Source organism: Charadrius vociferus, unplaced genomic scaffold (genome assembly GCF_000708025.1).
Source record: "Charadrius vociferus isolate BGI_N301 unplaced genomic scaffold, ASM70802v2 scaffold359, whole genome shotgun sequence".
Taxonomy (NCBI): Eukaryota; Metazoa; Chordata; class Aves; order Charadriiformes; family Charadriidae; genus Charadrius; species Charadrius vociferus.
Window position 1 is genome coordinate 68,460 of NW_009661369.1, and position 66,801 is coordinate 135,260.

General features: G+C 38.9%; 1 protein-coding gene across 1 annotated transcript; it reads left to right on the forward strand.

Annotated features, from left to right (window-relative positions):
* The first annotated feature begins 8,821 nt into the window (after window positions 1-8,821).
* FRK (fyn-related Src family tyrosine kinase) lies at window positions 8,822-60,738 on the forward strand. The gene is made up of 8 exons (XM_009893620.1): window positions 8,822-9,252; window positions 31,658-31,779; window positions 39,003-39,166; window positions 39,793-39,961; window positions 50,970-51,128; window positions 56,135-56,316; window positions 58,513-58,678; window positions 60,524-60,738. The coding sequence occupies exons 1-8, from the start codon at window positions 8,822-8,824 to the stop codon at window positions 60,736-60,738; spliced, it is 1,608 nt and encodes a 535-aa protein (XP_009891922.1).
* Window positions 60,739-66,801: the final 6,063 nt, after the last annotated feature.

Here is a 66,801-nt window from a genome sequence, read left to right on the forward strand (position 1 = left end):
GTAAGTTGTCTTTCTTAAGGAGTGATTGATCTTCTATTTGAGAAATATTTTCTTCTGTTTGTATTCATTGCTGAGTATACTGGACACTGACAGTGATGTACCTTGGAGCTGCAATAATAAAATGCTAACAATAATGCTTATAAATTTCAAATATAAGAGCTTATTTTGAAAATAAATTACATTTGATGTTTACTGTCTGCTTCTGCCTCTAGAGGGTGCCTAGTAATGATGTGATGAAAGGATAAAAAAAGTATGCTGGATTTTGATGAGAAGGAAGTGATCTAGAAGAATATATTCTAAAACTCTAAGTCTATACTAAGCCTCAAGAAGATTCCATCACACTGACGTAAATTTTTAAAGATCTGTTTCTATGTAAGTCTGTGAAGGTCAGAGCCACCTCTTCTATTTTTAGGAAAAACACATTTACCTATGTTGTTGTGTTGAGCCTCATGCTGTTCTCATGGGGAGGGGGAATTCCAATAAGGTTTAAAGCTGTGGAAACAAAGACAGAGGAATATAAATTTGGGAAAATTGTGTCAGAGGAGAGTAAATTATTTTGTCTGCAACAACAGAAATCTGCATCGCAGGTGCTCACTGGAAGTGAGTATCACTAAAGGTGCTTACTTCCTATCCCCTTTCCTTACATCTATAAAGACTTGCGTGTTGGGTAATGTTCTTTGTACAGCATCTCACTGCATATCTGTGAAAGATAGATACAGCAGAAAGGAAAGAGGACGTAGAAAACTATATAGAAAAGATACTAGGAGAGAGGGGGAGAAGAATACAGAAACAAAAGGAGAGGAAGAAAAGTAAGAGTATATGTATTTGCAGACAAGTTGCATCTGTTTCAATTGTGAAACTTTGTATTTTGAACAGACAGGAAACAGGTCAGATGGATGCTAAAACATAGTAAAGAAATAACTTCACATACTGCATCTTTACCTTTACTTAAGGACTATTCTAAACATAAGTCAAAAACTGATACAAAAATAATGATACATGAACTAAAGGTAAAAATGAAATCCCGCTCTCAGTTAAACCAATGAGTATATTGTCACTGACTTCAGAGTAAGAAAAACATGATTTTAAGACCTTTTATACTGGATCAAATGTAGAAATTAGTCACCTAAGTATTGGTATTTGAGATTATACTTATGCCTCTGAAGATGAGTAGGTAAAATAATGGTTTTTAAATCGGTTGTGCCTTTGGCCATGGCTACACTGTGGAGTTTAAGATTGTTGTCAGAGTTTAACATGTGCCCTGGCTGCTACTTCCCAACATCATTTTGAAGTAAATCCCAGGATTATAGCTTCCTTTTCTGCCTACCTTTTCATATGGAAAAGATATAAAAGGTCGCTGTGGGGCACTTCCGATCTGCTTTCCTCTGCTTTACAAAGACCGTGTCTTCCGTGTTGGGTAATGTTCTTTGTATAGTGTCTCACTGCATTCATCTTAAAAACGGATACAGCAGAAAGAAAAGAGGACATAAGAAATTATGTAGAAAATATACAAGGAGAGAGGGACACCTAGTCTAGAAGGTGGATGGACAATGCACAGGGTTCATATATCACACGAACAGCTGTGAGACCCAGCCCTTTTCCTACAGAGAGATTTTAGCTGTATAAAATCCTAGTGTGTGCAAAATTTACAGTAATGTGGTGCAATTTTGTATAAATATGTTTTATCTAGCTGGAAGAATAGAAGCAAAATGGAGTGGAGAGGGAAGTGCTGACCTCTTCGCCCTGGTATCCAGTGATAGGACATGTGGGAACGGTTCAAAGCTGTGCCAGGGAAGGTTTAGACTGGACATTAGGAAGCATTTCTTTACCAAGAGTGTGATCCAACACTGGAACAGGCTTCCTAGAAAGGTGGTCGATGCCCCAAGCCTGTCAGTGGTGAAGAAGCATTTGGACAATGCCCTTAATAACACGCTATAACTTTTGGTCAGATCCGAAGTGGTCAGGCAGTTGCACTAGATGATCACTGTAGGTGCCTTCCAACTGAAATATTTCTATTCTATTCTATTCTATTCTATTCTATTCTATTCTATTCTATTCTGTTCTATTCTGTTCCATTCTGTTCTGTTCCGTTCCATTTCATTCCTATTATCTTTTAAACTTGATAGCTATTGTTTTTCTATGGTACCACATGTAATATTTTAGTAATTTAAAGTAAATTAAAAAAGTGTGTGCCATTATATGGTTGTCCTGGTTTGAGGTAAAATGGAACGAATTTTGTTCAGTAACTTTGCTTCTTAGCTGGGCCTCTCTAACTACTGAAATTAACAGCATATTGTGCAGACACAATGCTGACACATTGTGCTCTCAGAGTGATAAGACCTATGTTTATAGTTGATGCCCAGGCATGGTATGCAGAGAGGTTCCTGCTTATACTTATTGCTATAACAGCCAAGGCCAACCTACTTTGTTAGCTCTTCCTTTAGTGGCCGATGTCTGAGGAGGACTCTGTTCGTCTGCCTGCGATCCCGATCCTGAATGCAGATCTGGAATCCAGTTCCCATCCATCACTGAGTCCAGCCTGGGACTGCCTCAGTGCCAGCCGGTGTTGTGATTGTCATCTCGGAGCTTGATACGGTTTTGTATATATTTCATGATTTCTTTTTTATTTTATTATTAATATTTCATTAAAGTAGTTTAGTTCCTTCTAAACTCGCAAGTCTCTTTTTCCTCCTCTGCCCCTCTCTTTGAAGAGGGATAGAGGGGAGCATCTTTCGGTCCTATCTGGGGTCCCCCAGGTCCCCAGTAGCTGATTTGGCCTAAACCACGACAATGGTATATCAATGTATTCTGAATGTAAGTTTTAGCTCCTTGTAAGATGCTGCCTTTCAGACATGCACAGGTCAGGAGACAGTGCTAATTTTCTTTGGGAAAAACACCCATTTTCATTCACAGGTAAAACAATGAGTACAGTACTTTGATACACTCTGCCTTTCCACCCACCCCTGTTAGGACTTCTGTGCTTCTCTTGATGCAATGCCAGCTTCTGAAGATAAAGAAAGTAAATCATGCTCGTAAGTCATCCATGGCATAGCATGCAGACTTTGATAGAGTTATGTGAGGAATTATCTTGACCCATCGTAAAATCTTCATAAATATATACACTTTCTAAATTTACAAACTATCCATAACAGGGTCAGTTTTGGAATACGTTTTCTTAAAAGAATGGCAAAGTCATGTTCGCTGATAATTCTTTGTCATCCACTTACCATATTTTTTCCCACCCAGAGACAGATTCGGTTAGAAGTATTTTTCATGCCTTAGAGAGCCGCAGCGTGGTTTTATACAGAAAGGCTGCTTCATAGAAAGCAAATTAACTTACAATTTCTAACAGTGTGAGCTGTATATCATTTAGAATAATGCATGATAAAATGAAAAATAATGGCTGAGGCCTGGTCCCATTGCAGATAATGGCAAACCTCGCACTAAATTTAAGCAGAGTGAGATCTGATTGTTTGAACAAATAGAGAAAGTCTCTATTCTGTCACTCCTTGACAGAGCCTTATTCCTCTGTGTTCATTTGTTGTCAGACGTGGCCTGTTTTAGGCCCCAATTCAACTAACAAATAAGCAACCCTCATCACCAAAGCACTTGAAAATGTACTTTTAATGCTTTCTAGAGTAGAGATGGATTACTAGATCAGCCTTATGAAAATAAATAGCCAGAGTTTTCTCATTACAAATGCAAAAGATTTAAGGCTGGAAAATGCCGAATCAAATCTACCTCTATGTCTTTGTGGATTTATGGTTTAAGATAATATACAAAACCAGGAACGTGATTAATCAATAAGAGTAAACAATTTTGTCAAGAGTAAAATTACACACATGATTTATTTTCATTGAAAAGAATGGCAATTTGCAAATTACAGAAACAAAATGGAAGTGCTGATTAAAAGGATTATAAAAAAGCTACAAAGTGGTGGTAATGTGTTCCATTCTAATGTGCAAATGGAAAGAAATATAGCTGAAAAGACAGCTGTAATAAAAAAATCACTGTGCTTCATTTCAATTTGTTACCTTAAAAAACCAACACAACTTTAAAATGTTTAATAATTTAAATTATTTCCCAAGCACAGATTCAGAGCAGTATGCATTTGCTTTTCTTCGAATTTCTTTAAAGATCATATTATTTGAATATTTTACTTTGCTGGAACATTCTACTTGCTTTATCATAATGCATTAAGATGTTTTTCTAAGTGAGGTATATTATGTCAAATATTTAAATTAGCATATATTAATGCAGCAGTATAACTACTGACTTGAAAAAGATTACGCAATACAGAAAGTAATGCTACAGGCAGCAGTTTCATACATTATTTAATTACAATTCTTGTATTTTATATCTTAATTTCTCGTTTTCCTACATGGAGGTTTTTTCTGCTTACAAAATTCAAAACAATTGCAGAGGAAAATGTTTGTTTCTGTTGTGATCTCATCTTATTATGCAGAAAAAACATTCTCTTTTTCAATTTCCAGCTTGAACTGACTCATATTTCTTAACAAAACTGTTGGTGGATATTGCCTTGGAATATTCTTTTCTCCCCAGCAGAGTACCTTTCTGACTGTGATTCTTCTCTGCATGGCATAGGGGAATTGTTTCAAACATCGTGTATCATCAGTACCAAAGCCTGATGCTCAGTGATGTTCACTCCCTGTCTCTGAAATACGGTGCTGCATATTTATGAGGTGGAGGAGTGTTCATTTTATCTAAAACTCCAAGTTTTTATGTAATTATACCAATAGTTCCATGCAGAACACATACAAGTCAATAAAAATAGGAAATATCTGTCATGAAATCTCATACAAAATCGTTTTTGAAAGCACAGAATACAAATAAAAATTCTATCAAAACAAGATTTTTGAAATATTATGGATACAAATCTTATCTGTACTTATTTACTATGACTCAGTCTGTTACCTTAATTCATGCAGAGCAGTACCTCATTCCAAGAGCACTTCAATTAATGCCAGCGTTGCAGATTAGGTTTGCACTAGGTTTACTAAAACATATCATATTAACAGATTATTTTTCTGTCCATTCAGGCGACTAAGAGAAATATGTTTCACCGCCGTGTTTAAACATGATTGTTTTGTAGAATAAGCAAGGCCTAAAGAATATTGACTTTCAGTTAATTAGAATTTGATTTAATGGATTTAGAGGACTGCAAATTAATCCTTTAAGCAGGGGTAAGGTTCCTTGCAAGCGTCTTACTTATATTGGACTTTGTAAACAACATATAGAATACAAAAAGTAACTTCAGATATCTGTCATCCTCAAACTTAAAGCATCAGTATGCATTATTTTCTTTATGGAACAATGAAGTCTACTTTAAAACCAATGGGGAATCGCATAGTTTCAAGGGGGAAAGTACTACTTGATTGAATAGATTCGTTTCCTCTTTTAAAACCTAAGATTATATGATCCTGTCAGACACAGATTGTAAATGATCCATCTTTGTTTTAAGACGCTGCGTATTTCAAGAAACTACTTGCAATATTAATGATTTTTTTTAAATGATATAGGGACCAGCACACTAAATTTCAGTATCTATACTGTAAATGTGCCATTCTGGTCATAATAAATTCATCTTTCTTGCTAGCTATTGTTGGTCGTAAGAATGAGGTGAGACTCTTGTGTCCTTTACAAAGTATTTTTGCTAGTAAAATTCATCAATATATGTGATTAAGTCCTTCACAGTCACTTTACATCCAGTAGCTTATTTATTTGCACAATTTCTGGTTTGACTCTCAGCCTCCAAAACAAGTTAAGTAAAGATCCAGAAGGCCAGTAAGCAATACAGATCTGTTTGGCCTCCTTTTGCAAAAAGAAAACATAGTTGGATGCACGGCAGAAGAACTAAATTAAGCCCAGGAATAGGTGCTGCAAAGATTATCCCGTTCAATTATATGCAATACCAGTGCAGAGAACTCAGACAAAAGTTTATATTGAAAGGCTTCTGAATATACATGATTATCCTCATTTATTCCAAACTGTGAGCATGAAAATTAGGATTAAGGGATTTATCTGATTTTTTTTTTCAGTAAAACCAGCAAGAACATTTTTATTGCACATTCATTTTTTTTTCTTGCCTGTGATAAAATGATATAGTCTCTAAAACATAAGGAGTACTGCTTTATTTTCAGAAATGCAGAGAATCCTCAATGAAGTCACCAGGATGGGAACAAAACCTTTGCTGTGGCCACCACAGCTCAGCCACAGTCCTGGCCCACACGGCCCCGGGAATCTGCTCAGCAGTTTTCAGCAGCCCCACTCCTCTCTCTTTTTGAGAAGAGTTTTGAATCAGACTAGAATCTCATGGCTGTTTGTGAAAGACAACTTGTTTTGTAACTAGAATTGATCCTGAAGAGTTGGTTGGGAGGAAAGTAATCTCATTTATAGTGATTGATCCCTCCCAGCAAAAGCCTATCTGGTCTTGTAAAGCCAAGAAGGGGCAAATATTGGGAGGGAAGATGAATTAATGCCTGGGTCTGTTTGATATAAGATATTCATATGCACAAATGTTTGCAGGCTTAAGCCCCATTCTTGCTACAGTTATAAATATCTGAGTGGTGTCAGTGAAAGCAGTGGGATTTCTAATGTGTATGTATATTGGTACCGGAGTGTAAAGATGGGTCTTGCTCCTGAAGAGAGCTGGGCATGGGATTGGTTCTGTACAATGTAAGTGACTCCATTGTCATGATGAAACTATTCTGTGCAGTAAATGTGTATGCAAATCTTTGCCAGATTTATGCCCAAGTTGCCAGAACCACGAAACATTACAGGAAAGGCCAATCAAGTATACAAACTGAAAAAAACCCAGATTATTTAATGCATCTTTTCTAATATTCTCTGGTTTCAGTAAATGTAGATAATTCTTTAAACAAGACTAATGAAGATATAGTTTCTTTTTCAACACAGGCCTTTCCCAACTTTGGATATTGTGCATCACACCTAAGAAAAGTAAATATCTCTTGGATATCTGTGTTCTTATTGATCTGGGTAGGGATTAACAATTGCTGTGGGGAAAAATCATCTCCAGTGGTGCCTCAGAAACCAAATAAGATTTTCATAATCTGAAAAATGGGCATGCCATTTTTTTATCAGACCCAAAAGGTTCGCTAGCGTGTGAAGGTTAGTGATTGCTTAATGTGTATGGTACTTTCTCCTTTATTCAGTTTCTTTTGCAGCATTGCAGAAGAGGAGTGAGTAAGCAGTTCCTCATGCCTCGTTGATGGAGATGGACCTGATAGTGTAAAACTTTCAGTGGAGACTTCTTTCAATCATCCCACAGTCCCTAGTCCATCAGTAGGCTTCTGCCTGTGCCACTGATCTCCTCAGTCAAAGGACTGACAGACATGATGAAAACAAGCAGCTTTTGTTTCTAAGTGGTTTAGTTGAGTTTTCTTTCCAGTAAAGTAAAGCAAAAGAAGACAGCAACTCTAAATGGAGCTGAGACGTGTGCAAATGGTTTAGGAAAACAGCAGATATTGCTGCCCCCCCCCCCCTCAAAAAAAAAAGAAAAAAAAAAAAGATGGGAGCCAGCTCGCTTTATCACCAGGGAGTTATAGGTCCATGTGTGGGTTTTGTTTGACCTCTTATCTTTAGGAGTTTGCCTCTTACTGAAATGCCACCGCATGGCACAAACAGGCTGTCCCCGGTGCTTCCTGCTCCCGCTCCAAGCATTACGTGTTCCTCAGGCTTTGGGGATTTCCAGCTGTTATAAAGCTCAGGCTGCACTGCTGGGATGTGGCACACACCTCTCCAGGCTGCTTGCTTCAGCAATATTGAGGCTCGGTCTGTATGCCAGGTTATAGGTGCTTTAGAAATAGGAATATACTGGTCAATATACTGGTTTCATTGGCTTACTTGGTGACTGGAAGACAGCCATTATTTTTGTATGTGATTAGTATAATTAGCTGACCACCTGTAGCAATTTTTTGGCTAGTTCCTTTGTTTCCTTAAAATGCAGAATAAGGAATGAATTAAAATCTATTAGTAGAAGACCCATATATTTATTTTATCTTGTGAGAAGTGCCAAACCCAGCTGAAAAAAAAAAAAAAAGGAAAAAAAAAAAAAGATTTTTTTTTAAATGAGGACTGGTTTGGAGGGCGGATGCTCAGCAGGGGAAAGCACCCAGGTGTAAGGGAGAGCAGAAGCCACAGGTGTGCTCCAGGTGAGGGCGTCTGCCAGCCTCTGGCGAGTAAAGGCTTCCCATCAGGAACTGAAACCAGCGCAAACCAGGAAACAAAAAGAAATACTCAAGCTGTCCACGTCAGAGACTGCTAGGAAACAGGCAGGTCAGCTCGGTTAATCATTACCCAGACAGACTTTACAGAGGTTCACTGCTGATCATATGACAGCACCCAATCTGCGATAAGAAAACGCCCATCCCAAGCAGTAAGAGTTGAGAAGCCTCCCCTGCTTAGATGTTCTGACTTTATTGGTTTGCTGTTGGGAGAAGAGGCTCCACGCTCGCCCGCTGTTCCCGAAGTGCAGCCCAGCTGCTGTGTTGCTTTCCTGTTCCGAAGACAAAGTGAGAAATTCCCTCCACATGTGCTCCGGCACTTGGATACTCAGGTTTCACTCCTGATCCAGGAGCTGCCTGTAATGAACTCTCAGTGGGGGACTGGAGAGGAGCTTCCAGCTCTGCCAAAAGTTGTTTCATTTTGTGCCAAAGAAGGAGGGGCAGAAGAAATCCCGCAGAAAAGCTAAAATGTTGATGGTACAAAAATTGGTCTAAGGGTATCGCAACCAGGAAAAGCAAAAGCAAAGCAGAAGCAGAGGAAGGCACAAGGAAACAGGATGGGAAACTTTTGTCAGAAGCGCTGTCCCTGTTTGGAGCCTTACCTCCCGTGCTTCTTCTTGGGGAGAGATGGTGAGCAGGATGAGAAAATCAGCCAAGTCTTCGTGAACCTTACTGTAGTAAACCATGACATCCAGGCAGGACAGAAAGACATAGAGAATAAGGTGAAAAGCAAACCTTTACCTCCACTGCCTGGCCAGAATCTGGTGAATATTTGCAAATTTGTGGCACTCTTTGACTACAAGGCTCGCACTGAGGAGGACTTGAGCTTCCAAGCTGGGGATAAGCTTGAAGTGCTGGATGCATCCAAAGAGGGCTGGTGGTACGCTAGGCTCCTCCTGCCAACACGGTCAGTTTATCCTGGCCTCAAGCTCGAGGGCTACATCCCCGCCAACTACATAGCTGCTGACCAGAGCATCGAAGCTGAGCCGTGAGTAACCCATGTGACGCACACCACAGTCTCTTTTCTGTGAGGTTAAATGGGTTTGGGACAGGAGGTTATGGCCTTTTCTCTTCCTGTAGTACCCTGCCACGCTCAGCCTCCAGTGGTCCTACCAGTGATAGTGCTAGTTGGCGTGTGCAAGGAAAAGACACTGTGGTCACCAGAAAATCAGTAACAAAAGGCAGAGTGTTGAAGGTTTTGTTTTGGTTTAAATAATTTCCCTCTGTGATATACCCTAATCACCTGAGTAAGAAGCATCTAGGGATATCAGGTTGATTACCACTGTGATGGTTTGTTATTTTTATTTGTATAACAGTAAGTGTGTGTCAAGATGCTTCCCAAAGAGTGAGAAGATATGACCCCTGCCCCAAGCAGTGTTCAGCCTAACCAGCTGCAAAGTTATAAATTAATCAAGAGTTTCAGGAAGCTACCTTTACATCTTCTTACAAATCATGGATGAGTCTCTAACAGATAGGTTTTTCATGGTTTCCTCTACATTATTTGTTTTTCTTTAGAGGCCAGTCTCTACTCTCAGGACAAACTTAACTGGAGTAAGTACTGCAAAGGGCAAAAGAGTGGATATAGCAACGGAATAGAAATTGAATTTGTTAATCTTCCACAGAGTTTATATATGCAGCCCATGCTTTTCTACCCATTCAAAACATGTCCAATCTTATTTAATATTCTGAACTAATGCAGAAATCACACAAAATCAGTTACTTGGCTCCCTAGTGAGGATGAGTAAGGTCTGAGTCAGGCTGGTATGTGGCGTTACTTATGTGTGTTGCAGTTAGAGGCAGCATCTGCTGAGATAGGTCTGACTGCAGTTCCAGAGGTATGTTTTGACAAAAATTATCAGTGTTGGAAGGGGCAGCAGAAATGGCATTCGTTATTAGTCTCAGAATTAATGATGACTTTAGAGGGATGATGTTGCAGCTTTTTAGTTAAATCTCATTTGGACCTGAAACATCATCTCCGATCTGATCTGCCCACTGTACTGCCAAGGGCTGGGAAAATTGGCTCAGATATGATTATGCCAGTCTTTTATCTGCTGTAGGATTTGTGCTAGAGGCATCTGAGGACAACTATAAGATTCCTCTCTAACCTGAAGACCTTCATTTCCGGAGTCTGACCAGCTGTTGCTGTTTCTGTATTCAGGCAGACAACCCTTTCAATGGTCATGTTCAAAAGAGTTCTTCCAATTGCAGAAATTAATCTGCAGGGAAGGCATTTTTTGAACCACTAGAGAAATGGTGGTAGTTTCTAATTCAACTCAGCTTGGCCTTTGCTCTCGTTCAAGAACTAGTTTTATTACAAGTCATTACAAGTCATCTAAGATTTCTCCTTGCTGGTAATACTTTGAAAGTAATTTTGCTCAGTTATAGAACAAAGTCTCGGCTCTTAAAGTCCCTTTTAACTTTCTATACCTTCAGCATCAAATGCGGAGTTAATTTTGCCAAAGTACATTGTTGTATAACCTCTGTTTTTTTCTTGTTACAGAATCGATTTTATTTTACTTTTTATATACTTTTCTTCCTTTATTAATAATGACTAAGTTTTTGCAAAAGATTTTTCTTTATAGATTGTTAACAGAGGAGGAAATGGAGAGCTTTTGCAGCCCAGGTGAAGTCATTCCTCCAAAATATTTGACAAGTTTTTAGTTTCATACCAAAACTTACCTGGCTAAACATGTTGTATTTCCTCAGATTTTCCTTCAAAGTCAGTTGGCTTTAGTGACCTTCAACAAAAAATAGGTATTCAAGGCTGCCTGCTGTCAGGCCACACAGATATGCTTTCATATAACCACAGACTAACTCAGGTTGAAAAGGACCTCTGAAGGATGTTTGAACCAGTTGTCCCAACCAAACGTGGCCAAAAGAAAGTTATACCTGTTTGCTCAGGGCCATTTTCCATTAAGCTTTTCACCCTCATGGTGAGGATTTTTTTCCCTTGTATCCAACTGGAATATTCCCTGCTACAGTTTCCTCCAAGACTTCCCTTTCACCCACCATCTACATTTCACGCCTCTGTTAACAAAGTCAAACAATAAGAGCAACAGTAATGATGGTGTTTTGAAGAACTTACCCTTGTTTTCCCTAAAGTAATAGAATGAGGGTGAAAAAAGTTATTTTAATGTCTCTTTAATTAAAATTCTTTAATCAAATTCTCTGCCTGAACTTTAAAATTAACGTCTTTCATCTTTCAATTTTGATTTTAATTAGCTCTCTCCTTTGGTGTTGTCCAATTGCTCGTGGCCATCATATAGACATTTGTGGAAATAGGAAAAGTTTTTGTTGCATCCTTCCATCCTTTACACCAGTCCTTTATGATCCCAGCACAGAACTGACAAAAAACAGAAGGCTTACAATCTCTACCACATATTCACCTGCCAAAATGCATACATACCATCCATTTGCAGTGTGTTGTTTGTGCTTTGCCAGACACAGTTGACCAGCAGCCTTTGAGCTCGTTAAAGGCACATTCCCTAGCATCAGCTAGCTTCTGTATGTCTACAGAGACAATGGGAATTTTAGCTTATTTCTGGACTGATCTCCATCATAATAGATCAAGACAAACTGTTCTGGGAAATGGACTTGATTTATGGCATGTCTCTTAGGAAGCTTGGGAAGAAAACCAAACTGGCCATATTCTTCAGCAGCTGATTTCAGCATGAATGTGTGTATATATATATATATTTTTTTTTAAATGACATTAATATGTATGCGTGTATAGTCCACAAATTAACTTAAATAAAGGGATAGAGGGACATGAAATATTCTGTGCATCATGGAATGACTTAGAGATGACAGGGCCGCTATGTAAGTTTAGCCAATATGTGCTTGAAAGCTGCATGCAAAGCGCTGAAATTTCTTTTGCTAATCATTTCTGTTTTGCCTGTAACCTTCAAGATTATTAGCAACAAAATATATCTGGGCCTTTTTTAATCAACATTTTGACATGGTCTGTATTGCAGAGCCAGTTAGAGATCAGTAAATCCATCTGGATCTGTGTTGTCTGTTCTGGCAGATGATAATGCCAGGTAATTGCTTTTTCTCTGCAAGTGCAGCAGCAGGCCATTTTGTCTCCTCGCTGAAGTGGCTGTGAATTTTTTCAGGGAAAAAGGCTTTTTTGAACTTTTCCTTGGTAAGAACAAGAATGAAGAAAGTAAGAAGGAAAGTGAGAAACTTTTCTTCCTTGTCCTCATTTAGATAACAGTTTTTCTTACTGGAAGTCTCTTCAACTCCATCTAGTATGACTGAGGTAGTGCTGATAAGGTGGATCGATAACTGGATGAAAGGGCAGAAAGGATGTGCAATACCTCCAGTCTGCGGAAAACAAAAATAAAATACTATTTATAACAAAGGGAATTTTCGTGTATCCTTGGCTATCAGAATGTTCGAGCAGAACTAAGAAAGAATGAAATTTCTTTACTGTGTTGCTTTCCTCAGACCAAAGTTTATTGGTAGAAATTATATGCTAAAATTAAAGAGATACTTTGTTTATATTATATTTCACTAATATATGTAGATTGTATTTTTATTATATCATATAACTAACTTATACCGAAAGTCAAATATTTCCTATTTGTGCATGATATCTCAAAAAAGATTTCTCTTCCTTCCTCATTTGGCTTGAGTGATCCCCTCCAGTGTGAATGACTTGGATGAAATCAGTAACATTCTGTGTGAAAAGGAGAAGGGGAAAAGAATGGTAAATCCATGGTTTGGGTTCTTCCTGCTGCAGCACTGCAGTCTAAATGCATACCACATGAGATTAAATATGTCCAAGAAAAGCACACCTGCTACCGTGAAGGCTGTTTTGGACAGACTAAAGAAACAAGCACCTTCATTTTTATATTTACCAGTAAAGCGTCTTCTCATTGCTGATATTTTCTAGCACCTGTAGTACTCCTTGTATAACAACAACCTGTCAGGGTGGAGGGATTTTGAAGGGATTGTGCTCAGTGTCTCTGGAGACAGGTGTGTTCACCTGGCCCTTCCAGGGATAGGTGGGACATGGCAGCCAGGGTTTGGAAGTATTCCATAGCAAACCGTAGTCACACAGCGAACTTTCACTTCATGAGGAAATAAATTTGTTACTGCAAAAATGTTATTTTACTTAATATCTGTCCAAAAGCAGACACAGAGTATGCTAATGATAAATTAGCAACTGTAAGAACACTTGGTGCTTTTCTTCTCTCAGTATCACAGGTAGCAGTCAACACCACGAGCCAGACAGATTTTTCATTTCTAAGGAAGTTTCAATGAGGTTGTGTCTGCCGCATCCCATGACTTTGGAATACTCTTCTTTCTGGGTTTAGACACATAACATTTAGAAAAAGGAAAGCAAAAAAATGCCATTTGAGGTATGGTCACATAATTTAACTTGCATGTTCAGCAAAGGGTGATCAGAAAGACCAATTCAACTAACACCAAAATCTGAATGAAAAGATATAAATTTCCTTGGCAAGGAGCGTGACCTTCCTGCCTCTGTGCTCTTTCTGTGCCTGTTATTCCGCACTATAAACAGGAACCATAGTAACGAATTCACCTGCCCTTATTTTATTACTGTCAGTTGTTTTAACTAAACAAGGAAATCACATAGTGCAAATTGTTATGGACAACACATACAGCCCAGCTGTACAGTTAATTTTAATGAAGCAAAAATAAAAAAAGCAACCCTCACTGTTGGAGTGACATGAATTCTTTTTTACTAGAGGAAATGTGGAGTGTAGTTAAAGGGGGCTCTTTCCTCCCATCCTGGTGGACTTGTTGGCTTTTTATTGAAAATCAGCTTCATTCCATATGTTCATGCCAACATTATTGACACAAGACTGCTGTGCTGAGTGAAGTAAATCCACACAAATTCCTAGTAGATTAGGTCAAAGAAGATCACAGAAATTACTTTTAACTTTTGCCAGTTTCAGAAACATTCCTTATTTCAGAGACATTTCTTATGTAGGTATTTCCCAGCTGGTGGAAACTGAGCCCCAGACCTAATCAATGAAACCTCACCAGTCAATTCCACAATGAGCTTTTTAAACAACCCTTTGAAAGCAGAAGTGACTTGTAGGTTATTTTTGTCAATCTCCATAATTCCTTCACCTTCTGTGACCTGACTCAGCTTTAACTATTTCATACATTGACTGAATCTGAGTTACTATATGTGAACAATACAGTGTTCCCTGGGCTGACCTGTTTCAGACTTTCTGCAAAGTCAGGCTTATGGGGTTTCTTTGGTTCATATGGGTCATTTTTCAAAGTAGTATTTAGAGCTAAAATGTCTAGAGGCTCTTTTTAAAGTGAAACCTCAGATTCTGCTGAACACCTCGGGAAACGGAATGTAATCCACTGCAGTTTCAGTGCGTGCTCTCTCTCTCTCTCATAATTCCTCTCTATTACGGTACAAACTCCTGAGGACATCACCAGAATCAGCCGTAACCCTTGTACCAAAACGAACTTGTAAAACTGTTCATTGCTCACTCAACTACACAAAGAAGTAGTAGGTTGTTCTCACATTCTTGGAACCTGTTACGTTAAGTATGAATGCTATTCTCATGTAGATTTTGGTAGAAAAGGTTTCTTTGTCACCAAAATATGTATTTATTATAAATCATTGAAATGGCTGTATGTGAACTCATTTGAAATTCCATCTTTTCTTTCAATGGATATACTTTATGTGTGCTTTTGTGTGTACATGCACATGTAAACACACACGCGACATAAAGTTTATGACTGATACTTTTCAGACCATGTAAAACAGCCCTGTGAGACAAGGTGTGTATTGCAAAGCCAGAAGATTATGCTCCTGATGTTTTTTGACCTTGTGTTCGTAGCATCTAAAGTACTCAAAGTTTGGAACTTCCATGCGTGTTTTGGAGTGCCTCTCTTGAATTTTAATGATTGAATACTATAAAAACACCAGGAGTTTAATCACTTAACTTCTTTAGTTGCAGTTGAGCATTCCAGTGCTGTCTTCAAGCAAATCTCAAACTTTGTCTTCATTTCTGCTCATTTCTTAAATATGCAAAGATACACTGAACACAAACTGAGATGGTTTACGGAACTGTGAAATGTCAGATTTGGTCAAGTGCCAGCAGTATTTACACATCCATGTGTATACCCATGTCCAGAAAATGTGTGTCTCTGCTCAGAAAGGTGGAAGGAATTACGGCATTGTAGATGAGCAGTTCTTACAAACTTGTCTAATTCGGGTCACCTGTTTTCTGGCTGTGTGGCTTTCTAAATATACAACAATATCTATTCAAATTCTAAGAAATGAAGAAATTTCTTCCTACCTTGTCTTTGTTTGAAATTAGTGTGTACGTTGTACATTATAATCATTATATACTAGTTTCCATTACCCTGTTGTGAAAGATTTGACAATGAATCATGTGAAGACCAGAAATGTTATGGTTAAAACCTGTAAACATATCCAGTTAGCTTTTCTTATGGCACTGTGGAACCCAGGTGGCCTTTACAGTACCTTTTAGAAAAACAAAGACTATATATTGGTCAGAATAACTCAATAGTCCTGTCTGATGTTTTTTCTTCAGACTCAGTAGGGATAAGTGTTGTGCTTGCTAGCTTAGATTAGTTGGTTTTGAGCAATGTTTTTGGCAAAAAAACATTTGCCAGGTATTGTACAATGGTTACTGTTTCCTCAATAGTTTTCTTTGATGGCTCTCTGCGTAGCACAATACAGCGCTGTGCAGAGCTGAGTGATCTCTGAGCAGGTTTAGAACTGAAAAATAGTAACCAACAGTTCAGCCAGGCTAAGAAGTCCTAAAGCTGGGCTGATTTTAAACAAACTAGGTCAGGTATCTCTGTGAACAATTATTTTGTAACATGTGAAAACCATTGTTGGTTATAGAAGACTTGGGGGCTCTCTTTGTGTAGGATCATATCTGGACTGAAGAGATTAAGTCATAAAAACATAAGAGACACCCTGCGAGGTCAAACCAATGGCCCCTCTAGCCCCGTTATTCTATTGCAGAAAGGATTTTATGAAAAGTGCACAGGCCCATCCACTTTCTTTGATCTGTTCGCTTTGTACTTCAGTAGAGGCTGGAACTGTTGTATAAGCAATGTCAGAGGGTACATCACTGCCATGTCTAATTACGGACCTATTGTCAAGTCTGTTTAGCAAAAGCATAAGTGTTGACACTGCACAATTCTTTATTTCTGTCTGTAGGCAAAGACCAAGCTATTAGGAAAAAAAAGAGTAAACCAAACCTCCCCCCAAAAAACCCTTTCATCTCTGCAAAAAGTTTTATATCCTTAAACAAGTGTTTGGCTTTTTTTTCCTGTTTGGTGATTGCTTAGTCATAAGTGACTCAAAAAAACCCACGCTCAAAATAAATAGGCACAAATGGAAACGTTAGCGCTGCACAGGTCCCTGTGAAATTCCGGGACGGCTTCTTTACCGACCACACCGATCTGCCCAATCTACCCTAATGCACCCGAGTTAGCCTGGACTGCAGACCTCAGTGACTTTACCCTCACAGATTTATCCATCAATTCATTTTGCTTCCTACCAAAGATGCAGAACTAAGCCCAGGATGTGTCCTGTTATTATCTTAAAGACATTATCTTCTAACATGATACTATAGCAGAGGTGCCTTGTGCAAACATTGTAATAAGGATGTAGCCTTCCAGTGGCCTAATTTAGATAACACAAAATTTACCTGCATTTTGATTTTAAAACAGATTAGTAGAGAAAATACGATTCATCAGAATTCAGATGTTTTTCTGTAATAAAATGTTTTGTTCAAGTTATGCATAGCAAAGAAAGAATGTAATTTATTAGGCAATATTTAAAAAATGAAAAAATATTATCACATATGTACTGCTACATGTAACAGGAAAAAACATTTTTCTGTGATTTTTCAGTAGTACTGTACGGGAAATATTTGAAGACCTTTTTTGTGCTAGAACTTTAAAAATGAGAGATTAAACTTCTTTAGTTAAGAGGCTTATTCTTCATCGGAGTTTTCTTAAATGTTGACGTTCAGGTTTGCACCTCATAACTGCATAAAAAACCCCATAAGATTTAAAAGAAATTAAAATGGAAATCTACATCTTTGCAGTTTTCAATTCTCCAGACATGCCTAGAATTCATCTGGAAATAGCTTTTCAGAAGTTCAAACAAAATATTGGTCATGAATGCATTTCTTTTCTTTATCACTTAAACCAAATAGAAATGCATACTTTTTTTGTTTGTTTGTTTTGTTTTGTTTTGTGCTGGTACACTGATCTTAATCAATGAAAACTGGAAAAACAAAGCAGTGAATTAAATAAGTTACGGTTTCCTAAAGGATTGCACTAATTGGCATTTTCATTACTTCTATGCAGACTACTCTATTATCTATAATATATTACATTATAAATTTATCTGCAGTAATGTTGGTATATATTTTCCCTTAGCTTTCTCTCACTAAAGCAGATATATTGCTAGTTTAATTAATAACTTTTTTTCTGTATTTAGAGCACAAATGATAAAAAAAAGCATCACACCTTTTCAAACCTCACTGCAAAAGGAGAGGAAAAAAGAAATCTGAGACTCACATGCAGAAATGAATATATACCATGAATTTCAGAAATGACAGGAACTCACAGACCTCATTCTTCCTTTTGAAACTACTGATCTTTTCAGTTATTGGGAGTCTCTGTAGTCACAGAATCGTAGAATGATTTAAGTTGGAAGGGACCTTAAAGACCATCTAGTTCCAACCCCGCTGCCATTGGCAGGGACACCTCCCACTGGACCAGGTTTCTCAAAGTCCCATCCAGCCTGGCCTTGAACACCTCCAGGGGTGGGGCCTCAACAGCTTCTCTGGGCAACCTGTTCCAGTGCCTCACCACCCTCAGAGTGAAAAATTTCTTCCTGATATTTAATATACACTTTTCCAGTTTAAAGCCATTACCCCTTGTTCTATCACTACATGCCCTTGTAAAAAGTCCCTCTCCAGCTTTCTTGTAGGCCCCTTTCAGATACCGGAAGGCTGCTATGAGGTCTCCCCAGAGCCTTCTGTTCTGTGGGCTGAGCAACCCCAACTCTCTCAGCCTATCTTCATAGGAGATGTGCTCCAGCTCTATTACCATCTTTGTGGTCCTCCTCTGAACCCACTCCAACAGGTCCATGTCCTTCTTGTGCTGAGGACTCCAAAGTTGGATGCAGTATTCCAGGTGGAGTCTCACAAGAGCAGAGTAGGGGGGCAGAATCCCCTCCCTTGACCTGTTGGCCACACTTCTGATGCAGCCCAGGATGCAGTTGGCCTTCTGGGCTGCAAGCACGTGTTGCTGGCTCATGTTGCGCTTCTCAACATGTATATGGAAGGAAATATGGAAGGAGTCTCTGCTCCTCTAAGGGTATGAGGTGAAAGGAGCCATATACCAGAACATGCAGAGTCAAACCTAAAGGACACGTGAGAAGGGAGGTGGTGATGAGGACAAGCCCGCTCAGTTGCACTCACTGATAAGGGGATGCAGGGTGTGGTAATGTTTCCTTTTCAGGAAGATTATCTGAGGACCTTACCAATAAGGAAAAGGAGGGAGAAAAACACACAGAGACACCGAACCTGACCGATTAATGTTAACAAAGATGATAATCAGAAATAAACCTGGTCAGCCACACTAATTGATGGGCTATCAATAAACAACAGGTAAACTCAGACTTTGCAACTGATAAGGATGCAAACCTGGGGTTCAGGGTGTTGGAGGAGGTTATCTGGGACTATACCAAGTGATGAAGCACTTGATGAAGTTTAGGGAAAAGGGATCAGGGAGGAACAAAGAGGAGGTAGACAGAACGGAGTGTAAATGGTGCTGTTCACATGTTAAACAGGGAGAGTCAGTATACTTGTCTGGCTGCACCTGGTCACCACACTCTGTCCTCTCTTCTCATTAAATCCTGTCTTGACTGTCTCTGTGTAACCTCACTCTCTGTCCCATGTGTAAGTGCTGTAAGGACTAAGTGCCAGCTACCGGGAGGACTGGTGTGACTGGGCACTGGATCAGCAACTGGAGTCAGAGCCAGTGTAGGTGCCCCCGACCTGTGGTGTCACTTGCTGGAGTGAGTGGGGTCTCAGTGCCAGATGCTGGAGTGGTTGGGGATCTTGGCCACCAGGCACTGGGATATGGCTCAAAACCAGCTGCTGAGGGTATGGGTGTGCATGAGCTGAGTGTGGGTAAAAGGGACTGGGATCAGGGCAGGGTTGTTGGATGGAGAGACGGGCTGTGCCGGTATTTGAGGAGGGGATCCCAAATGTGTGTGGCCTTGTGAATCTAGAGCGTGTGTGTGTGTGTGTGTGCACGCGCGCGCGCAGCATGCTTGTGTTTTATGTGAGTGCTGTGCATGGTTGCTGTTGAAGGCAGCACCTTCTCTGTGGCGGTCTGTGTGATTGGCCATGTCAGTGTCCTCTCTGTGTGTCTGTGTCTCTGAGACACGTGCTCAGCTTCGCTGCTGCTTGAACCTGCAAATGGGGAAGCAGGAGTGACATCCCTCCGCATGGGCAGAGATCCTGTGTCCCCGGGCTGGGCTCCAGCAGCTGAGCAGGAGGTCCCTGGGCCGCAGAGAGGCGGCTGCTCCTAAATCCCCCTTAGTGGTCTCCTTTACCTCTACTTCAAAAAAAAGAGTCTTGGTTTTCTGTTCCTTTTATTGTATGTTTTTCCCAAACTCCTACAGATTTATGGATGTTTAGAAGTGTGTATGTATTCTCAGCCACTGACATGGATGAATCGGTATCATTTTTATCCCTAGAAAGTCACCTGATGTTTTTTGCTGTTCCAGAATGACAACTTGATTAGCTTGAAAAGATAATTATTAGTTTTCTGAATACCTGCAAGGAAAGAAAAGACAAAATGAGATCTTGTTCTTATTACAGAGCTAAAATGTTTGAAAAATCACCCAGAAACTTCCTTTGATGCTGACACACCTTTCTGATGGGGTGTTGTGATCTCTTAGAAAAGAAACCATGTGTGTGGGTCTTGGGCTGATAACACACACACTGATACGGAGTTCGATGTGCTCCAGCTCTAATTCTGGAGGCCAAAGGTGTCTTTAGTGTGTCACCCTTCCCATCTGTCACCCTGAAAAGGTTACTCTGAAAACTGGGAAACCGTTCAGTTAAGAAATTTGTGCCCATGTGAAAGACCATTCTGTCCTTCGGCTCAGGGTCACCTGTGGGTGCCAGACTGTACAGTTCCTTTCCAAGTACCACTGGGGACAGAGTCACCTGGTTGTTCTCCACTGAAAGTTGGCCTGAGAGAGGGCATGAGTCTGCTCAGAGTGCTGGCAACAGGCTGAGGAGGTATGTGTCCAAGTGAATGTCCAAGAGACAGCTCTGCACAAAAAGGATGGAGAGATCTGCTCTGCCACCACTGTCCTGTGCAGGCAAGGGAGGCTTTTTGTTTCCAATTCTATTATATTACTTCTGTACTGAGGTGAGTTTCCCTGTGAGAAAAGAAAATAATTTCTCAGGAATGATTTTCTCAAGAAAATCAATTGAGTGCTTTTGGAAGCTGTAATGGTTTAAGTGAATGTATGATTGAACATTTTCTTGTCCTTTTGAGTTTCCCTTAATGTTAAATCAATTGATGTTATTAGTGTTCTCTGTACCATGTTAACATTAAGGCTACCTCAAGGTTTCAACTTTGTTCTTTGGTTGTTATGAGTAGCAGTTATTGCTACTTTTAGAGTATATTATGGCAGTATATCAGTACTTTTGTTCATGTATGTGTTAACAAATGCATACAGGTACTATCACTGATGCAAGATTTTGCAACACTATTTGGAAGACTATGCAGCAGAAATAGGGTCTGAGGAACACATTTTAAGTTTTGTTTTGTTTTGTTTTGTTTTTTAAAGAGGTGATTATATGGCTATATTTCACACCCAGCATCCCAAAGCAATGCCTATTAAAGCCAATGGTAGCCTTTCATTGACTCCAAAGACAAGTTGGTTTAGAACAAGTTTTAAAGGGAATGAAGTACTTATACAGGTACAAAACCACTACTGGGAACAAACTTTGATGATTGACTATTTTCCTGAATTGGGGAAATAGCAGGGACTTATGTAACTAAAACACCACAGGAAAAGTAATATGATATCATGTTTATCTACCTTTTTTTTTTTTCTCATCTAGAAGAACTTCAGAGCAGATTAAGTGAAGCAGCATGCAGATGAACAATATTGTGGAGAATGAATGGAAATGTTGAAATTAATTACGCAATAGTGAAGTGGGGGCTCATAGGATAATATTTGTTTATGGAGATTTTCTCAAATGAACTCAGACTGTGATTTGCTTACTGGCTTATTATCTTTTATTCCTGTTGTGTGGTGAAACTAGTATTGGGCGAGCTATGCTAATTTACAGGGCTTTTACACTTGCCCTTGTAATATGGTCCCTACAGGAGAAATAGTCACCTCCCAGTCATTACAGAGTGCAAGAGTAGCCAAAGGTGCAATGGTTTGTCATCCTGAAGCAGACTCACAGCAAATTCATTTCCATGTTTCCAGCACAGTCAACTGCTATTATCAACTATTGAAAAATTAATGTGGTGTTATGCATAATCCCTTACAACAGAATCACACAACAGTACAGTTATGGCCTACTGAAGTACTTATTAAAAAGGTTTATATACAACGTGTCATGGATTTTTTAAACTAATGCCCAAGTAATCTTTGTGTTTACATTTACAATACAGTAAATTTGTTCTAGACTGTAAGAGGAAATTCCTACACCTGTGGTGGGTTTTACTTACTCACTGTTGAACGTTATCTTATCCAAACAATCCCACGCAGGTACTGTAAAAGTCCCTAAAGCCCTGGCAAGCCCTTTCTTTAGGGCACAGGTTATTATTTCTGATGAAAACAATGGAGTAACACAAAACAAACATATTTCTTAGAGCAAAACAGACTTTAGAGGCTCAGAGTCCTTTTTGACACCTCTGCTGCCCTCTTCTCAGGAGTGTATAATCTTCTGCAGTTTCTTCAGCTGGGATCCCCCAGTGGTTTGTTAGTGCAACCTGGGGCTCCTTCTGGGTCTCAGGTATATGCAAGGTCCATCTGCCTGGGTAGGTGGTGTTTCACACATTTGCTACGGTTACATTGCAGTCATTGGGATTGTGTGGAGTAAGGTACTGTTCAGCATTAGAGTCAAGTTTTCAACGAGTAGTAAAATTAAAACAATTTTTTTTAAAAGACACTATGCAATATAAGTGTGGCAAATCTGGTCCTTGAGTCTACAGGTATAAAGTTTTGGTTTTTTGTTTTTTTTTTTTTCTGGTAATAGCCTGCAATTTCCCATCTTGCTAAAAAGAAATGGTAGCAAAGGTTCTACCTAATTTTAGTGGTAGCTCATGTGTGTTCAGTCCCAAAGGAATTTCCTCTGTTGTAACAGTGGTATGTATGTTCTCCAAATTACTGTATACAAACACCTATGCATGATGTATATTCCAGCAAAATAGTGATTATGGTATGTTAGAGACATAGGTTTAGTTTACCTCATTTTAACTAAAGTTCCCCCATTTTGTGGATGAATGTCAGCTGTGTCCTAGTGCTCACATTCATGATAAAATAAGTATGGGAAGAGAAAAAGGAAAAATGGCTCCCTTTTCCTGGAAGAAAGAAGCAGAAATGTTTCATGAGAGTCCTTCATTTTAGTTTTATATCAAATCAAAATATTTAACATGGCCTGAAACAAAATGAAGGGTATTGCTTGGTTGTATCTTGTTTTCAGATATCTTAATCTTTTCTGAACAAAATTAAAAGAAAAAAATGCTTATATTTTGATGGAAACTCCATTTGAAAACAGAAATTTAAAAAAAAAAACCCTTCACATTTGAAATTTTGTCACATTGAGTACCTTCACAAGTTAAGCTATAATATTTGTTTAGAAAATATACGGAGAAGTATAACTTAATGTTCTTTCCCTTTTTTTTTTTTTGCTTCTACGTCTCTTCTGTTATCAGCTCTTAAATTCTGCCATCTCACCAATAAAACTCTCTCAAGTCTAACTCAAATTTAGTATTTATGAAAAAACATAAACCAGTCAGCTATAATCTGTTGACAAGAACATTAGCAAAGTGTTATCCAAAAGCCAAGAGCAAAATCGGATCTGTTATTTTCCAAAACTGTATTTCACATTGTAATGGCTGTTTAAAGAAAAACCACACTGTTGATCTCAAAATGTGGAAAACACAGAGGAACTTTGAGTGTGTTGCTACAGTCAGACTGTCACTTTCAAACATACAGTCAGACTTCTACATATATACATAATGTAAACTGATGCTGCTCTGTTGTTTTGATAGATCTCTGCTGCTTACATAGTGTAGAAACGAGCCTTTAATTTTTCACAACTATTCACGTGTTCTGTGTTTTCCCCCATGGAAAGAAAACCACACTTATTCCACCCACTGTCATTGCAGAAAGAGTCAGAAGCTCCAGGTCCCACACACCAATGCATGTGGATAGTCTTCATTTTAGTTTGTGATAAATTATTCAACAACAAGGATCTGACCAATACTCATGACTCAGATCTTTACATATGAAGCAAGTTCATGGTGGTTGCGAAAGGTTGTGTGCTGACCTACATAACCACCCCTGAAAACCTGAATTTCTAGTTTCACTTGGAGGAAACTAGTTTCTGGTTATGGTAAATAAGTAATCAGAACTGAGCTGTGTCACTATACATGTACATTTTAATTTATTTTTATGTTTCAAATATTGTCCAAGTCAGGTACTTTCTGCTGTGTTTTAAGATTTTAACTGATCTTAACTGATTGTCTGACTCACTTGTAGCTGATAGTAGGTGATGAGTGAGGTTTAAACCAGTACATTTAGTGCTGACCTCTAGTCAATAAATACATGATGCAAATGAATGATAAATATTCTCTTGGCAAGTACAAACATAAGTGGTGTGATGAACTAAGAAAGGGAAAGGGAAAAGACCTGTAGAGGGCAATCCTCACAGTGAAAGTTAGTCTGTGAAACTGGTCGAAGAGATATTCTGTGAAATTGTTTCCCCAAGTAGGACTGAAATCACTGCCAAAGACACATGCCCTGCGGGAGCAGGATAAGCTGGAAAACAGCGTTTGCTGAGCAGGTGCAGCAGCAGGTTATAGCCCTTGGGCAATAAATGCAGTCCTCAGCTTTGTCTCATCTTTATTTTCTCTTCATCATTGCCTGTTAGCTCTTTCTCCCTTCTCCATCCGCTTCGTAATATTCTACGGTCCTCTCTGCTTTGAATTTTTACTGTCCTGTTTTCTCCCTCCCTCCTGCAGTGTCCTATGCATTCCTTTATCATTAGCTTTAAATTCCTCCCTCTTAAATTTTGTCCTTGTCCTGTGCATCATTCAGTATCTGATAATAAATGACAATGAGAGATATACAGCATTAAAAACAATCCCAGGCAAGCCTGTAGCAGGAAGTAAAGAGGAAGGGCTGTGTTTCCAAAGCACCTGAAACCCAATCTTAGGTTTTCCAGCCTCTGCACAGGGAAAGTCTGCAAGCCCTAGAGTAATCCTTGACATTTCACTATGTAGATTCTTGTGCCATATTTGGGAAGCCTTGTGTTTTTGAAAACGCTCATGAAATGAATATTTTGCAAGTTTTCATCTTCATGGTTTAGCCTGAGTACAGAATTTTCTGGTTTTGTTGTTTTTTTTTTAAAGCCATCACCGAGTTCACTGTAGACTATAAAGGGAAAATTGAAGCAGCCAGTGCTCATCTCCCACGCTCTCCTTCACGCACGCAGTTCATCATATGTAAAGCACATCTGTTTCTTAACTATGTTATATCTGGAAGCCTTTCATCTTTGCAGTGATATTTCCTCATTTCTTGAAATGTCAGCTCTTGGAGAAATGATATTACTTCATTAGTCTTATAGTTAAGGCAGCCTAATATTTTCTATCAGAAGAGCTTATTTATTTGCTTGTAATTTTTCCAGGCTTTGCCTGATTTGATGTGAATTTTCCAGAGTTGACACCAGGCACAGGCTGCCTCTTTCTCTCCCTAAAAGCAAAAAATATGGCTCAGAACAAGATGAGAAATCCTTTGTGCATGTACGTTGGAGGAAGGGCTTGATACTTGGTAGGGGAGATCGCTATATTAAAAGTGTGTGCTTTTTTGCTCTCAGAAAAATGTTCTTTAAACTGACCAAGGCTATGAAAATAAAATTGCACTTTATATGTGGTAACTGAACAGATTCATTTGAATATGACAGCTGCATTCTGTATTTCTGATATTTTGGGGAAACCCAGCAAGTGCTTGGAGCCTTTCTTTCAGCGCTGAGAGGACGCGCCGGTGGCGCCCTTGGTAAACTTCTGTCACCAGCTTCTGCGCTGATGTTTACCCACAGCGAACTGCAGACCTGGCATGGACTAAAAGCTGGCTCAGCATCCCTCTTTGTCCCGCATGGATGACGGCAGTGAAGAGTGGCGCACGCAAGCCTGGTCGGGTTTCCCTGTGCTGACTAAGGGCAGTGATCACAGGGTGGTCATATGATGAAAGCAATTGAATAAGACCCTGGAGGGTCCCTCTGTCTCTCTTCCTCTGTCTCTTTAGCTTTCCATGCATCTCTCCTTGTCTTCTGTGACACGGAAGTTAGCAGCTATTGCTCTCTGAATAAACTACTACATACTTTGTGATGCTAAATTCCCTGAAAAGCAGGCCCTGGGCATTTCATATTGGACATCCAAAATTACTGGAAAATACTTATAATAATGTATTACTGCCTTAGTCCCCTTCGGTGGTGTTTCTCCACTGTAAAAAATATTCTACAAGGAAAAGTGCCACAAAAATAAATTAATTAATGTTTGTAAAGCTTTCAGATATTATAGTCATGAACACTATAATAGAAGCTGCTAGCAAATTAGCCATTCATGTAATTTTATAACTTGTATTGAGAGCAGATGCTAAACAATGTACGGTAAATAAACTCTACGCAATCACAAAACAAAATAGAGGGTAGCTATTCAGTGAGCAGCATTCATATTAACACTGTAGGAAGCAGTGGATATGGCCATGTAATTAAAGATGGTATCATACTGGATTTTCCTGAAAATGGCTGAGGGGATGCCATGAGAGCAATATTAATATTGCCATCTCCTAGCTTTAGGGTTCTTGACTTTGCAGCTACAGATTTCTATGACTGTAGATTTTGAGGCATTAAAAATGTAGAATTTATATACTGTTGAAGGCTTTCTTTATTTGTTTTAGCAAGCTTTCAGCATTCCAGAAGAAACTGGGATATATTTGGTTTCAATTACCTATTTTTCTTTGTCCTCACCCCAAGACTTTTGCTCCAATTGCAGTAATTCTTTGCTCTTCTTAGTCTAAAAAATCTTCTATTCTCCTCATAGCTTAGCACTACAGACACAGTTAACATGATCCAGTTAATCTACTGGAGGGCCAGATAACCTGTTTGCCATCATAATTTCTTCTGTAACGGAGAGTTCTAGTTGAGAACCACAGGAATCACAACAAACCCTCCCAGCTGCTGAGTTTTAGTGGTCTCATGATATTTACCCTAACATGAGAGGGTAAATACCAGTTGCAAGCACTTAAAAAAAATGAAATGCCCTCATCTTTGGCAGAGGCCAGCCCATGCCTAGAGTTAGGATTAAGAGAGAGATGAATCCTAGAGGTCCAGTGTGACTATGGCTGCTGAGGGACTGCCCAAGGAAGATCAAAGCTGCAGAAAGCTGTGTCCTTTGAGAAGTTTTTCACGTGGCCTATGGCTGAGGGGTCTTTGGCTAAGGCTCAAACCAGGTCTACAGTTAGCATTAGGGCTTGGATTAGTTTTAGGATTAGGAGGGTGACAAACACTAGAGCTCCAGTTTGAATACAGCTGCAAGGGTCTGCCCAAGAGAAGTTGTCTACAGAAAGACATGTCTGCCAAGAAGTGTTTTGTCTAGCCCATGACTGGGGTGGCTTTGGCTAAAAGCACCTTGCTTTAGAACTAGGAGTTAGTGTGTTTGGGACTTAGGAGAGATGAAGCATAAAGCTCCAGTGTAACGTGGGAGCGGGGGGCTGTAAAAGGGCTCCCCAAAGAACGGTAGGCTGACAAAAAATGTTCTCCCTTTGAGTTTTTTGTCTGGGAATCCTTTTGTTTGGTTTTAACTCTGGGTGATGGATGGAGTTAATTTCAGGAGAGAAACGGATCCTGTAGTTTACAGATTACTTGAGATCCTTTGTTAAATCTTCAGTCTCTATCTCAAATGAGTGCGTTGCACGGATGACAGTGACATGATCAGAAGGGGATATTACATTAATGGGAGGAAACAGAATGGAAGGAAAGAAAACTCATGTTGCGTACGCCTTTTTGGATGGGGGTATTTGTGGTTTTTTGCTTTTCCACTGGGGTTTTATCTTCTTCTGGGCATGTTGCCAAGCATTGGATAGGTTTGCCTCCCTATGTTTCTTTGTTTTAGTGGTTCTGTCAGCAGCTATGTGGCATGCAGTACCCTTGGCCCATCTCTTCCACCTTCCAGGTTAAAGTTCCTGCCATATCTTTCTGCTATAATAAAAAAAAATGAAGTGGAACTGTTTTTATTTTAGTGGATTTTTATGTAGCAAAGCACAGGGAGACACAAAGCAGAGTCCGGTAAATGGGCCTTTGACATTTAGACAGAGATCAGCAGTGCATTACAACCTGGAGGACAGAGGACTTCTGAGCAAAGGCTCTGATGGAGCCAAGTGACACCATCCACTTCTGTCAAGCTTATGAGTCTGTCTTGATTCAAGCTGGAATGGGGAGGCAGGGGTGAGCATAGGTGACATGATCTCTGTTTCTTAAAAGATTTGCCCTTCAAGAATAACCACCAGCGTTCACGTTGGTAGATATAACCTTTCCTTTGCTGGAAGAAAGGGATCATGGGGTAGGAGTTGAGGTCTCAGCAATGATACTGTCGCAGACAGGGAACATCCCATGCCAGAGCCTGCTATGATGTTTGTGTCCGTCAGCTGTTGATCCTGTGGTCAAAAACCTGCCAGTGGAATTGATGACCAACAGAGATGGGATCACTACACTCTGAATGACCACAATAAACCTCGTTGGTACTCACCTGCAGGCTGTATGGACTGTGTTTGTTATGGATCTACATGAAGGTCATCTTTTCTCTCCCCAAAGTCCTCCTATATATAGTGTCCAGAAGTGACCTGGAAGTAGCATGAAATCTTTAATGACAGGGTTCCTGAGAGCTATGAATGATGGTGGAAACAAGGGGTTTTGAGGAAGCTGCTAGAAGCAATCCCCCAAAACCAGATCTGTCATCCTGTGCTGAAAAGGGAGAAAGAATGGGGTGCTGGACACAGTGCTGTCCAAAAAAGCATGTTCCTGGGTCTCATAAATGCACTCGTTTGTGCCATACCTGGTAATCTGCTAATCCAGCACTGATAATTGTGACCCCAAGTGATCTGGCTGTGAGATGAAACTCAGAGTGAAACTGTGTATGAATTGCGAATTCGACTTTGTCCTGAACTGTCTACTGCCAATATAGCACACTGAAGTCAGAGAAAGTGCTAGTTAAATAATTTAGGCAATAGATGGTGCTTGATGTTTTAGTCCTGTTTTTCCAAGTGTGCTGTTTCAAAACCTCCATCTAAGTTAGAGCTATAAAAACCAAATAGATTTACGAAGGATTGGGTGTTGTTTTTGTCTGACCTTGCTATCCCACAGAATAATATCTCATGGTGAGCAATTACTTTGATTCATTATTACTCTTTAGAGTACTTTTTTCTCTAAAATACACACTTTTGGATGAAGTAAAATATTAAGCCTTTTGAAGCGTAAGTTCAATCACTGGAAACGCAAATAAGCCCTTCACGCTTTATAAAATGAATTTAAACTTCCATTTGTGATGGAAATAGTCCTGTAAATTCAGATGTGCTTTTGTTAAAAAAAAGTGAATAACAAATTAAATTATTTGCTTTGAGGTTAAGGGGTTATTTTTTCATAACCAATATTGCTTTTGGTACTGTATAATTATTGTTGCAAACTCAATGAACTAAGAATCCGATATCAAATGCTATTAAAAGTAATTTTCATTATATTTTTCTGAAACATTTTAATCAGATGATATGAAGTCAGGCAAATAAGGTACGATACAATATGTGTCCACTTTTCACTCTCCGTAATAATTGCTTCAGTTACACTTACCTTCTCATATACTGTTCCTCTAATTATCTTATTTTGCAAGTCAGGATCTTTTTCACTGCTAAGTTAATTTGGAGTCAGAACCTACATATTACATATCCTCCATATAAACTTCAATGGTAAATTCATATGGATTTAAATGAAGTTTTTCCAACCAAAGAAAAATAAACATATTTTAAATATTTTGAAGTCAAAGGAACAGATACATATATCTAAGTACAATATGCACTTATGTCGTTTTTTTTTCCGAAATCATATCCTGTATTGTAGACATGATCTTATATACACAAGCGTAATACTCTTTCAAATTGTATTTCCCAAATCAACCATCAGTTTCCTCTTGTTGGAATACATACAAATACTGGGTCATGTAAAGACTATACTTTTGACTATGTGGAACATAAAATTCAACCTTGTTAATTGGAAGCTCTTTTGGCTTTGGTACAAAACAAAATCCTTTCAAGAGGATGCTATCTTCTTAACCCATGAAAAAAGGAGGCACAAAATTAAACACCTTTTCCTATACACTCTTATGAGAATCAGTCACTTTGGATGTTACTAAGTGATATCTTACAATTCAAAGAGAAAAATATCAGTTGTTTTTTTTTTGATCATATAGTTTATTAGTTTTCAGATGTTATTCTCAGAGCAGTTGTATTTAGAAATTTCAGAAAGGTTCTTATTCAGTTTTTAGGGTGGGCAAATTTTCTTTGGGACTTGAATAGAGTTGAACTCATACTTCCTTTGATGAGAACCTCAGTCAAGGGTTTGAACATTTATTGATTACTTAGTTTTCTACAGTCTAATTAATGAATTAATTTGATTAATTAGTTGAATTAATTAGCATGTTTAACTAATTAAAATTATTACTAACAAATTCCAGCTTTCTAATGAGATTCCTTTCCTTGCCAAATATGTATTAAGGCCTATTTTATCCAAATCATCTTCAAGTCAGAGGACAGGAATGCAGTCCAGAATATCTAGAATTCATTTTCTTTTGTTAGTGAAGCATATTCAGAGTAGGTTAGCGCCGTCTGTATTTGCCTCTTTTTATTTCCTCTTTATTCATACAAAACCATTTTTCATTCCTCGTGCTTGCTCAGCCAAGGTGTCACCCAATGTTCACATTTATTTCCTCCATTCCTCCTGGTGATTTCAAGCCTTATAGATACAAATGTAGTTTGTTGCTGACTCCTTCTGTACTTTTCACTCGTAATTGACGGATCAAGTTGTTAGCTGAATAGGCAACTTACTTGTGCTGCAATACGGCAATTGATTTGTCTTAAAAGTTTGTACAATAGGTTTAGCTGTGATTAATTTAAAAGGAGTTCTCCTGTGAGTATATGGCATATTTCTGATAACTATTTATCACCATTTGCTTCAAATGAAGGGTGGAGCTAATCTTGGAAAGAGCTTTGTATGTTTGTTGGATGGAAGCTGAATGCCGCCCCAGCTGAAAATGCTGACTCATCTCAGTTTTATTTCCATTTAATTTACACTCAGCACAAAGCAGCAAAAGAGCTAAATAGTACTCTGAAAGGAGGCAAACAAACTATTGCTTGAAAAAGTCCTTGTAAACTACAGGGTTTAGTGAGAGAGGAAAAATATGTTTTTAAAGGCGTAGATAGGAATAGATTGTTACAGAACAGTGATGTGGAGATGTTTGCGGTGACTTGAGGGACATACTGGTTTGGTTTGTCTGACAGCAGCAGAGCTGAAAAATTGTCAGTAACTCATTTGAGATACCGACGTGGCAGTGGAATGGGGAAGGCTGCGGGGTGGTTCCCCTCTTGGAACCTGAGAGCCCTTCTGCAGTTTCGGGGATCTTTCACTTTTAAGATGTCAGGGTGTTAGCACATACCTGCACCTCTACGTATTTCAAGTGGCATCAATGAGCTTGGCATCAATTTCTGCCACAGCAGCCTTGGCAAAATTTCTTGGTGAATTTTTCCTGGGACAAGGCCAGTCTGTCACTTCTGAACTCTCATTCCCTAGAAAACAGTAGGACTTGCCATCAGCAGTAAAATCCAGATTTCACTCAAATGTGTAAGCAATATTTTCTAGCAATAAATTTGTTGTGTAGTTCTTGTTGGCTTTTTCTCCCTATGCTATTGGAATTTAATTAGCATAGCACCGATTATCTTTTAGTAAATATGCAGCATGTTTATAAAAAGCAAAATTGTCTTCCTGGTATGTTTCACTGACTGGTAAAATTAATGTTTTTTATTTGTTCAGATGGTTTTTTGGCCCAGTCAAACGAGCAGATGCCGAGAGACAACTGTCATACCCTGGAAACCAGGCAGGAGCCTTCCTAATTCGAGAAAGCGAAAGCCTAAGAGGCGAATACTCACTTTCAGGTACTTTCTAGTTTTTCATCTCAAGCAATGTTTTAAAAATTTCTCAGGTGATCTGGACTTTTTTATTTTTGAGAATGATAAAATGTGAAAATGAAATTAAGTTCATGATAATATTTATTTCCCAGGAGATGTATAAAGAAAACTTGGCAAGAGTCACTTGGGTTTTTACTAGCATCTATTTTGTAGGCTTTGTTTATTAATACGCTCAAAACAGAAATTAACTTTCTTACGCTTAGTACTTCTAGTGCGCCAGCTGCCTTAAAATAGGAACTATTTTCATGATTAAAATGCAAAAAAATACATTACAGTTGTATACTACTGTTCTGATTGGTACACGAAATAAAAATTAAACCATGTTGGCAGATATCTGCAGTTTAAGAAAATGGGATCTCTGCTGGAGCACACCCTTAGGTTTATATTTGTTTTCAGGGGCAAAATGATAGGAAGATTGTCAAAGCTCTATTTAGAATCAGTCGTATTTCATTGGAAAGTTGGTTGTAAACATCAGTAAAAAGTTAGATTTATGATCATGGTAGGTTTTGAAATGTATTTAAAGTCTTTTATTTGATCTGAAATACTATCAAATAAGGACAATTATTTGATAATTTTACTTACTCACATATATGTACAGGTCATCTTTTTCATGTCAGAGATATTTGCTGTATTAGATGATAAATGTGATTGCTCATTGCTTTTTTTCCGTGAACATTTTCTATCAAACTTGTCATACAAGTGTGACTCGAGAGTACAATGTCCCTGAGACAATAGGGCTATACACCCAAACTTCCTAATGTGCTCTACCTATATAGTTCCATATGCCAGAGAAGTCTCTTGATGTTTGTGAATAAACCGTAAGTTGTCACGTGCAGAATTATGTAAGTAAAAGGACAGGCGTCTTGTGCTTAACCGGATTCTTTCATATTGACTCCTCTTCTGCCTGGATGTTTATGTGTCAGTCATCCTCTGGGCATTACACAGAAACACATTAAGCAGTTTAATGAACTTTTGACACATTCTTGGTTTCTTTTTCCATATCATAAGGAAAGGATATATACCTGCACTGTCTTGTGGTAATGGGAAGGTTACTTTTTATTGCCAAGAGAAAGCAATGGAGTTGCCTGTGGAGTGAAATACCGGGAAGTTTATGAGATAAATACTGTATTTATGGTTCTGGGAGAGTTTGTTCCATAGTCTTCAATTTGCCCTCAAGGATGTTTGTTCTTGCCAAGAAGCTCTGATAAGAAAATTAAGATCAGCAAGGAATCAGACTGCTCCCAAACTGTGACTGAACTGACCCCTGTGTGTGCACCCTTTTATCCAAAGGCCCTATTCTGACCACGAACCTTTCAAAATGCTTTCCCTCTATATGCCAACTTGTCTCTGTCTTACATCGTTTCAGCTTCCTTCAAGTGTTCTTCATCAGTGAACTGATTTCATCCAAGGACTGGGCGAGACAGATAACAGCGTGGTGTTGCACAGGGAACCATAGATAGGCCTGTATTATCTGCTTAATGCTGGCACTTGAATACATGACACTGTACTAAAAATCAATGAAAAATCTTGTGCTTGTGCACCTAGGTGTGGAAATACAATTTCTTTTTGTTATTCTCCAGCTGTAGCCTTCTAGGAAAGATTCAAAATCTTAATTCTTCACCCTGCATCCTGAATACTTCTCTATCAGGAGGGCAGCAGTACCTTGTTTAAACTATGAAGTACCGCAGAGAAAAATCCAAGAGAATGAAAATAAATGTTAGGCCAGCGTTTGTGGTAGGATGAGCTCATCCTTTGATGCTGCTGTTTAGTTTTTTGCTTACAAATTGTGGATAGAAAGTATTCTATCTGATTTAGTATATTTGATTCAATTGTACAAGCTTGTGGTAGACATTTTTCAGGTTTCTGTACAAGCTTATTTGGGAACAGGAGATTTAAAGATAACTGATAACAGCAAGATATGAAACCATCAGTGTGGATTTCTTCCATGCTGGTTTGTTTGATGAAGGAAGGGAAGAGTGTGGTTGAAGAACATAATATATGCTCCTCCAGCTGCAGGAGCCAGCCTCCTTCATGCACAATCATGGGTTGTTCTCTGAGTGTGTATATGTGTGTCATCTCAGATTTATGAAACATTTGTGCTCTTTTACGCAAAACAAGAGAATAAACTCTGAAGCAGACTGTAGACAGTGAGTCTTAATGACACAGTTTACCACCGCTGCTATATCTTTTAGCAGCTTCCCAGACTTGAACGTACTTTAGCCTCGACATGCTACTTCATCCTGAAGAGCTAAATATTATTTGCTGCTTACTGAATAGGCTTGACTGAATGGTCGCTTTTTGTGTTGGGCAAGCTTTTTTGCTTCCACCCTAACAGTATACATAATGGTCCAGACATTCTATGTCCATAATATCATTACTTACGTCTACTTTTGGGAGAGCTAGTGCATTCTAAAGCAAGTGATGCAGTGGATTGTACTGTGGGGAGAATTAATTGGAAGAAAGGTTGTTTAGTCCACCAAATGCTATGAAGACAGCAGTTTTTCTGACTCTGTCCTCTTTTGTTCCATCAGAAGGAGTTATGGGACACTCAAAGCTGAGGCAGAAAAGCAGTGTTTTCTTGAGGAATTGTGATTCAGGAGTATTTCTTTTAGGAGGTCTTGGAGGGCTTCTATTTCCATGGTAGCTGATACACTGGCAGGGGAGAAGTCACAACCTGATATTTTGGAATATACCCCTAATTTCTGTTTCAAATTTTTTCAGTGCAGAAAGAATAGGCCTCCAAACTCCCACCCTCTGTAGAACTAGTTGGGTTTGCTCTACCTGCTATTGCTGTTTTGGTTTTACTCCAGGGTAGATGATAATGACTAGGAGAGTGACAACTGACTTTCAGCATTGAGGTTTTTAAGAAAATACTGTAACTCTCTGCCCAGCCTAACATTTAAGTATAATAAAGCTAAAAAGGAAAAGAAGTAGAAAAGGAAGAGAGATTTTTACCCAAGCACCCATAAACTGATTTTATGACTTTCATGCTTGATTTCATACTCATATGGGCAATCTATAAGAGACAATGTTAATGAGGGAGGCAAATGGATCTTCTTAGAAAAAAAAAAAAAAGAAGAAAAAGAAATGAACCCTACCTTTTATTAAAATGACACTTTACACTTCTAACTTGTCTTGATGGGAAAACTCACAATTTGTAAGATTTAGATAATAAATGGCTATTTAAATTAAAACCAAAAAGTCATATTCAGAAAGGTTTTTCTCAACTGTGGATGGTTAAATGGAAAGCACATCAAACCAGATAGGCCACCGAGATGGTTGCTATAATTTTAAAGTGTTTGACATTTTAAAAATAGATTTTCCCATTTTAAAAATGCACATGTTGTCGACAGATTTTTATGTTGATGACTCCAGCATCTGGTGTGAAATGTATTAAATTTTAAACATGTTGGTGCCATCTTAGACATTGCCTCTTTTTAATTAAAAGCCATAATTTAGATGTGCTCAGCTTAATTGAGTGTCATTGCCAATGATAGCAGGAGGCTCTCTACTTCCCCCCTCACTGAATAATGGTATCTGAAAGACTGATTGCATTAAATGACAATGTAAATGGTTTGTGTTTTCTTCCATTTTTTTCCCTGCTCCTAAAAAAGATTGTGTGGTTTGCTCTAGGCAAGATGGGCTTTCACCATAGGAAAAAATAGGTAATAATTTAAGGCAGCAGACTGATAGGAGTGGCAAAACGATGGCTGTAGCAGCAAAACAATTTCGGAGCAGCCCCTGCACCCGTTCTGTGTTGGTGAGGGTGAGCTCTTAATCCACCCTCCTCCCACAACCACCCTGGGCATGGAGACCGAGCACAGCTCCCACTGGCAGCGCCGCGCTCTCAGTGCTGGGGGAGGACTGCTGATAGGAGAGATGTTGGGACACTGGTGGTAATGGTGCCTGAGCGTCTCCATGATTCATTTGGTGAGGATATTGACCCAATTGATGCCACCATAAAATTGAATTTTGCTGCCCTGGGAAAAGAGTAGTAAATTATTTTGTTCTCATCCTTGGGGGGGCAAAATCTAGTCCTGCATGGCCCAGCCTTATGAAGATGGGAAGCAGGGAGAAAGGAACACTTCTGTTAAAGCGAATCCATGAAGAAATCTAATGGAGAGTGATGATTCTTTTGGGAGGGGCAAGTCAAGGAGAAAACCACTGCAGTCTTCACCCCTAGTTGCTGTCAAACTGCGTGAAGCTGAAGCCGTGATCCTGTCCCGTTAAACAGTCTGTAGGGATGTCTGGAGGCACTGAGGGGGTTATGGCTAGCTCTTCTCTGAGTGACACGTGCCCTGTGTCGTGTTGGGCGGAGGAGCCGCACCATGCTGCAGCTCTGTGAGTCTGTGGTCCAGGACTCCTGCGGCCAGACTCAGCCCTGGGATACAGGGAAACAGCCCCCTGCCAGTTGCTGCACAAACATCAGCTGCTTATCACAAGCGAAGACAGTATCAGGGGAGAAATTTTGTCCAGATTCTCCACCTGCATCACCCCCTGACCTGTATGCTGCCAGTCATAAGGTTTCATGCGAGGCTCGTTGAAGACATTATGGCACATTCTTCAAACCAACTCTTGCATTAACATTAGCTGCTTCACAAGTAATAATTGTAATGCTGCTAATAAATAAAGCAGGTAGTCAAACTACTATCACTTGTGATATACAACTGAAACTGGATTAACACAGTCATGCTGTTGGCCTTTTCTTCATCATAAATAACAATTCATTTCACAAGATGCACTTTACTGTGAGCTTTGGAAAAGTCATCACATTTCCAGTCTGTTGTTAGTGAATTTTGCTTCAGCCCTGTTTCCAAATGATACATCACAAAAATATACGTGCATTTTATAATTAAAAAATACTAATTATGAGGTGTTAAATTAAAAAGAAATTGCATTTGAAAAGTGTGATGTAATTATCTTTATACTGTAGAGTTATATTTACAAGTATTCTTATTTATTGTCCTCATGCAGAATTTTAAGTTGGTAAATCAGCTCTCTCAAAGTATTACCTGTGGCAGGTACAAAATCTCGTAGTGTTTTCAACAGCTCCTGTGTGCCCTCTGGTGGTTTAGGATGACAATCACACAGTACAGTAGAAAAATATTTGTCATACCTGATAGTACTTAAGGAAGATTTTTCTTTTTAACTTATTCACTTAAATAGGGAGAGAAATTATAATTTATATCAGCTTTGTTATTCACATGCTACCCATAATTTTCTATATTTTTTTTCTGCATACAATATGTATTCTTCTGTTAGTATAACAAAAGCGATTGCCAAAATTCATGCAGTGTTACAATATCAAGGATGTATCAGCTATAATATCTCCCGGGGGGAGCAATAAGAATTTTTTAGAGAATTAGATTTTCTAATGTAACAGACTGAGGCTGCTTCTTGGATTGAAAAATGTTTCCTTTAAATTATTTAATTAAGAGTAACCACTAGTCAACATGACTAAATTGAATATGTTTACTGGAGTTTTGGCTATTAAAAGGTATGCTGGAGATAAACAGCAGAAGGTCTTTCCCCTATGCCTCCCTTTTGCTTTTCAGACTTTCATCTCGTGTGAGGGCCCTGAGAAGGGCACAGTAATGCTAATCTCCCAAATCAATGGGTGTGGAAGAAGCCTCCTGGCCTGCTGGAAAGGTGTAATATTGGGTGATGAGGACCAGGATGGCAACTGGACCATCCTCCTCCCCTTGAGAGCTCTCTCCTCACTCATCATGGAAGAAGCACTGTGTTGTTTCAATAACTGCAGGGTGGGATACCCCTCTGGTATGAGCTAAATCAGCTACCCTTCAGTATGGAACACAGGCTCTCCATTGCCCATTGGAAATGGAGAGTGATGTCTTAGTCATGGAGTGTCACGTTAAATGACACCCCACATGAAAGACTACATCCTATTTCAGCTCTTCAGAACTGCCCTGTCTGCTGACGCTCAGCCCGCCATTGCTACTGCTGATATTCCTTTATAGAAGAGATCTCCAAGCCAGTGGTCTCCAAACTTTTTTGATTGTGCACCTCTGCTAGTAAAAAGATTTTTAAGCATTCACCCCAATATATGTTTATTTATTTATTTATTTGTAGATTATATACATGTACTACTGTAGTGATAGATTATGTACATTCTAAAACATACCCCCCAAAAAGAAATTTTAAAATGATGAGATAGAGGTGAAATAAACAGTATTTTAAAAATATTTATTTTATTTTATTTATTAATGGTACAAAAAGTACTTTTTTTCCCACACCCCAATGGATTGTCTTGTGCTCTCCCTGGGTTGCACACTCTCTGCTTGGTAGACCACTACTCTAAGTCAGATATGACTGAGGTCCATCAGAAATGTCGATTACAGGCCTAATATTCCTTAGATAACATACTAGGTGAGTGTCAGTGCATTTTTTTGTCCCCCTCTGGCCTGCTGCTGGTCCAGGTCTAGCTCCAGCATGCAGTGGCCCAGCCTTCTTTCTGACACCTCTAAAGAGTGCTCTGACGGGCACAAGGAAAGGCACTTTGGGTGTCATGACATGCAGGTAAATAACCTACAGGAAGTGAAGAGATAAAGGTCTTGTTGATTAGGAAAGAATAGATGAGAACAAAACACATTTCAATGGAAAGGGAGTCATCAGCTACTCAAACCAGAGAATTATTGGCCTGATTTTTACATATTCCAAAGACACACAAAACTCAATAAAACCCATGGAAGATGTGAGTGCTTTCCAGAGAAAGGGAAATATCTGGGGTATATCAGAGGGTATATCTGTTTTCTCTAAAATGCCTGCCAGCCCAGCAGCTGCTATTTGGAACACTAATAAATGAAATATTAAAAACTGGTTAAATGATTACTCTGAATTAGATGTTCCTGGATGGTTGTGGTGTCTTAAAAGACTGAAAATATGAGCTGCCTCACAGAAGATGTCTTCATGTATTTTTGTGTCAGTTCTTATGGTGCAAGCAAGAATCTCTGAACCTGAACAGTTAAAGACCAATAGACTAGAAATGTTAAGCTATCTAAACAGTGGGCATTGGTTGAAAAAGATTTTCTATAGTTGTCGTCTTTGAAATGAAAATAATCTATTTTAAGTTCCTCATAAATACATTTAGGAAAATTATGACGGTTTGGCTGTAAGCTATATTGTGCCATTGCTGTAATTCTTGGAAACTTAATATATTTAAATCTTCTCAGTTTTTGATGGTGTATCTGTGAAGCACTACAGGATCAGAAAGCTGGATTCAGAAGGCTTTTTCCTAAGCAGAAGTCAAACTTTCAAAACTCTGCATGAGTTTGTTGACTATTACAGTAAGAACAGTGATGGCCTCTGTGTGGCGCTTGGAAAGCCATGCCTAAAGGTAAGAGTGGATGCTACACTGTGCAATATATTTTTTGTAAACTAACTCATCAGATATCAGTCAGAAGGTGTTAACCCCATATCTGCTTCTACCATTTAAAGGTGTTGATGATCTGCTTATTTTCAGGAAGTTCTGGGTAGCACTACAATTTCATTCTTGAAGCTGACATGTTAATAATAAAATGCCATGCAATTTTTAACAAATCATCATGTGGCTGAAGGAGAAAATATGCCAAATCATGATTTATGAATACCTTTTTATAAATGTATATGGAGATGAAATCTCCAACTTCATAACTCTAGCTGTCCATAAGTAATTACTGAGACAATACCACAAGGTTCAGGCAAGCAATACGTCACTGTTCAAAAAGCTTGCTAGAGGGATGATTTCCAATTTTTGCTTTTAATGGCAGGATATTTTCTTTAGAGTATTTCTCATTTCTAACAGAAAGTACGCAGGATGTGAGCTGTATTTTATGTTCTCAGCTTACTTTATCATGTGTGTGTATGCTAAGGATTCATTATTTATATTAGTTGCGACTTTACATGACATAGTTAACAATGACTTGTATATAATGTTGAAAAAATATCAGAAGTTTCAATTACAGTATTATTTTCTTTTATCAGGTACAAATTCCTGCTACTTTTGATTTGTCGTATAAAACAGTCGATAAATGGGAGATAGACCGACAATCTCTGAAATTGTTGAAAAAGTTAGGATCTGGTCAGTTTGGTGAGGTGTGGGAAGGACTATGGAATAATACCACCCCTGTGGCAATCAAAACATTAAAACCAGGTATGTGAATTACTCTTAAATGCTAATAATGTGAAATGTTAGCAAGGGTGCTACTTTACTTTTTAAATGATACTGAAAAGGGAGCCATTCTTAAAATCCATGCATTTAAACATGAAAGTTAGTAAAGCTCAAGGTCCAGTCTTTGGCATTTTGAATTACAATTTTATGCAGTTTTCTGTTTCTATTATGAACTGAACTCATTCAACATCTGTATTACATAAAAAGGCAACACCACCAAGGCCATCTCTTTTGTACGATATTGCTTGTATGGAATTGAATGACTGTATTTCATCTATAGGTGAAGTAATCAGTTTACTACTGGGTAGTCATCTGTAGAATTTCTTCTAGTGATTAGATGCTATATTATAATGATTCCTTTGGTAATATAGAATATGTACTATGTTAAGTTTGTATTTAAGAAGTGCTTTAATCTTAATATTGATTAAATGCAATTTCTCAAAGTTTTTGATACACAACATTAATATCCAATATTTGCATATAATATAGGCTTGTTACTAATACAGCCTTTAACATTTTTCTTAATTATTTTTCATTAACTTTAAGTAATTTTTGCTTTTTAAATTGACAGCATAAAATATCTGCCAGCAGATGGCAAGAACCACATAGATAAGAAAGGTAGCGTGGATGATGATATACATGTTTTTTAAAAAGAGATAACAATATAATGAGTCGGCGTTAATTGAAAAAGATTGTGTTGGGCATTAATGATCGTGTTTCAGGAAGCAGAACATATTCAGAACTTTGATTCAGAAGAACAACTAAATATGTGTGATCTCTGCTTGAATGGTCTCCTGAACAGAGAGGAATTCAAGCATGTATTTGAGGGCTATCTTGTGTCAGGATATTGGTTGTGTTTTGGGACTTGCAAATTGAAAGCAAATAAGCACTTTTTTTTTTTTCTCTGCTTAACTGAAATTAGAAAAACTGCTTTGACTAAAGGCCTTCTATAATTCATGTGAAAGACAGCGTACTTTTTTAGTGAACTGATGCATCTCCCTAGTGACCCTGTAAACACAGAAATCATCTTGAAATCTCTTTGTCCATTTCTCTTTCCTAAGACAGTATCCACTAAGCCTATACCTTTTGTGATAGGGATCCATACACTTATTTTTATTGACTTCTGAAACTACAAGTCTCAAACCCGTCTTTTTCTCCTGGTGTCTGACCTGAATCATTCTGCATTACCTCTTGTCTTATACACCATGACTAAAGAGTACCTATTATTTTCTTCCTTTTCACAGTAGTGATGTACATACTGGAAAACTATTATCCAGTTCATCTTTGATCTTATCTTCTTTAGGTTAAACAGCTCAACCATATTCTTCTTGTAGCTGAGATGTTTTAGATGTCTCATTGTTTTTAGAAAATCTTTACTGGGCTGTTCAAGGTTGTAACCATATTTTTTTCCAAGCATAATGCTAAAAAGAAGAACAAGTCTAGGTGTGTAACGACAGGGATTTGCTTCACATTTCTGACGCACTAGATCTGTGTTTAAACAGTCCAGTATGATGCTTGCCTTTCTTCTCCATACGACAGGAACCTAGTATTTCCATCTGTGTTTACTATCCTTTAGTGATTTAATGCAATATCTGGACAAGTCTGTTCTATTGCAGGAGACTGAAAGGTTATTCCTAAAGTGTGAAATCTCTTAAGCAATATTTAAAGAAGGAAACTAATGAAGCAGAAATGAAGAACAAGACTAAGCTATCTTAAATTTTTGTGACATTAGATTTGCTTTTAGAAATTGTCTTTCCTTTCCTCTTTACGAAAATACGTGGCAATTAGCACTCTAGGAAAAGATTTGTTTTGCATCAGACAAAATAATTAGAATTTGAACAAATTGCAATGCATGCATTTCTACTTGTTTTCTTTAGTGGGAAAGTGGAGCTGACATTTATCTCGTATTGCATATGCAAAAATGGGAAGCTATCTTAATAATTATTGCATCTTCTTTTAATAACTCATTTCAAAACTCTTATTCAGCTTTTCCTTCTGTATAATGGGACCAGTACATATTATCAGTTCTCTGTGAAACAAACTTCTATTTTAATAATGGATTCAGCTAGAACTGACAAGACTACCCAGAAATACATGAAACACAAGTGCCAATTTCCAGCTGAAATTTACCTTTTTTTTTTTTTTTAATTTTCTCTTTTTTTTTCTTTTTGATGCTGGTCAGTTGAATAACTGCTACTAATACTCTACCTGATGAAAGGGAAGAGTTAGTTAATTTTATATCGTTAAAATTTTATATCTGAAACAGATTTTAATATGTTTAAGGCCAAACTGATCTATGGAGATCCATTCTTTGAGTGCTGTTCAATTCATTATCCTTTTAATGTCTTGCTGGTAAAACATGTGGAGAACATAATAATTCTAGAGTAACAGGAGCAGGAAAAGAAGATTATTTTTTTTTTTGGTTTCTATGGGTGTCCTAAGAATGCACTTACAGAAGAATATAAAACAATAAAAAATGATCACATAAACTTCTTCAGTAGGTTAGTTAGCTAAAAATTAAGTTTTACACTGGAATAAACATAATATTCACTGCAAATTATTATTACATACAGACTAGCACAGTGCAGAGGAAGAAACGCCTTCAACTGTGATACTTTTTGTAGTATCATAGTTCAGCTGGGAAAAAGGCCTTGATTAATCAATACTTTTTCCATCTCTCTTTTTTTCACTCTAGTCTGCCTCCTGTTAAGGTCAACAGTAGTAGTCTCATTGATTTCACAGTGGGTTATATTGAGTTAGGGCAGACACAAGCCCCACCTGGATGTGATGCCTGGGTAGTGGAGAGTTTGTAATCTAATACTGTGATAGAGAAGTTGTGCATTGTACTTAATGATGCTCAGAATTAAGACTTTGACTCTCAAAGCCATCTTGATAAATGAGATAGGTAATACTGGATCTCTTATCACTGTACTTTGTGAACTATCTCATTCTAAAAAAACAGTTCAAACAGTCTCAAATGGAAGCATTTAACCTTGTATGCTTCTCTAGGGAATTATCCTCTTCCACACAATGTTTTTCACCACTTGCAGTGCCTTGATTTAACCAATTAGCACATTGGTTTTCCATAGCTTGTTCTCATCGTTACTCATGAGGAGTAACATTTCAATAATTAAAGAAAAACCCCAATACCCTCACCCTAATCTGAGTAATAAAATCTTTGCTTTAGTGCTAATAAAATTATAGAAAAGGCTAAGTCTGGTAATTTAATTCATCATAATATAAAGATGATAAGTGAATGGAAAGCAGTAGTTCATGAGTAATCAAGAAATGCATCATGTTATATGCTGATGACTGAAGCTTCCGATATTCACATAGGCAATATTTCAGACTTCAGGTATGGCATATTTAAAATGATCCTCTCCTGTTGCTTGGCTCAAAGATCTAAATCACTTGTCTTTACACTGGGGGAAGGGGTGTATTTTAAAGCAAAGTCTTTTTGCTAAGCTACTTTACAGAGTAGACCCATTGGAAAAGAAAGTCATCAGAACAACAGAAGAGTGTGTTAAACTGTAAGTGATCTGGCAAATATAGGGGATTGAAATAGAGAGGGTTCTGTTAAAATGGCTTTACTACCAGAGAAATTGTGACATGGAACCATGCTCTCATTTCCAAGCAGAAGCAGGTTAATCAAGCAAGGTGATCACATAATAAACAATACAGAAGAACATAATGCAATCAGTACCTCATAGATTTATTGGCCTGATGGCCAGAAGGGATTTCTGCTTGTTTGAGTTTTTCTGTTGAGCATTATTTTGCAGCGTACATCTGTCCTAGTACACGCATAGTCTGAACACTTTGCTGTTAAATGCCACTACATTTCACTCCTCTACTGAGAAATAGTATTTATATTTAATCAAAACACAGCTTGTTCTTCACTAGGTAATAACTAGAAGTCTTCCAGTCTTGAGATGGAAGCACAGAGAGAAGTTGCCTCTTCTATTTTTGACAGTTTTATCAATAGTGTATCACTATGCCTGTAAGAATGTGAGCCTGATACCTCATCTGGATTTACCTGATGTCTTTTCTTTAACTCTTGTTATGTCTTCTTGTAATAAAATAAAAACCTTCTGTTATGCATCATTTTTTCTTTCCGTCCTGGAGGTACATACAGAGCAAACTCAACCTATTTTCTATTGTCTTTAGAAAGGGTAAATATAATTTCTTGTTATATGGTACTCTCCTCATTTCTCAAACATTTTTTCTGGATTCACGCTAATTTCTAGCTATTGCTGCTAAAAGGCTTAAAATTATTATTTTTAGGTAGATGACCTTCCAACCTGTAGGAAAAATGAGATTCCCATAATTCTGGTGAGATGGCAGTGATGGACATTTCCCAGAGCCAATTCTCCCTTGATGCAAATGTGTGATTCCCGACTTGTGAGTAATTAGGGTGTTCAGAAATCTGTTTCCATTCCAATTTGCAGCAAGACCCAATTTTTCAGATATTGCAGGCAAACTGGAAATTTCACAAGTGTTTCTTTCAGAAACATTGATGCGTAGCATACTAGCTACATTCTTCCTATTTTTAGGCATCTAACATCTTAGATGTATCAAGCTTTTTTATTAATTAGTGGGAAGACATAGACACTTACAAGTCAGATAAATCATACTATAGATTAGAAGTGTACATTACATTGTAATGAGAGAATAACATGCTATTAGAGCATGTTTCTTTCCCTTGATTGCAAAGTTTGGACAACTAACTCAGATCTAGGTACCTGAATAATTGCCTACAGTTGGAGGAGGTGAATCCAGCTACCAGCAATGTTCTGTAATTCCACAGAAATTACAACAGTTACAAAACTGAGGAAAATGTCAAGTGGTGGAGCCTCTGAGGTCTTGAACTGGTTAGCCTGGGAGCCCTCTGATCAATAACTGCAGAGGGGATGGGGTTCCTAAGGAGGCTACACTCCTATGTCCCTCTTCTGATGAACCTGGTGGGGTGTCGTTTCAGCCCCTGCTTTATGATTATGGAGTATCTAGTTTGACCAGCTTCAGAGTTTGGGGGTTGCAGTCCACTGGCTATGGATAACAGGGCTCTACACACGGCCGTTACAGACCGTAACGTAGATTTTATCTTCTATCCAATTGCTCATACTGTGTTTCATGCCACCTTCAAAGTAGTACATGGTCCAGATGAAAAATGTCAGTGTCATGGTTTGGGCTGGACCAGCCACTGAGATGAACAACAGATCCTCTCCCCCACCTCTCTCTCCAAGAAGAGGGGGGAGAGAGAGAAAGAGGCTTATGAGTTTAGAAGGAGCTAAACTACTTTAATGATAATATTAACAATAAAAATAAAATATTGAAATATATACAAAACTGTATCAAGCTCCCAGGATGACGATCATGTCACTGGCTGGCACTGGAGAAGTCCCAGACTGGACTCAGTGACTGATGAGAACTGGATTTCGGTTCTGGATTCAGGAATGCAGGGATCAGGATCAATGGCAGACAAACAGACAGGGTCCTCCTCAGTCAACCATCAGAAGGCTGACACTTTGATCCCTCAGCTTTTATAAAGGGCATGAGGCAGATGGGATGGAATACCCTGTTGGTCAGTTTTGGGTCACCTGTCCTGTTCGCTCCTCCTCACAGGTGGGACCCCTCTACGCTTTTCCGCTTCCAACCCTCCAATTAGACAAGTAATAAAGTGAGCTGCCCTTGGCTGTTATAGCAATAAGTATAAGCAAGAGCCTCTCTGCACACCCTTCCTTGGCATCAACTATAAACATAGCTCTTATCACTCTGTTAATTTCAGTAGTTAGAAGAAGCTTAGCTGCAAAGTAAAATTACTGAGCAGAAAATTGGTTCTGTTTTACCTCAAACCAGGACAGTCAGTGGAGCAGGAGGTTCTTTCTTTTTTTTTTTTTATTTTCGTGCTGCAGAAAAGCTGTAGAGTTCCTACTTCCCTACTCTGTCTGTTTGGTGCTCCCCAGGATGTCCAGGATGGATTTCCTTCTCTGCTTGCTCTCTGATTATGAAGCCTCTTTTTAACACTCTCCTATTTGCTATCCCAAATTAATGTTTACCTTAAAAATAGTACTCCTTCAGAGGAGAATCCTGTGACTGCATTTTCAGATGTCTATAAAACCCCTTGTCTTATGCAATAATCCTAATATCAAAGGAAACGTGTTCCCAACTTTATAGGGGCATGACTGAGTACACAATTACTTTTGACTTTTGAGCAGTGTGGGTTTGTCACTGTGTCCACTGCACTACGAAGCCCAAATTTCTGCAGGGAATATACAGGTGCATAAGCATGAACCATCCATCCTGTGTTGAAAAATGGATGCCATTGGTTCATTGCTTGAACCAATGGCAGGCTTCTTCAAGCTTCTGGCAGTGAGTTGCTAAAATGTTTCAGCAGTGCATGAAAGACACTCCAGCTGGGTTTAAAGTTGGATGTACATTAGTATTTCTAAGCCACAGTGATTAAAATGTATAGCTCCTAGGCTAGAAAGCGCAGAAAGAACTATAGATTTTGTTGAAACAATCTGTTGATCACTGTGACTATAAACAAAAAGCAATAGTAATGCAATGCCTTCATTCAGATAATCCTCTTATCTGTGTACTGGTGTTTTAGTCTGCTTTGGAGATGTCTGTGACATTTTACCAGCCAAAAAAAATAGTGATGGATGTGTGAATGAAAAAACAAAACACAAGAACATTTTTGCCTTAAGGAACATCTCTGGCTTTTGAGTTGTTGACCCACAATCATCAAAGAGGTGTAGGGATCAGATAGGAAAATGGTCTAGAAGCCAGCAATTGCTATTTCTGTTCTTGGCTCTGCACAGCACTGTCTTGCCATAGGTCCCTGAATATGTCATTTCACATTTCTGTTTTTATTTCCTCACTGAGGCATTGTTTTTTCTATTTAAGTGGAAATCATGGCAGCAGGGATTTGCACTTTGTCCTGTGCTGAGTGTGATGGATTCTCTAGAACCTGTTGTCTGGGCTAGCTTGCTTCTCCAACTGTCAGCACACAAAGCAGACATCTATCATCACCAATTAATCGTATCTGAAAAAGTTCCTTACGCCTGTTCAAGTTGACAGATGCATTTGTCATTATCATATTGTAAAGCATCTCTCAAGCTTCTTTTTTTTGCAGGGAAGCTGCCCAAGCATGATTTTTTTTTAGGAGTCTTTCTCAAAATAATTTCTGGGTTGGTACTGTCAGCAAAGGTTTTAATAATATTTTCAGTTCTTCAATATGTCATCTCTTTAGTGCATATGCAGTGTATAAAGCTGTGCACTCAGGAAATTCTCCCAATTTCCCTCAACAAAGAAATTCTTTTATTCCATTTAGTTTGATACATAACTTTACACTAACTTGTAAGTTCACTTCTGTATGGTGAGAAGCTGCTTAAGGATTGTCAGATACCTATTTCATTCTCTTGTTGATGTGAAAAGTTAACACTCAGTCACTTGTGTTACCAAGAACTTCTACTTTTTAAGGTTATTTCTCTATTACGTGTAAACTTTTTCAGAATATCACAGTATATGCTCAATGTACTCTGTACATAAGTTCAGTTTGCCTAAATTTATTCAGTCCTGTGAAGTACAAGGTTGCTTTGAAGTCATTTGGGAAGACTCATTGAAAGTTGCAAACAAAGGGTCTCTGGAGGAGCTTATCAAATATTTAAGGGCCATTTACATTTGGGCCATTGGAAACTACATAAAAACAACTGACCTTTCTCTTTAACTCATTTCCAGATTATCAGTGTTTATCTTATAATGTGAAGCTTCCTCAATTCGAGAACAAAATGTTTTCAGAAAGAAAGTTATCAGAACTGATATACCCACTTTAAGTAGGATTAAATTAGCGGTGATTTCTGGCAAAGCAGCACATCACAGAACACATCAAAGAAACATATTCCAACATGTTGTTCTTAAGAAAGACTTCGACATTTACAAAAAATATTTTTCATTAAAAAAAAATAATTATCAAAACCATAGTTCATTCAGGTACTGATCAATCTACTCCCAAACTGGTGTCTTAACACAAGGGGTACTTGTTTCAGTGAAGGCTTCTGTTAACTAGCTGGTTTTTGATCAAGTGGTTTCTAGTTACAGTGATGTGCTCTTCATTCTGTGTTTACCACTTACAGCTGAAAACATACTTCATTAAAAACAAATGGATTTCAACTACAAACTGAAAAAAACCCAGTTATTTGCAACTCCATGTGGCATATATTTTATATATTTTGTTTATATAAACTTTCTCAAAGAAATGTATTGTAACTTCTTTGTTCCTATTGTGACAGAGTGTATCTAATTTTTAACAGGTATGTTCGCTTGTTTTTAGAGGCAGTTTTTACTTTGCTTACATAGTTGCTAAAGGCTAATCTTAGACAAAATGCTGATAAAGACACTTTTTAATTTTTTTAGTTAGCATCCAATCCACTTATTAACTACAGTATAAGAGCTACAGGGCTCTGGGGTGCTTTGCTCACTATCTGCTACTTGTGCTATTTTAAGATATAAACTAAGTAAAACGGAAAGTTACATATGCTCTTTAAAATATTCAGGAAATACTTAATGTTCCTTGTCACTGGTTTGTTATCATTTTTATTATTAGTTACTTTTACAACGTAAAGGAGGAATTGCTGCTATTCAGCTAACAGAATACTTGCCTCCTGATAAATTTATTGGAAGTTGTCATATGTGAAAACCATGTTGCTTGATTTCAGTTTGTTGGAAGAAGTTTATAGCATGATTAAACTGAGAGATTCCTTGTAGGCAAACTTTGATGATGGGAACAAATCAGACTGTCATTTTCTATGGTGTGAAGAAATCCTGTATAATGATCCATAGAGGGCAGGTGATTTGGTAGACCCCAAGTTAGCAAGTACTTTATCCTTTTTAGGATCAACATGTCAAATTTTGGCACTGATGTTAAATCACTAGTCATGCTTATGCATTTACCTTTGGAAGCAGAATACCTCACACCATGCAGCTTCTCTGTAGACTCTAGTATGATTTCCATGACAAATGAGTATATCTTGAAAAGAATAAGCAAATGGACCACAAAATTAAGTCAGTATCAAAGCGAGTCCAAACCATTTAAAGATAACCCTAGGCTTTTTTTTTTTTTTTTTTTAAATTTGAGATTACTGGAAAGTTCAAATAAAGCTGTGAAGATTGTGCTGCTCTGAACAGGAAAAGGACATAGCATTAGCATTACAGATATTTGTTTTCTTCCACCTGACTGTCATAATCTCTGCTTTATCCAGACCAAGTATGAGTCATTTACTTTTCATGCAGACCCCCACTTTCCTCTGACAGTGACAAAAGGAAACGGGTATAGCCTGTACCTTTTGAGATGTGTTATTGGCTGCTATCCATTTATCGACGGCATGGAAATCCATTGCCTTTCACCATCGCTCCTAATGGCATTCTATAAAATATTGTAAAATTGGACCCTGCGGGATTGCCAAGGAAAGCATGAGGACACTGGTGAGAGGAATACCTGTCCTTTGCAGCAGTCTTTGCTCTCAGAAGTTGCAATGTCAAGTGGCTGTTTTTTCATAAAGTCTGTGTCAGAAGCATTTCTGAGTCATTCCTCTCGCATTGATGTACTCATTTCTGCGTTTTGGGAAATAGGTTGGAGCGCTTCTTAAGGGGCAGCATTCAAGGCAGGTGTAGAACAGATTTTCTGACAGAGTTTTATTGCTGAGCGATTTAGCATCCTCCCAGCATTTCACTTAATTTAAACAATCATGTTTGGAACAGAGCCAAACTCCCAAATGAACCTTGTTGGTTACCTAATGTTAACAAAACATAAAATAAAGAGTCTTATTCTTGCAGCCTTAGCTTCTCAAATGACTCAGTCTGCTTACACTAAGAAAAGAGTTTGTTTTTAAACATGGCATAGAGCGGACTAGACTTGGGTAGATTTTTTCCTCCCCAGACCTTCACTGTAATCTTTTCTTAGTGAAACTATTCTGATTTGGGAGGAAGGAAACATTTGAGTAGTTGGATAATTTCACATTTCTAACAAGTATTGTGAAGTAGATGTTATTTACTGTCTTCCTCAAACATCTGAGAATATCTGAACACTACTGGATCATCCATAGACAAAGCTTTTCTTCCTTATTTGTGCTTATATTTTTCTGATCAGTCCCCTATTCAGAATGAATGAGCTCTAATCTTAAATTTGCCACTGACTTTAGCTCCCTGTGCCATTTCTGTATTGTTTCTTTGACATGATTTATGCATTGACTCATTGTGTATATGAATAGGACTAGAGATATTGTGATCCTATGCAACACTTAAAAAGTTGGGATCATTAGCTGTTAAGATACTTCTACATTTAAGAGAGTGTAAAATTACTGTTACATCTATGCATACATTGGTATTTCTAATAAGGTTGTTCCAGATCACTATAATATTTGTGTATATATATTTGTATAGTATGTGAACATTATAAATAGTTATTTGTATTTATGTATATAAAATGCGCACATCCACTCCTTACACGCTAAAGTGATTTCAATGCTTTCAGACTTTGATTGCTGAAGCAGAAAAAACAGTGCAACAAATTCTTATTGAAGCACTATTTTTCTGTCAAAAGTTTTATGTTCATTACCTAGGTCCTCTTACTTCAGTTTCTGGCCATTTCATTAACCAGTCGTAACATAATTGTTTGCTTAAATTATATCAGTTAAAATTCTAGCTTCAATTTTTTCTGCTTTGGGGGGGAGGGCTGAGGGAGGTTAATTTTAGCCTTTATATTTCTGGTGGCTGGAACACATATGTTCTCTGTCCCTGCGCAACTGGCATGTTTCACTCATTAACTGTTTATTTCAGCTGCACTGTCTGTTTTCTGTGGGAACTGTGAAGATTTGAGATGCTAATGTACTTTGAAAGACAGAAAACAATCTCAGTTATTCCCTTAAGACTGCCAGGCTGGTAGGAAGGCCTTTAATAACCTGAGCTTATGTTTTGTTATATGCTGTTGTTTCAGGTTCAATGGATCCAAAGGACTTTCTGAGGGAAGCACAAATAATGAAGAACTTGAGACATCCAAAGCTTATACAGCTTTATGCTGTCTGTACTTTGGAGGACCCAATTTATATTATTACTGAGCTGATGAGACATGGAAGTCTTCTAGAATACCTTCAAAGTAAGCAAATGACTATAAACTAATTTCAAGGGGTGCCACAACTGTCAGTTTAGTAAATACACTGACATAAAAGATAGAAGAAAAACACTCTGGTTTAATGTAAAAGCTACATTATTTTTCATGTGTAGGGATAAGAAAAGAGGAAAGAAAGAGGTTTATGAATTTTTGACATGGCAAAGTCTTTGAGAAGCAGGAGAGAATCACATTCACAGTTTGGTTCTTGCCTTATAATGACCCACATTTTTCCACACAGTTCTATGAGTAGATGGGAATATACACCGACAGAATAAAAATATAAGCATGCAGAAGGATAGGTCATCACATTTGACATGAAATAGAGGCACTTCCACAAAATGTGCTTAACAGCTTTGAAATCTATTACTAGGCAGGGATAGCCTTTCACTGTGAATTTGTCCCTTGCCTATCGCATTAGGGCTTTTATCTCAGCAGCACTTCAAAGTGCTCTTTTGAAGGCAAATAATAATTAAAAATAAAGTTGTACAGCCTGGAACGGACTAGCATAATGATTGCACTTTAAGTTCACCCCTGCTATCGAGAAATGCTTGATTCTAGTGTTGTTATCCATTTTCTGTTTAGCAGACATCCTGAGATGCTAAATGTCTCCAAAGATGTAATGATCTCTTGAAGACGAAATGTTCTCCGTGATTGTCTTGCTAAATCTCTTCTCTGTACCCAGCCCTTAAGGCAAAGCCCTGTGAAACACCACAGGCAGCATTTACCATGACACACGACTTCCCTCATCTCTGTGGAACCATTTTTTAAGTGAGGCTCAGTGAAGGGATGATTACAGCTGAAGAAATCTCTGGTAGAGAGACAGCTCCACCAGGCACTGCCCAGAGAGATGCCGCAAGACCCTTGGGCCAGATCATCTAAAGTTCGGCAGGCATTTAGTGGCCAAAAGTAGGGAGGCACAAATTTCCTTTAAATTCTCATCTTTGGTGCCTTTGTGTGCCGATTGCTGCTTATCTGCTTGGAAGATCCTGGCACATCAGGCAACGATTGCCGTGCATGAAAACATTTTTTTGCACCGGAGAAGCAGCTCTGACAAAGCCAGGGTGAGTCCCAGCTATTGCAGAGGTGAAAACTGGCCTGTTTGTGCACGGAGTACAACACGTCCAGGGCGCATTGGCGATCAGTTGCCAGCATATGCACAGCAGCTGCCCTTGCTGTAGGCAGCCCATGCATACAGCCTGATCTTTGCCTAAGTGCTCATTCCTGTAGCCCTGCATCGGGGAGGCTGCGGAAAGTCAGTTGTTTTCCAGGGAGCCGTCAAGATAACCATAAAAATGGCCAGTTGAAACCCAGCCTAGTGGTATCTCTCCTTGTCTGATGGCCTATGCACAGGGGGATAAACAGAACTAGGAGGTGGAAGGCAGAGATCCAGGTGCTTTGATAGGTATTGGTCGAAGTCATTGCCGTCAGTGTAATAAGAAAAGAGATTCGAAGCTTGTGTAGAGCTCTGTGACTGGAAGTGATCTGTATCAGCTGGCGGCCACTGCACAGCTCCTGATAAGCATTCTTGAGACACAGCCACTGCACGAACACAGAAAATATTTCCAAAAGGCTGCTGCCTCTGTGTGCACTATGGGTAAATATGGCAAACTGGAACAGAGGGAAAGTCCAGAAGTTTCTTTGTTTAAATTTCCCTTCCTAGAAATGCATGGTATGTTTTTCCAGCTTTAAAAGTCCCTAATTCTTCATGCATAGTGACTATCGCATTCTGCCATAACGACAGCCACTTAATAATGATGGGCACGTGAATTCCCTGTGCACCCTGTGAATGTACTTTGGGATACTTCTTGATGAACACTGGTATGCAGAGTTATTGAGCTGCCACCGGTATGAGAAAAATGCAACTGAAAACTACTCTTTGTTATTGGATATGAATGAAATTGTCATAAATGTATGAGTGTTTTTATCAATTCTGATAGACCTGGGGCTTGTTCTGTCAGGGACGCACTCTTGAAGTTTGGTGAATTATTACGGAGGCAATGCTCTCAACTGGGGAAAGTGCTGCTTATTTATTTATTTATTTATTTATTGTCAGGCATCTGTCAATGAGAATATTTGGCTGTCTTTCCTATATGAGGTATTGTGATTGATTGCTTAGAACAGGGTGCAGACCCTAAGCCTTCTTTAATATTTTTTCTAATAAATTTTTCATATAAGGGTGATAGCTTTGTCAAAAAATATTAGTAAAAAAGGACATGGAGGTGCTATATTTTCTTTATAGGATTAAAAAAAAAATCCATGAGAAGGTTTTATAAATTCACCAGTAGTGCCTGGTTTTCAGTGTGGAAGTTATACTAACTTTGTTTTTTTGTTGTAGTTTTTCCTTCTTTAAAACACTTTAAAGCAAACTAAAGCACAGGTATACCCATCTGAATACAGATGGAAACTCTTCTGACCTGCTCTCAACCAGCCAGATGGGAGCTGGCTCTGGTCTGGAAACCATAGTTGTACTAATGCAGTGCTGTGCTTGAACTTGCATGATTTGGCTGCCCCAACCTGGGATTTTGGAGGTATAGTCATAAATCTTTATGAGACAACCATACATGATTTTCACTTCAGATCCCAAAGAGACTCATGCTGCTTCTTGGTGCACAGTTTGTGGCTCCTGATCAGCTGAGGCTCCTCCTTACAGCTTACCCTTCTTTAGCTCCAGAACAGCAGCAGTGCAGAACCAGCCCCCAGAGAGAAACCCTCCAAGAAATACTGCAGCAGCCAGGGCAACGGTGGCCTCTTCCCCTCCCTCAGCCCACACACAAAAGGCAGTAGGTCAGCCTGGTCTGGGATCCCAAACACGACCCAGACTGGAAGAAACAGTATTTTGGCTGCAACTCCGCCATTAGGGGTGGATCTCATCCTTGTCCTTCAGCACAATGCACCTGTGTGTCCTGCAGGGAATAAGGCAGGGAGGGTTTAGCAGCTCTAATTCCTGTTCTGCACTGAAGCAGCTCATTAAACACGAGGCTTATGAGTCATGCTTTCTTGCCGTGACATTGCCGTGTTCTGCCTCTTGGAGCAAGCTTGTTTCGGGCCAGCCCAGAGCATGGGCAGCACAATGACAAACCTGTGCTCAAGTCTGTCTGCATCCAGTCTGTTTTCACAGCCTGTGCAGATGAAGGAGCAGTGTGAAAGGGAACATGGAGAGAGGGATTTTAAACGGAGTCATATAAGCTAGTTTCCAAACCCCAAGTACTCATGCAAGGTACTTGTGTGTATTTAGTTATTTTCTGATTAAATACAACAGGAGTGTCGTTTCTGGATTTATATCTTTATCCAGCAAGCTGAACAATAAATGTTGATGTCAGACAGTTACCAGAACTGCAAAACTTCAGTGTTATATTATCCTGTGGCCTGATGATGGATTTTCTTGATAGTTAAGCCATAGATTTTCATATAGCCTGATTTTTCTCCCTCTCTTTTAAAGGTCAAGGCAGCTACTAAACATATGTGTGGGAGAGGAAAAGGCCTTCCGAGTCAACAATAGAAGTAAATAACCTTAGTGCCTGATTATCATGACAATGAGTTTAGCCTCAAAAAGGAAGTAGGACAACACACATACAGGGCAAATTTAATCATTTAAAATTCATTTATTTTACCTATTCATCTCAGAACATCCAGATGAGCAGGAAATTCAAGACCTGGAGATCGCAGAATAGATTATTAAACAACGGAATTTCACGTTTTTCATAAGGAGTGATTGCTAGGTTAGGTCAGATAAAATGCCAGAACTGACACAGGCATGCAAAACAATGCTAAGACACACTTTCAGTACGAGTCAATTCAAAATAGGCAACGGAAAACTGCTAGCTACAAACGTTTTATTTCTTTAACACAGAAGCAGTAAGGAAAAGTCACAATCCTCAGTGAGTGGGGAGAACTACCAATAAACATAGCAGCAAACGCTCAGCTTTTTGACACTCTTAAGATTCTGAAACAGAAAATTGAGACTGTTTTGAGTATTAGAGGTTACAGAGGTAGGCAATCATGCTTCAGTGCTGTGGTGTTTGGGTCTGGGTGACAGTGGTGCTTGAATGTAACACTGATTTGGCTTACCTAGATTACCTTGGGGTGCAAATTTTTGCTATGAGGGGTCAGCTGTCCCCCAAATGCCACAAAGACCCTGAATTTGAATTCTAATGAGTAATGCCCCAATAACTTTTTTTTTTTTTTTGGCCACCTGTCTTACTATTTTTGCCTGTGGTCTTTCATGGCCTAAGGCTCTTTCCTTGATTTGTGGAGGCAAGTTGCTCTGCTCAAAGTTCTTCTACTTCTTTGTTTGAACAGCCGGTCTTTGATTGCCAAATCTCTATTTCTGGGCCTTGCTGATCTTACAGGGGTGGGAATGGCATGCACATTGCTTCAGAAAGTTCTACAAGAGAAGCAGGCAGCTTGAAAGCAGCTCAAGGAGTCCTGCTGTGGAGTAGCAGCAACAGAGATAACAGCGTGAAGCAATCAAGTGGACTGGAAAGTGAAAATGAGAGTTACACTTGACAGCAGATGGTATATTTCCTAGTAAGAATCATTGGAGAGCAGGCAACGAGGCTAATTTTGTGCTTTTCCATCTTTAGTCAGCTTTGGCTACACCCAGTGGGTGTAGCCATTAACTCTTACTCACAGTTTGGAATGGGTTATGGTCTTGTCAGAAAGGCAAACATCTGCATTGCTATTGGTACATACATGCCATTTTCCTTGGATTTTGTCAGCAGCTGCTTCTAGGCCTAGATCAGCTGCTGCATTTATTTTCCACTCTTTTAGAGGAGATAGGACAGGCATTGTTACTCAGTTATCGTGAAATTGGGCTGCATGACTTTAAGTAGCGACATTCACTAACCTCTGTCATTTGGTCAGGCTGTTACTTTATTGTATTACATGGCTTTGTTGATTTGTGTTGGCTATTTGAACCAGTCAGCTGTGACATAATTTATGTCTGAATGCTATAAATATTATGTTATCCTTATCGTCTTCTTTTTAAACAGAAGATGCAGGCTCCCAAATCTTCCTGCAACATCAAGTAGACATGGCTGCTCAGGTGGCTTCCGGGATGGCTTACCTTGAATACCAGAACTATATTCATCGGGATCTGGCAGCCAGGAATGTTCTTGTTGGTGAACACAACATTTGCAAAGTGGCAGACTTCGGACTTGCAAGAGTTTTTAAGGTGGGTTGTGAGAGGGTGAATTGGCTCTACTTTAACTCTGGGTAGCAAGGCAGAGGAGATCGACTAAAGGATGAACTGCAGCCTTTGAATTGCTGGGTTTAGGCAAAAGGCATGCCCAGGGAGAGAAGGACCCCTGACATGTCCACTTGTATCCTCTGCCTGCATTGTCCCATGCAAGGTTAGAAGCTGACCTGTGTCTTTGTGTCTGAAGATGGCATCCCGGTGTCTGCTTCCCACTCAGCCACCAAGGAAGGAGACTGGCAAGCAATACTCTCTGCTGCACAATCTTTATCCACCACACTAGCGTCTGCCACATGGAGAGAGATCACAGGAATGATGGCAAAATCCTGAGCCTGTAAGGGAAGGCATATAAAAATGTATCGACAGCTATTTTCTCCTTGTTCACTTCCCCAGTGCCTCCGTGGTGTTTGTGAGTGCAGGTAGTAATCATAAAAGGACCTTATTCCTCTCCACGACTAACAGCGGAGTTCATAAAGTGAGCTCTCAGAGCTTTAAATCTGATGCAGTTTCAAGTCCTTTGCCATTGCACTGTTGTGGTTTTTTGTTTTTTTTTTCTCTTGCCCTTGAGGATGTGGAATGCCAAGTAATGCTGACCAAGATCACCCTAGGAAAGAACTATGGTTTAGAAATGAGATTTCCTACCTCTGAAAATGATTTGATCAGAGTTGGAAAAATTTGATTTGCCATATTTTATGGATTTCCATATGTAATCCACAATTTCTGAGGTTTTATTATTGTTTTTATTGATTTATGTTCTTGCACTGCGAAGGAAAAACAGAGAAAAAAGCCCTCTGCTTCTCGTTTGTTTTTCTCCATTCAAGCAGCAGAAATTGAAGTTCATAACAGAATTGGATTTATTACACACTGAAATACAGAATAATGGCTCGACAATGGCATCAAGGGACTTTGAAAGTGCTTTTTGCTTAATTTTGATTCTTCTAGTTATGCATAAATTCAGATTGCACATTTTTTAACATGAAAAAAAATTATTTTTAAACTAACAATGCCTACAATGGATATTTCTCCTCAGTCCTCACTAGAGAGGGTAATAATTTACAGCTGTTGACATTTCTTGTTAAAACTGAACTTTACTAAAATACTCCGTCATAGAGTCATCTTGGCAGATGTTCTTAGGAATATTCTGTCTCTTAAGCCAAAGCAGCAACATGGTCACATGCAAAGATCCCAGAGGAGTAGGTGTGAGAAATGAAATCTGTGTTTCTATATGCGTTAATTAGCATAGTGAAATCATTTTTTGTTTCTAGAAATGAATATTATGGTCAAGATGCCAACTGTACCAGTATGTAGATACAAAACACTATTAATCAGTCTTTTCAAAACTATAGGGCATTACAGCTGGGAAATGTACATTCTGTATTTAAACCAATCAAAGAAAACAAAATCTTGTACACATTTGCCTGGATTTGCATTTGAAAAACCTGACCGAGGCCTGGATGTGACTGATGTACATTAAATTGCGTTCAGGAATTAAAGATAGAATGACTGTTCAGAAAGTTTAGATGTCTGTGCTATAAAACTTTAAGGACATTATTCTACAAATTTGCAAGTAAATAATTATTCTTTTTCTATGTGTCTTTCATCTTCACTTCACATGAATTAATAGGACCCACTGTAAGCTAATATGTTAATTTGAATCACTTGGAGTTTGTTTTTTGGTCCCTGAAACCTGCATAAGTGATTGTTATCAAAGTCAATGGCCCTTCAACACCGCAATAAATCACAGAAGAAAGGTTCTGAAATTCATTAGCTCTTGCTCTTGCCTTCTCTGTTTACTGAAGACCAGGCGTGGAGCCATTTGGTCTCTAGCGTCAGCAGGATGCTTACACTGCCACTCCTGACAGACTTCTGAAATCTTGCATGCCAGGTCCAGAATTCACAGTAGCAGGTCATAATTAATCATGAGCCACTCCAACACTGCGTGCTCACTTGAAATGATAAATGCTTTAGAAAAGCCTCCGATGAACAGTAGCATTTCTCAACTGTGAAGCCCAATTCAACAATAGACTTCAGAAAGCGCGTGCTTTAATACCATGAAAGGCAAGTGCTTGGCTAAAAGAGGATAAGATTAAGCACGTGCTTAACTTGGTCAGGTGCTAAAGTGCTTTGCTGAAGCAGATCTGGAATCGGGCTTGCTTTGTTTTTCACCCATGACAGGTAGAAAATGAAAACATATATGAAGCTAGGTATGAAACAAAACTGCCAGTGAAATGGACAGCCCCAGAGGCAATCCGCTACAACAAATTCAGCGTTAAGTCGGATGTCTGGTCATTTGGAATACTCATGTTTGAAATAATCACTTATGGGAAGATGCCTTATGCTGGTAAGTGCTTTTACCTAAAGAAGGATGTCTAATGTCTTCTTGCTTTGAGAATGACGCAACAAAAAAGTTGACTGCCTGTACTATGGGCACATTAAAGGGTTAAAACTGTAAATACAGAAAGAAGGATGTTCAGATGAGGTCCATTTAGTGGGTCAGACCTTCTGGCTGCCCCGGGGCTACCTGGAAGCTTTCCAACGGCCGTGATTAGCAGCCATTCAAGTTTCCTCTGCTGGAGTCAACCTGTATCACACAGACACCTAAGCCAACTGGCTGTTGCCCTCCAGCATCAGATCAATGATGCCAATTCTTGGAATGTGGAAAAAAAAGGGAAGTTTTTTCTGTCCTCCATCCTGCCCTTGGTTTGTTTTTGGTTTTTTTTTTAATTACTTTTTTTGAGGATATCTCATGGAAGAACAGATTATTATGTGTGAAGTGCTGCACAGGCACTTCGGGAGGAAGGTGTCTGAAAAATGAATCAGGGTGTTTTTACCCTGTTCTCTCATATTTGACTACGGCAGCAGAAAGTCTTCATAAAGAGAGGGATCACAAGAATTAGGAATAAAATATCACCAACCTCAAAAGTAGATTTAATGGTATGAGAGCAGCTATTATTCCTAGCACTGTGAGAAATGCTCGAGGAACTTTGGCTCCAATAACACAAGATATCAGTGAGATGATTGACTGTGATTCATTTTGTGCTGGTGAGGAGAACACAAGGGAAGGACTAAAACAAAAAAAAAAGCTATGCTGCATCCGTACAGGCCTGAGGGATGGTGTGTTCTCCATAAACTACATTTCACAGGGTCCCAAACTGGTATTTCCTGTAAAAGGAAAAATCGATTTTGCTTTTTGATTCCCACCCTCACCTCCTGTGAAAACATTCTGAAAAAAAAAACACAAAAAAACACCAAAGCCAAAAATCCTCAGCTCTTTCTAAAATAAACTGTAGGTGTGTGCATATGCGCGCACACACACATAAATAAACTATTCAAGTATAAATGATATGTAACACCATGATTCTCAGTATTGTCTGCAAATACTTTCAGCATTATCCCTTTGCAAAGGCACAGTTTACCTGTAACTTTACAGTAGAAAATGTCCTTTTGCCATGGTTATTTGCTTACTTGGTATTTCTTTCAGCAGTTTGTCCTCAGCAGTCAGTTAGGAGACGAGGTTATGTTGATACATGGTGGCAGTGGGTAATGTACAGAGAAAACACCATTCGGAGATGTAGGGCAAAGAAGTAAAGATTATGCAATTCAAGATTTAATATGAAGGGCAGAAAATGGAAAGGGAATGGGACAATAGTCTTAATATATAAAGGCATGGCAAAGGTGGGGGAATGGTTTCTTCTCCGTGACTCGTGGTGACAGAGAAGGCAGGATGCCATCGCACAGCTGCACCAAAGGAAACTCAGGGCTGACGTTAGGGAAAACTTTCTTAATGTGAGGAAAATTCAGCAGCAGGACAGATTTTCTTAGGAGATTTTGGAGTCACCAAGACTAGAGGGATTTAGGAACAATTTAAGTGAAACAGATGTCAGAAAAATTTCGGCAAAGCCTGGGTGGAGGAGGAAAAGCCTCGCACCTAGACGAACCCATTTGCTGTGGCTCTCAGGTGGGGTGAGGGGGCTGGGAACTGCTGGAGGTGGGTTTTAACAGCTGGTTTGGGATCCTCCAGTGACTGTTGTTGCAGTGGAAGGGGACATGCTGAGGCCAGCTCTGCCCTCGTGTGCCTCACAGGGGGCATCCTGTTGCCTTCCCTGGTTAAGAGAAAGGGACATGCGGCATCACTAAGTAGCTCCCGAGTAGTCTGACGAACTCCTTCCTTTCGGCTTGCTTGCAGGTATGGCAGGGCACCAGGTGATCCAGATGCTGGACAATGGATACAGGCTGCCTCAGCCGGACACCTGCCCAGCGCCGTTCTACCAGCTGATGCTGCAGTGCTGGAACGCAGAGGCGGGCGAGCGGCCCACCTTCGAGGCCCTCTGTGGGCAGCTGGAGTGCTACTTCGAGATCAACCCCATTTCCTACGCCCGAACCCTGAACGTGGTGAAATGAACCCCCACAGCAGGGGCTGAGGGACAGGCACCAGCCAACATGGCTGAAGGCGGGGGGGCTGTGAAATCAGGCTAACCTCCCACGTGGAGGTTATTAGGGGGTGCTGAGGGATTCTGGTACGTTTTCATCCCTGCGCTGGTACTCAAAGACTCCTAAAATTTTTGCTGCTGACAACTGTCTTGCAAGACTAAGCATCAGGAAACTGGAGGGATGTGGGCTTCTAAAAAAAATAAAATATTTATTTTTTAAATAGCAAATTGCAAGAATGAGCAAATGGAATGGGTGTTGCTCAATAACCATTGCAGCATTTTGTAATTTCTTTATGGGAATAATTATCTGCTGTTCCTTAGATTTTTGATTCCTACCAGGTTGTTCTCAGGAAGGAATGTGATGGCTCTGCACAGCAGGATCTGTGCTTCCAGAGTCCTCTCATTGTAAAAAAAAAAAAATAAAATAATCCAATGACTATGATGATGGCAGAATCCAGATTAATTGCCTTGCTTAGACTTGAAGTACACGTGCTTTTGCTATATCAGAAAATAAAACAGATCTTCATGGGAGAAAATGAATTATTTTGTTTTGTGGATGCAACAAGTGATTGTATTAGTTTGTCTACTCTTCCTCTTTTACAAGAATAAACACAATTAATATTATTAATTCTTGAAGCTGTTTGTTCTTACGTTGTTAAATAGTGCTATGGAACCGATGAGTTATTGTCCATTGAAGCGTAAGGATTTGTTTTGTAGTTCTTCATTTTAGGAATATTGGATATTTTAACATGAACTCAAGACTTCCTTAGCCTTTTAGAGTGACACCCCCTCCTATCCTGCTGCCCAAACCAGGGACCCTCTCCAACAGGACAAGGCCTGGGGTAGGTATTTTGCAGAGGAACTAGCAGTCCATGCTTCCATCTTGTCCAGATATAAGTTTAATACAGGAGATCTAAATAATCGATGATCCTTTTTTATTTTGTTCCATGAGGAAATGGATCCCAGATGCTTCTGCTAGCAGTCTTTACAGCTACAGAATTTAGATTTTTTTTACATTTTTTCTAATTAACTACAGTATCAGTTCTGCTAAAACCTGATATCATTGTGACAGTTTTATGTTCTCAGTTGTGAGGCTTAAAGAACCAAGTTTCAATTATTTACTTATGATTCATCAGTTAATTATTTAGCAACATAAATCAGGAATTAAGACCTGTACTGTATTAACATAGTGTGAGCCCAGTATAAGTGTGCTACTATTTTCCTCTAATATCAAAAAGGGTATAAATATATGAAAAGATTCATTACTTTAAAGTCTGAGCAGCTTTTATTACATCTTTTTCATTTTCTTTTCTTCTCTTTATACTTCAGATCCATTCATCTCAGTGTCTTGCTTCTAATTTTTAATTTCCTTTTCTCCTCCTCTACTTTTGGAAGGCAGCACACCTTTTTTTTCTTTTGTACACATCTCTTATGTACTCACTATTTGAAACTCCTTTCCTTATTTATTGTTTTTCTCCTTTTTTTGTCTCACTAAGAGTCTTTCTAGTGTTCTGTCTCTGTTCACCTTCATTTTCCATGCCGTGTTTCTCCCTACTAACTCCCTTTATACTAATTACATTTGTAAAGCACAATACAGCGATAATTAATTAGCTGTCATAGCATCCATGTGATTTTTGAAAGTAATTATCCACTCTGAAAGAAGAAGAGGTTAAATGACCCAACCTGATAAGAATTGGTGTGGAAGGAACTGGGAGACTCCCAAGTAGAGTCTTGTGCTGTAAAACCATCCCTGTTTGTTTTGAGACTCATGCTAGCTACTGGCTCATGGCTCCAAAAAGATGTTATTTATGATTATCAGACCTCCATCAGTCCATGCGTTTCTCATCTGGCTCAGAGCTGGGTTTTACACTGCCATAGTGTAAGGTTCGCAAATCCCACAGAGTAGGTTTATGTTATAAGAATAGGAATGCTGTTATTCAGAAAGATCTCTGCGTCAAACTTGCAACCTTGATGTTCAAGCACTATTTCTAAGACGATTTTTCAGACCGAAAACATTAAGAATGTTGCAAATAAATGTTGAGTTTGCCCAACTCCAAAGAACTGTTGATAAAAGAAATACAATCTTAAAAAGAACAGACATGTGCAGTTCACAAGGGTCTGTCTTTTTTTTTTTTTTCTTCCTTTTTTTTTTTTTTTCCAAAGATGAGTTGCCAGGAAAAAAAAATGACAGCAGGGAAATAGCAAAGTTTTCAGAATTCCAGATTATACCAACTGTTCCAAGCTTCTCTGTGCTGGCCTCTGCCCTCGAGTGGAAATCAGCAGGATCTTGTAGGGCTCCACTGAAGTTACAACAGTAATTCTGAAGAAAGCACAGCTGTACAATAAGTATCTTTCTAGAACAACATATAAGGAGTAGAAGGTCTGTTCATCCAGCTAATTTGGATGCCTTGTCTACTTAATTTCTCCTATAGTCAAAGGAGAAAGAGAAGCTCCTTGAGATGGTTAAAAAGTGCACCAAAATTGCATTTCTCCTTTGAAGCACCCCTGATGGGCTGCTTTCTATTTGCTGCTGTAAAGGTATACAGGAGAGATGAGACTCTAGGCTGAGGGCTGTGTATAATAACCCACAGGTTGTAAACTGAAATTAGCTGTTTCAAACTCCCTCTACCAAGTGTGACCTTTAGCCAAAAGGAGCAGAAGCTGCGGTTAAGCTGCGCCCTGCTGAGCTGTGTGAGGAGCAAGCACCTGCATGTGATGGCCTCCAGGTGATGCGGCCTGGCACACTGAGCTGCTGCCAGCAGGCATGTTCCCCTGCTGCTGCATCCTGCCATTTTATCTCCTGTGCTTTCTCTTTGCATGCTTGCACAGCTGCAGCTGGTTAGTGGAGGTTGGATCCATCGCCTGCCTCTAGTGTGTGCTGGCCCAGGGTGGGAGACAAGCAGCAGCACTGGCTGAAAGCAGGGGGTAGGTTCACTTTGGTGCATCTCACCATAGGCGCTGCATCAAATAAATTAGTTTATTTTGTGTTCATCTTTGAGGCAGCCTGTGCATATTTGGGCTCCCCAAGGCGATGTACTGTAGGTGAAAAGGTGCAGTCAAGTCTTTGTCTTCCAAGCCTGAACACTATTTCCACCCCATTGGTGTGTCTCCTGTGACCAGTGCACGGTCTTTTCTTAGCAGAAGTGGAAAGCAAGGCGAAGAAGGAAGGCAGGTATGTTATGGGGCCAGGACGTTCATTTTTTTCTTGCACTGGGTTGCTCTGAGAAAGTTTGGTGCCTGGTAGAACACCTCTGCCACTATCAACCATCCAGATGAGGCCGATCTTGGAAACCACAGCTCCACAGAATCTCCTAGATTGGAAAAGACCTGTAAGATCATCTAGTCCAATCATTAACCTAACACTAACAAGCCCACCGCTAAACCATGTCCCTGAGCACTATACACGACCCTTAAACACCTCCAGGGATGGGGACTCTGCCACTGCCCTGGGTAACGCATTCCAGTGCCTGATGACCCTCTCAGTAAATAAATTCTTCCTAATATCCAATCTAAACTTCCCTTGGCGCAACTTGAAGCCATTTCCTCTTGTTCTATCACCTGTTACATGACAGAACAGGCTGACTCCCACCTCTCTGCAACCTCCTTTCAGGTAGTTGTAAAGAACACTTAAGGTCTCCCCTGAGCCTCTTTTCCTCCAGGCTAAACAACCCCAGTTCCCTCAGCTGCTCCTCATAAGACACGTGCTCCAGATCCCTCACCAGTTTCGTTGCCCTATGCTGTTATGAGATCCAGTGATTCCTCTTTCTGGCTTAAATCCATGTATTTGCACTTGCTCCCTTATTTTGCCTGTCTGTTAACTGCTGTTATACGAGGGAAATGCTGCCACTCTAATATAAGCTCGAATTTTGGATCTCTTTTTCCCTGGGCTGGCAGGGGAACAAAGGAGAGGAAAATCAGCAATGCAATGGAGTCAGCAAAGCTCTGCAAATAAAGAGTAATGTGGAAAATTAATCATTTGTTTTCAGCTCTTTCTCTCCATATTTTTTCAGTCAAATGGATCCATTACCAAGAAGAACTGGAGGAAGAAGGTGACAAAGGGCGATAAACCTTCACAGAGTTCAATTTTCTTACAGGCAATGCAACAAGTAAAAATATACCTTTCCAAGTCCAATTCCATTTTATAATAATTTTCTTTCTATGACAGATAACAATTATAGTCAGAAGTCTTTGCTATGACTTGATTTAAATTAAACACCAAGGTTATCATTTCCAGTTATAGCACACAGCTAGATGGGTTTAACTTATCTCATTCTATTCTTGACGCCTTTTATGTTCAAGGTTCTGCTAAAGCTATCTATTGCACTTGTTTTTACCTGATGGATCATGGAGGGAAAATAATGGATTCAGTTATGAGAAACAGTAATAGATTTTTTTGAACTGACATAAATTTCTATGTTTAGATAGAATAAAAGGATCAGGAAGAGATAAGTTGAATTTTCTACAATAAACTGGTCCTTGTGAAATTCACTTCACATAAATTGTATTGAAACATCTTTTATGTAATGTTTTATTTATGTAATTCAGTTATTCTTTGAGAACTAAATCATTTTATGTGGTCTTACAAAAGATAACTTAAAAATGTCCAACCAGAAAGAAAGAACCTCTATTTTTCTTAAGCTCTCCATTCTTCAGGAAGTTAAGGAGCATTGCAATTATTTTGAACTGTAAGTATTAGGGAGTCCCTAGTGTTTATTTTTGACTCCTGTTGGAGAATCTTTGCTCACTTTATCTGCATCCAAGAACATATGCAGGGATACCAAATGTGATATGGCAACAGGGAACCTTCTATCACTTGTACTGCGTTCTTTTTTTTGTCTATTGTATCTCATACACACTCTCTGAATGACTTGACTATGAGCAGCAATTTTCTTTGTATGGATTTGTAACTTATAGCATGCAAGAAACTGAACCAGCAGAGTGCATAATTTTACTGTGGTTCAGACCCAACAAACTATCATTGCATAGAAATGGAGCACTTGACTCATTCAAGTGATTGCTCCTTATGCTCTCTTATGTACTTCTGTTTCACTCCTTTAAAAAGTGCTGTAGTATCATGTCTGCTCAGCGCTCACATGGTCACTGCAAACTCACTGGTCAGAGATTCATAGTGTATGGATTTTGGAGCAGATGATAAAAATGTTGCATATAAGAGTTGTGCCACAGTGGTCAAAGAGATACAGATACATATTTCTATGGAAAGCTCTGTGGCTTCCATCCAGTTCCATCAACATCTGGGGCAGAAGTGTTCTCCAGCATGCGACAGAACCCTGCCTCAGACCGCTGTTGGAAAAGTTTGCCCAGAAGAACTTGGCATATACTCGTACAAAATACTGAACTGGGGTCTATAAAAAAGACTTCTTTCTCTCCACGCTTACTATTAGCAGGTCCATGTAATTTATTTTTTCAGTCTCAAGTTTCTCAGGAATGACTTAATACAAAAGAAAAAAAAAACAATATGAGAAATGACACGTATAAGCAAGCTGGGGAAATCACCGAAAAGTATTTTGGAATTTTAATCTTCACAGCTACATTGTGCTGAAGAATTCGGTCCTGCCTTATTTTGGCATAGAGAAAGTAAAAATGTACATTTGAAGCATTCAGTATCCCAGAAATGAATTTTAGCCAATTCCTGGATCTAAATATCATTAGAATTGAAAGACATGATAAAAATTGTACCTTGGTTCCCACCACTATTTTCAACAAAATAAATTCTGCTAAAATCAGGAAGATATGTGACAAGGCAGGTATACAACAACTTCTTTATTTCTTTACCAATATTGTTACAGGAGCATTAGAACCCCCACAGAGTAAAAAGACTTTTTAGCTACGCTGAGAGAGAAAAGTTTCTTCTGTTCTTTTTCTAAGGTTAAAACAAAGTCAAGACTTGATGATTATTCCTACAACTACCCTTAAAAAAAAAAAAAAAGAAGAAGAAATGGAGAAAGTGTTTATCATACTTTTACAATTATTTGTGTCTTTAGAAAAAACAATGGTAAAATATTTCAGAGCAAAC

Bases quoted from the DNA above. Each gene is read 5' to 3' on its own strand.
- FRK (XM_009893620.1), top strand. From the start codon at position 8,822: ATGGGAAACTTTTGTCAGAAGCGCTGTCCCTGTTTGGAGCCTTACCTC. The intron at 56,317-58,512 runs GTGGGTTGTGAG...CACCCATGACAG, and splicing joins GACTTGCAAGAGTTTTTAAG to GTAGAAAATGAAAACATATA. The intron at 58,679-60,523 runs GTAAGTGCTTTT...GCTTGCTTGCAG, and splicing joins TGGGAAGATGCCTTATGCTG to GTATGGCAGGGCACCAGGTG.